The 67,644-nt window shown below is 38.9% G+C and overlaps 1 protein-coding gene and 1 pseudogene across 1 annotated transcript; one reads left to right on the plus strand and one right to left on the minus strand.

Annotated features, from left to right (window-relative positions):
- The first annotated feature begins 13,257 nt into the window (after window positions 1-13,257).
- On the plus strand, window positions 13,258-35,460 carry LOC132508393 (ferritin light chain-like; annotated as a pseudogene).
- Window positions 35,461-48,328: 12,868 nt separating this feature from the next.
- On the minus strand, window positions 48,329-51,876 carry LOC132507800 (UDP-N-acetylglucosamine--peptide N-acetylglucosaminyltransferase 110 kDa subunit-like). Its single transcript, XM_060127434.1, has one exon. It carries the CDS (start codon window positions 51,867-51,869, stop codon window positions 48,729-48,731), a length of 3,141 nt encoding a protein of 1,046 aa, XP_059983417.1. The 5' UTR covers window positions 51,870-51,876; the 3' UTR covers window positions 48,329-48,728.
- Window positions 51,877-67,644: the final 15,768 nt, after the last annotated feature.

Genomic DNA, 67,644 nt, shown 5'->3' on the forward strand with positions numbered 1-67,644 from the left:
CTTAAATACTTAGTCCCATTATTGACTCTTTAAGATTGAATTTATTACCTCCTTACAAACAGAAAAATGCAGTGCTGTTTTTTTTTTTTTGGACATTTATCACCAGAAAATTATTCTAACACCTGAAATTCTGGACCTAAAATGCCTGGACTAGTGGTTCTCAAAGTCTGGTATCCAGACCAGCACATCAGCTGCACGTAGGAATTTTTAGAAATGAAAGTCTTGGGCCCTGCTCCAGACCTACAGACTCAGACACTCTGGGGGTGGGGCCCACTACTTGTTTCAGCAAGCTCTCTTGGTGATGCTGATGCATACTCAAGTTTGAGAGCCACTGCTTAGACCTAGAACTTAAGGTTTAGGCTTTGGACAGATCTGAGTCCTAAACTACTGAGACACTGGAGTGACCATGAGCAAGTTACTTCTGGGAACCTCTTAGCATCTGTGTGCCTTGCTTAGCTAATAGTGATTTTAATTAATTAGAATAATGCACACAGTGTACTCAAGAGAGTAACCAAAGCATACTTTATGTTCCATAAATTCTAGCTGTTTACGATTATCATCAATCAGAGCTTACTGACACATCCTGAAGACATTCTTCTAATAAGTGTAATAATATGGTTTGTAAAATTAACAGCTTAGAAGAGCATATTACAAAGTTCATCACACACGGTCTCAGCAGGAAATCAGGGGTACATCAATAAGGATAAATTGAGCCCAATGTAGAGAATCAAGAGATAGTGTAGTGCCCTGGGTTCAGTAAAAGTGTGGCTACTTTATAGGAGATGAAAGAGAAAGGAAGCCTTGCTGGAGAGAGAGTCCTCCCCAAAGATGCTGTGATGCCCCACAGAGAAGCACTATATGTTAGTTGGGGGATGCAGCCAACTCCCAGCAATTTGGCAAGAATTAATACCCTAACTTCACTCCCGTCCTTCGTTCCCTACAATCTTCTATTGGTACTTTTCATTGGTGAGCCAAACGGAATCCAGAGCAAGGACACTTACTAAGATAGGCCATGCAAGCCATCCATATAGAGTTGGGTGGAGAAAGGATGTGGAAGGGCAAATAGGACATATTTCCCGTAGGTGGTGAGCGAGCTGTAAAATCACTCGCCCTTCTAACATCATTGCCATTGCAGGAGCACGGAGGAGCAAGTGGTTAGTTCTGACTTGGCAGATCCAGGAGACTGCAGGACAGAACTGGTATATGAGTTGGGCTTTAAAGGTAGATTTGAATTTTAATGGAGAGTATGGAGTAAGAAATGGTGAAGAACCAAGGGAAAGGGAGATTCATTGCAAATGGAGAAAAGAAAAGTGGCATAAAGATAAGAAAAGTCAAGACTTACGGAAGAGATAGCAAATACTCTGCGTGTGACTGGAGCAGAGAATGGGTAGACGAAGGCTGGAAGTTAAGATGAAGTCATCCTTGAATAACATTAAAGTTTCCTCCTTTAACCTCAATTTCTACCTTCTACTCCCTTCACTAACATTGGAAAATTAAAAGTGAATTTGACTGGGTTGGTGACAATGGCAGTATGAAGCAAAGAGAGGAGAATAAGAGTAAAAAAATTAGTAGTACCTTGGTGAAGCTGGGTAAACGATGGGTGGTGGTGTCACGTCAAAGCATGGGCAAGTGATTGTGACAAATATAGGCTTATTTCTTGACTATATGACTTCAGTTAAGGTACTTAAGCCCTCTAGGCTGCAGTCTCCCAACCTGTAAAATGGGGATAAAACCTCGCTTCCTCCAAGGTTTCTGTGAGGATCTAATGAGAAATGGAAGTAAGAGTTGAGTCCAGTAATCAGTTTTTAATACATATAAACTAATGTGAGGATAAGTGTAAGAATACTTGCTATCATTTATTGAATACTTATTATGTGTCCAATATTGTGCTAGTCTATTTACATATCTTTTCTCACTTAGCTTTCTTTTCTCTTATCTGCCTTTCTATAGGCAAGAGATAACTGATGGCTCAGTTATGAGGAAACGCAGTTGTGAGGAAAATGTCAGAGGGAAAATGTACCAGAAAGTTAATTCCTAATGGATCTGTCAGCCTTAAACAGAGCATGTCTGTGCTAAACTGTGTAAAATATCTGTGCTAAAACTACTCAATTGGACAAGTTTTGATAAAGTATTAACTTAATGAATAGGCATAAACAGCTTGGAGCTTTTTGGAGGGTATGTGGTAATATTAGTATTGGTGTGATGACTTTTGAAAGTTCTATGGCGTATAGAAGTCAAAAAGAAGACCCGGAAAGGGGGAAAACTCTCTCTGAAAGTTATTGGGGAAGTCTGGCTAGTAAGACTCCAAAAGGGAGAATCAGTAAGAGGCCAGGTTATTCATAGGCCTTCTAAGAATGTGTCCATGAGAAATATTTACAATGATTGGATGCCGGAATAAAGGAGAACACTGGCTCCACAAATGGTAACTTATTTTACACAAACAGGCTAATGATAAAAATAATGAAAATCTGATGGATTTTTGAGAGTTTCATTGACCAAACTGAGACAAAAGTGCATAACAGCTAGATGCTCATAGTTTTAATCAGTTCCCTTTGGAGTCAAGCAAAGATAGCACCTGAAATGGTAAGGGACGTTTATGCAAGGTCACAAAGATTTTTGGTGGTGCATTTGGGATATAAACCCATTTCCGTAAGAATTCTTTCAGAAGTCAAATGTTTTCTTGTCAAAAATAGCATGAACTTACTTCCAAGAAAAGTTCCTAAGAAAAAATAATTTGAGTAATGAAGAACACTGATGTAAGAGTTAATTTAAGAACCCAGAAATAGAGGTAAAGAGTAAAGCAATTATGGGTTAAGAGTCTGCATAGGCAGAAGGAGCGGAGCGGCTGCTGCTCAATGGCGGAAAAGCCGCCGGTGTTCTGACCAATTCGTCCCCCTAGCAGTTGCGGGGGAGTTTCCTGCCGGCGCGGCTGGAGTCTCTTGTTTCTCAGGGTTCGGTGGCTGGAAGATGCTCCAGAGAGACGAGGCTGCGGCGGAGGAGGTGGCGGCGGCCGAATCGGCAACGGCGCTAGGGTGGAGAGAAGGCGGCGGCGGCGGCGGCGTGCGGGGCCCAACGGTGTAAACAGCCCCGGAGGCGGCGGAGGCGGTGGCCAAGACCCCGAGGGGGAAGCGGCGGCTGAGCCAGGGTCGCGCCTCCGTTGGAAGCCTGGGCTGAGTGCAGCAGAGGGGTTCTGCGGCGGGCGCGAGCGGACGTCCTAGACCTCGCCTCCCTCCCTCGCCCCAGGTAAGGCCGCTGGGCGCCCCGCCGCAGGGGGAACGGCTCGCGAAGCCCCGGACCGTTTTCGGGGTGCCACCGAGCTGCGGCCGGGACCTCTCCCCGCTTAATCCTCGCCTCTTTCCCTCGGCCGCGGAGCCCAGAGGAGCCCAGAGGAGCGGGACGCCGGGCCTGGCTCCTGGCTACGCCCCTAACCCAGCCGCCGCCTCCGCGCTCGGCCGAGGCTGGGAGAGGCTCGGGGCAGGAAATTTTAGTTTGCTCCAAAGCCTGGAAGTAAACTGCTTGTCCCTGTTCTCTGCGAGCATCTCTTTCACCTGAAAGCACTGGGGCTACTCCAGGCCGTAACTCGTCCCTTCCTGGTGCATGCCTGTTTGAAAACACTACCTTTCCCATTTGTTTCCCCATTAGCTTCTGCCTTCCTCTGCGCTCCATTTCACTTCCTCGTTAAATCTTCTTTCTCGCTCTTCTGTCTACGCCTCTCACCACCTCCTTCCTCCCTAGCGACTTTATTTAAATCGTTTCTCTTTTTCTTCTCAGGAGACTCCGGTCTTCTCTTCCCTGTCTTCCCCAGCAGTCCTTTTCGGATGTCATTCTTTTTACTAGTGAAGTTCTTAAATGAAACTGCTATCGTCAGTATCCCAAATCTACCAGAGGCCCATTAAGAATAGACTCACCAGCTTTAAGTGGCAGATCAGTTTCTGATTTCACCGAGCCTAGCATCCTTTGTAAAAAATTGTATTATTAAATGTAGAGTGTGGAAATAGCCCTGAAGTTATTTTTTAAAATGAAGGGCTCAATGAGTGTTGGAAATAGTTATTTCATTTTTCAAGTTGCATGACCTCTAATGTCAGATTGAGCAGATCTAGAACATTTTTGCCCATCCTGTTTGGCAGAATGCTTCTTAAGCGTTTTGATAGCGGCTCACATTCATCACTATTCAAGTTGGCTTAAAAACACTTTGAAAACTTTAGAAAAAAGACATTATGAGAACAACTAGGAAGCTGTTTTGATGAAGTCACTGTTAAATACCTTTTAAAATAGGCTTCACATGTTTAATGTATCAAAATAAAGTTGGCGGGAGTCTTGTAAAAAGGATTATTTAGGAATTTGAGTAGTCTTAAGAGTTATGTAGCTGTTTTGGGAAAAACATTCTTTTTCTGTTAACAAACGTTTACAACTCCTGTGATGTGAGAATTACCGAGGTTTACTGTGGGATTAACACAGGAACTCATTTTATTTGAGCTACTACATGGATGTAGAAGTGGTAAATTGTTCAGGTTAGCGTAAATCAGTATGTAGAAGAAAAAAAAAAAAGTCTGCATAAATTCCCCTGGAAGGGGGATATGGTCAGAGATGGCAATTTGAAAACAGTGAGTCACCAAAAGTAAAAGTAAATTACAAGCTGTTTTGGGGGTCTTCAAGAGAGATTTTATAGATTGAACAACAACAGCAGCAAGGATAAAATATAACGCTGTCATGTAGACTGCAGCCTGAAAAGAAAGCATTGCAGAAAAGCCACATCATCCTGAATTTATATTTCCGTGCATTTGAACAGATTGGAGAGCAGTAAAGTTGCTTTAAGAGCGAGTGATTTAAGTCAGCCAGCTTGTGAATAATACGAGATATTTTTGCATTTACATTAACTTATGTCCATAAATAACGAACTTTAACAATGAACAAAATCCATAATCCTGATAATGCTAAGAAAACTGGAAAGATACCTTTACCTTGAAAAGACAAGATAAAGAAGACAGCATAGAAATTTAGGGAGATTGCAGTTTTGGAAAACTTACATTAACATTTATTAGCTGCTACAGCTTTGAAATGTGATGATTTAAAGAAAGAAGTAGACTGTTGATTTCTAAAAGGTAATGTGTTGGCTGAAAGAGAAGAGAATCTTGTTGAGACCTAAAGTGTTCTTTTAAGGATACATTTCAATGTCATTTCAAAAAATAAACACATTTCCCATAACAAAACAGTGAGGTTAATGGAATAATGCAGGTGAAAGCTTTTTGGCCCGAAGGAGTTCGGTCCTTTGGAACAAAGTTTTATTGTTGAACACACCATGACCCGGGCCTGTGAGTGCCAGCACAGTGGCTGTTTTTACAAGATCGGGTACAATATGCACAGTAGTTCTGGCCTTAGCACTAGGCAAGGATCATTCTTTTTGTATCTTCCTGATTGCTTCCTCTACAGAAATGGGATAATCCCTCCTCTTCTAAACTGGAAAGTAGTTTCTTCCCTCAATAAAACTAGTTTCTTCTCCAGGTTGAGCTTTTCCAACTCTTAGAGGTCTAAAATGAATGATATGAAACATACTGTATTTGCATCTATTTTTATTTAAGAGTTATCTAAGGAGATTTATCTAATTAAATAGGAATTTCCTAAGAGATGCCAAAATAAACAATCAACAAGTTTTCTTTAAAGATCATATATATTATATAACAAGATCCACCTAAGAGTTAAAATATAAGTAGGTATACAATTTAACTATTTGAAGATAATTTTTCTTCTTACCACTGAAGCAATAAGCAGGTAGTAGTACAATTTGGGGAAAACAATATTTCTGGCTTTTGTTTGTTTTATTTTAATTTGTGATATTCATGAGATCTTTTGTGAAGCCTTTGGGTATATAGTAAAATTCATGGGTTTTTAACTTTGTATTGACTCGTATTTTTGTAGATTTAAAATTTTTCTTCTGGCTTTAATTTATACTATCTCCTTTTACTTTTTCATTTAGAAATAATGTATTTTTCTCAGGATTGCAATCTCAGTGCAGTCCTCTACTTTTCTATTTGTTGGACGTTCTCTTAGACGTCTACATTTTTGTCTAGTTAGTACATTTCTAGTTTTTTATACAATTGATAAGAACTCTTTAATCTTATGAATTCTTTATATTTACTCTTTGGAGACAAGACTTATAGGGATTTCCTTGGGCTTAAACTAGAAAGAAAAACGAATTTGCATATGAAATGTTGAAGGCTTTGTTACAAAGTGGGTTAACATTATATGTATGTTTGAAATAAACTACTTCAACCAGAGCACCTAGCTGTTAACCTCCAGATTAATATCTATCATAAAATATGTGCATGCTTCCAACACATGGCATTGCCTCCTATTACTGCATGTCCAGGAGAAATGGTTTTGTCTTGTAGCAAAAGCCATTAGCTCTTTGCACATTTTTTTTTTTTTTTAATGACAGCTATCCAAAAATCAAGCTGAACCCTTGTATATGAGGACAATTTTTAGACAGGTCTAATATCCAGTTGTACCTTTCAGTCACTTAGAGAGAAGGCTAGGACCCCTGAAGCCCAAAGTCACAGGTTTTTAAGGATTATGGTGGTATATACCTCCAGTTTATAGGAAAAAAATGCGTTGTAGAAAATCCAAGTTAAATTAGGACTAAAATCCAAGTTAAATCTAGAACTAAAGTTTTACTGCCCCCAATACGTGTAAACTCTAGGTTACTGCTCTGTTGTCCATTTCATCAGTTGCAGAATATTCAAGTTAGTCTTTCAGTGCTAACAAGAACATAAAAATGCATTATGTCTAAAAGCAGAACATGATTGCCAAGCCAGATCTGCTCATTACCTGAGAGTTTGGGGGGCCACCCAAGCGGCATCTACTTGTTTGCTACTGACCTTCAGTTAGACTTGCTCAAGAATTGTTACAATGTAATAACATACACCCTTATGTACTCTTGAGTTTATTGAAAAGACACAGCAAATGTGCACACACACACACATACACACCAGCACACCAGCCCGCACCTACTCTAGAGCCTAGAATTTTAAGAGTCAGAACTTTTTATTTGCTTCTGGATTAAGATGGACCCTGTATTTCCTCAGCATGCTAATTAGAAACTCTATAAACAATTCAAAACCAGCTTCTTAAAATTCTGTTTTACAAAAATTGATGTTAAATATTGTCCTCAGAGAGTTCTACTCTGACTTTTCAAATTGTTTTTTCTCCCTTCATGGGATAAACAGTTAGGGTTTCTTTTTGTTTTTTTATCTCGCATGTAAAAAATTCTATCTTAAAAGCTGATTTATTATTTCTTCCTTAGCATGGATGACATGGGAACAAAGATGATATTTCATCAGTCTTGTTTTTATTTAAGTTGAAAGGTTATATATTTCTACTATCTACTGCAATAATGCTAAATATTTTTATAGTGCTTGTAAATCTTATGACATTGTTTTTTTAGTTTGTATTTAAGGCATTTACTCAAAAGGGACCATATGCCTCAGTTCATGTCACTCTATCATCAGTGTGTATGGTCACTCTGTTTTCTAATACTTTTAAGATTGGTTTTGGCCCCGACGTTCCTCTGCCAGATTTATTTCCTTTATTTTCCCCTATATAGCACCATTTGGGCCATTTAATAAATAATTTCCCAACTCACCTTTCATAGTTATTTTAAACATATGTATATATTTGAAATACCGAATTGTTTTGTATTTTCTAATTTTTGCAAAAGTAGTATCGACTAAAAATCACATCCTATTCTTTTATTTTTTCTACACAAAATTATTGTTTTAAAATTTGTCTGTGTTGCTCCATAGAAATTATTGCTTCTGGCCACTGTCTAATATTCCACCATATGTTAATACCATATTTTGCTTATCCATTACCCTGGTGATACATACTTAGGCTATTTTCAACACTTTATGTCCACCATAGGCATTAATACACTCTTTCCACATGTCCCCTTGAGTAACAGTGCAGAGTAACAGTGCAGCTGTGGAATGGCTGAGGTAGAAGTCATATATATGCCTTATTTCACAGATTCCTCCCTGGAATAGCTGTACCATTTTCCCCTCACCAGCAATACTTGGAATTTCTCTCTTGCCATATCCTTTGTCACCACACGCTGTTAATCTGCATTTTTAAAAATTAATTAATTAATTTTTGGCTGCATTGGGTCTTCGTTGCTACACTCAGGCTCTCTCTAGTTGCAGCGAGCGGGGTCTACTCTTTGTTGCGGTGCGCAGGCTTCTCATTGCAGTGGCTTCTCTTGTTGCGGAGCACAGGCTCTAGGCGTGCAGGCTCAGTAGTTGTGGCTCCCAGGCTCTAGAGCGCAGGCTCAGTAGTTGTGGCGTGCAGGCGGAGTTGCTCCACAGCATAATTTGCATTTTAACTTCTGGAAATTTGGCATGTGTGGATTCATATGAAGTAAGGTGTTTTAATTCTGCATTGCTCTGATTCTAGAAAAGTTAGGTCTTCATATACTTTCTTGCTATTCATGTTTTCCATTCTATGAATTGCCTATCATGACTTCGCTCATTTTTCTATTGAGTATTCTGTGTCTTTAGAGATGTAGAAGTTTTTGTATTCAGATGTTGAGTCCTTTGTTGGGTTTTAGATAATGTATATGTCTTCTACCCATCAACTGTTTTTCAGTCTGACTTTGGTATCCTTTATTGTACATAAAATTCTAATTTTTTATTAAAGTATAATTGATTTACAATATTATGTTAATTTCAGGTGTACAACATGGTGATTCAATATTTTTATAGATTATGCTCCATTGAAAGTTACTATAAAATATTGGCTATATTCCCCATGCCCTACAATATATCCTTGTATCTCATTTATTTTATACATAGTTGTCTGCACTTCCTAATTCCCAGTCTGTATCTTGCCCCTCTCGCTTCCCTCTCCCCACTGGTAACCACTAAATTGTTTTCTATATCTGTGAATCTCTTTCTGTTTTGTTGTATTCATTTGTCTTATTTTTTAGATTCTACTTATAAGTGATATCATTACAGTATTTGTCTTTGTCTGACTTATTTCACTAAGCATAATACCCTCCAGGTCCATCTATATTGTTGTAAATGGCACAATTTAATCATTTTTTATGGCTGAGCAGTGTTCCATTGTGTACATATGGCACGTATTCTTTGTTCATCTGTTGATGGACACTTACGTTGCTTCCATATCTTGGCTATTGTAAACAATGCTGTTATAAACACTGGATGTGGGTGCATGCATCTTTTCAAATCAGTGTTTCTGTTTTCTTCAGATATATACCTAGGAGTGGAATTACTGGATTATATGGTTGTTCTGTTTTGTTTTTGTTTTTATTAACATCTTTATTGGAGTATAGTTGCTTTACAATGATGTGTTAGTATCTGCTTTATAACAAAGTGAGTCAGCTATACATATACATATGTCCCCATATCTTCTTCCTCTTGTGTCTCCCTTCCACCCTCCCTATCCCACCCCTCTAGTGGCTACATCAGATAACATTCCCACCAACAGTGTACCAGTGTTCCCTTTTCTCCACATCCTCGCCAAGGCTTGTTAGTTTTGTTCTTTTTTATGATAGCCATTCTGACATGTGTGAGGTGATCTCTCATTGTGGTTTTGATTTGCATTTCCCTGATGGCTAGTGATGTTGAGCATCTTTTCATGTGCCTGTTGGCCATCTGTATGTTTTCTTTGGAAAAATGTCTATTCAGCTCTTCTGCCTATTCTTTTAAATCAGATTTTTTATATTAATAAATTTATAATTTTAATATAGTTAAATTCATCACTTTTGCTTCATACAATGTATGCTTCTTTATTTTTCAAAGATCTATTTCATCTCTTACCCTGAAATCACAAATATATTACCTTGCAATTTCTTTTATTCTCTCTAGATTTTATTTTTCACATTTAAATATTAAAACTATTGTATTTTAGTTTTGTACATTAGGTGGAATTATATAACATAATGGTTAATAGAATGATTTCTGTGGGGTTTAAGTTCCAGCTCCACCATGTACTTCTTAGGCTAGTCATTTTATCTCTCATACTTCAGTTTTTCCACCTGTAAAATGAGGATAATAGTTTATGCCTTGTGGATTTTTTTGTGAAGATTAGGTGAGCTATATAGGACTGGGTACAACATAAGTGATATCACTAGGTTAAGATCCAGTCTCATCTCTCTTTTTAAAATGAGACTGTTTCCCCAAAAGCTGTAATTCAACTTCCTCCATTGGACTATGATTCCATCTCTTTCATGTGCCAACTTTCTATCTGTATATAGCTCTATTTCTAGGCCACCTGTTTGATTTGTTTTCTTATTTGCTGTTTCTTCCAAGGGCATCACACAGTTCTTATCTATCATGACTTCCCAATATATCTTAATGTGTAGGGCACATTCTCCATTTTGAGCTTATTTTTCAAAACTACCTTAGCTGTATGGAGAACTTTATTCTTCCAGATACATTTTATTTTACTTTATTTTATTTTAATTTTTTTATAGGAGATAGAGCAATCTGCTCTTTTTTTTTCTTTTTTTCTTTTTTTTTGGCTGCATTGGATCTTCATTGCTGCGTGTGAGCTTTGTCTAGTTGCAGCGAGCCGTAGGGCAGGAGGCTACTCTTTGTTGTGGTGCACAGGCTTGTCATTGCAGTGTCTTCCCTTGTTGCAGAGCACAGGCTCCAGGCTCGTGGGCTTCAGTAGTTGTGGCTCGTGGGCTCTAGAGTGCAGGCTCAGCAGTTGTGGTGCACCAGCTTAGTTGCTCCATGGCATGTGGGATCTTCCTGGACCAGGGATTGAACCCATGTTCCCTCCATTGGCAGGCGGATTCTCAACCACTGTGCCACCAGGGAAGTCCCCCAGATACATTTTAGAATCACTTTTTTATGCTGTCCCTCAAAAAAAAAAAAAAGAGCTTGGCCTTTTATTACAGTTGCATTTAATTTTATAGATTAATATAAGGACATTTATATTATTATAGTAAGTCATCTCATCCATACCTGTGATATAAATTTCTTTTACTCATGTGTCCTCTAATAAAGTTTTCATTATGAAGATTTTCTGCATAATTTATTAGGTGAAACCCCATACTCTATAGGTTTTGTTACTATGGTAAATTCATCTTGTATTGTATCTAGATACTGATGCTATGGAGGAACACAATTGATCTTGGTGTATTAATTTTTTTCCAGCCCCTATGTTGAGCTCTTTTCTTAGATTTAATAGTTTATTGATTTTCCTGTGTTTCCAATAAAATACATAATCCAAACAATCTATAAATATGACATTTTTATCTATATTCTTCTAAACCTTCTCTCTTTCTATTTCTCTCAATACACAGCTCCAAAAAGGTTGGTTCCAATAGACCAGTAATGTTAGAAATCTTCATCTCAATTCTCTCCTTAAAGGAAATGCTAATTTTTTAAAAAAATTAGTAGTATAATAATTTTTGTTAGTGTATACATGTGCCATGTATTTTTGGTATATAGCCTTTATCAAGGAAAGATAGTTATTATTTGGATCTAGTTTTATAAAATTTACCCAATAGATTTTGAACCTCATGGGATGCTTTTTATCTCTTCTATCTAAAAAGAATGATGATATGATTTTCTCCTTTTATTTAACTAATACAGTGAATCACATGAATTGATTGGCTGATACTGAACCAACCTTGCATTCTCAAGGATAAACCCACTTGACCAAATTGTATTATAGTATAGATTAGCTTTTGCTGTATTACAAACCACCTCAAAACTGAGTGGCTTAGGGAGATCAGCTTGGTGCTTTGGGACCACCTAGAGGAGTGGGATAGGGAGGGTGGGAGGGAGGGAGACACAAGAGGGAAGAGATATGGGAACATATGTATAACTGATTCACTTTGTTATAAAGCAGAAACTAACAAACCATTGTAAAGAAATTATACTCCAATAAAGATATAAAAAACAAAAAAACAACAAAAAACTTAGTGGCTTAAAATAGCAATTACTTGGCCATTTGGGACTGGATTCATCTGGGTAGTGTTTTACTTTTGGTTTTATCTGGGCTCCTTCATGCAGTTTTAGTCAACTGATGGATCAGCTGAGTGAGAGCTGGTCTGAGACAGCCTCACTCACAGGTTCGGTGGTTGGCTTGGACAGTGGGAGCACCTGGTCCACTTGTCTTCAGAACCTAGTGGGCTAGTCCTCGGCAACTGAGCCATCAAGCTCTTTTGCTATTGTCTCATCATGTGGGTTGAGTATGCCAAAGCCCAGTCCTGCTGAAGTGGTGACTTAGGAATGAGGGTGTCAGAAGGGGATTGTACCATAATTTTTGAAACATCCTATCACAATGTTTTTAATATACCTTAAAACTCTGTGGAATAATAGTGTATTTAGGTTTTTGACTTATATTTTTAATAAGGAAAATTTGATTGTAATGTTTTTTTATATTGCCCCTGTTTGGTATAATATTCTTCTTGCACCTCTAGCCCCATTATTCTAGCTTGGGGTACTTAAAATGTATTGAAGGGGATAGAAATGAGTATTGCATCTTAAATAAAAGTCTTGGACAAGTGGTTCCCACTTATCACTGAGGTTGTTCAAAAGGCTGCACTCTCACGGTGGATTATTGAACCCTTATGTACACCAAGCATTACATCTCACTTATACAATATTTATATCACAGCGCCTATGTATAGCACAATACCCATTGCTAATTCAGATTGTGTTTTAAGATATGAGACAAAATGTAAGACTTTTATTATAGTCATAAACATCTAGCAAACCAACCAGAAAATAAAAGCTAATTTTCAGTTGGTTGGCCGAGAACAAAAAAGCGAAGAATACCTAGTGCAAAACCATATCTCTAACTACTGTTGGATTTAGAGCACACACATGCTAAAAAATATCTTCTTATCAAAGATTTGAGGTTGGACCTGAAAAAATTATATCAGAAGTGAAAATAATCATGTGGTCTGACCAGCGTGGATCACACAAAGTAAGTGTATACTATATATAAAGTAGATAGACTACGAGGTCCTACTGTATAGCACAGGCAACTATATTCAATACCTTGTAATAACCTATAATGGAAAAGGATCTGAAGAAGAAATACATATATCTGAATCTCTTGGCTGTACACCTGAAACACAACATTGTCAATCAACTATACTTCAAGTAAAACAAAACAAAACAAAAAACTAAGTGTAAAGGGAAGTATAGTTTTATAAATTCACCTCTGATATCCAATGGACCAACTGAAAGACAACAGAAACTACAACTATCTAGGAGACAGGACATGGCCAGCAAACCAGGCCGTTACCCTCGGTAACGGTCATACCTGCCAAAAAACATACAGACTAGCCTGCATTCATGAATACATAGGAATTCTTCATTTATCTGGCATTGTTAGGCAATGAGGTATTGTATGTTAGGAGAAGTTTTTTTAAAATGACAAATTGAAGAGGAGTTATTTTAACCTTCACTCGGTAATTTTTTTCTAAAATTAAGAAATGTATCTACTGGTGTATCTAATGTTTCCTTGATAACTCGGGGTCATCAGTTCAATCAACGTTTGCATGAATAATGCAAATGGAAACAAGACAGGCATGCTTACTGAAACTGAAAATGACATAGCAATGGCTGGAATAACTGATGAGAGAGCAAGAAAAAAGCAAAACTTAAAACAAACCATGATTGGAAACAATCAGTCAAGTTCTGACTTTCTGTACTTAGTTTCAAAAAGAGATACCACAAATCCCAGCAAGAGACTCCAGCATCATTAGCTGTCTGCTGTCTTTCTCCTTTGTTTCCACCTTCCTTTCCTTTTCCTTCTACCCTAGATTGTTCCAGGAAGTGTTTATAGCTCCTTCCAAGACAAATTCTAATACTTGCTTTCTCTCACACAAACTTCACAATATGTCCATGTGATAAATAGTGTGGAGGTAAAAGACAATTCATCACAGGCACATCTCCTATGAAAATAAAATTAGAAACTAGCTTCTAAACATGCAGAGAGAAGGGCGTGGTGTCAGGCACTAATTTCCTTGCGAATTCCTCTCCATTTCTAATAGACGTACTTCTTTACCAAGATCCGTTTTTATTGGTGTCCTATTCCAAACTGCTCCACTCCGCCCATCCTCATCCTGTAAAATACATTCACACTCTTTTGTGACCCTACTTATTTGCCCATTAAATAATCAATCATAGAACTGTCGGAATTAAATACAGAGTGAAATTAAAATACTGGAGTCACTTGGAGGGTTTAAGCAGCTCCACCAGAAAATACTGGGCATGGATTTAAAAGAGGCTGCGTGGGACTTGCTCTTGTCCAAGTTCTTTCTCAAGAAGTATCTGAAATAAGCCTCAATTCAGTTAATCAGACTGGCCTGCTTTCTCAGGTGGACTGGAATTCTGCTCTTTCCCCTCAACTCCCTGATGTCAGTAGTACTTTCCGGAGAGGACGTGGACTTCTCTGCCTACTGCAGAAGCGCAGTTCCCCCCGGGTCCGCTCCCTGTCTGAATCCCACACTTGAGGCCAGATGCCAGCCTTCCCAGAACATTCGTGGCCTCCTTTCAGTTTTTGACCTGCTCAGATTGAGTCCCTCTAGACTCTTTCTGGAAACCTGATCTTCAACCCCTTTCCCTGACCTCAATGGTTACCTGCCTACTTTAGGCCTCAGGTGCTTTAGCTATAAAATGATATAGTTGCCCTTAATTCTACAGTCTTCTTTCTAAAGCGCTACAATGTGCTGGCTCCTTGAAAATGTTTCTCTTTGCTGGTTTTAATTTTGTAGAGAATTAAAACCCCAGCCACTCTAAAAGACAGTAAGTTACATTGGATAAGGAAAGTGTGCTTTTGTAGTTAGATTAACAGGGATGGAAGACGACTTAGTATGTTTTAAGATACTCATGATCCGTTCTCGTGAGAGTCGGGGAAGAAGGGGAAGAGAGTTAATAAAATACCAAAGGATTGTGACAAATTAAGTTCACCAAGATGTAGGTGATTAGTTACTACTTGAATAAGCCACACAAATCCAATTCAAGTTGTCCTTTATTTTTCTAAGAAGGATCCCAGTAAACTGAGTCCCATGTTCAGTGACTCCACGTTCAATGGCTTAGTCTTTAAAAACTGTTATGTTGCTGGAAGCAGAAATATTGCCCATCAGTCCTAATTGATGTTTAGCTATCACGCACATTTGAAATAAATTTATTACTTTGCCTGATCTCAGTGTAATACATTCCAAAGGGGCAAAGAGCACACGAAAAGTTATGGAGTCTCCATCTTCTACACTAAAGTGTGCAATAAATTACATATTATTTGGCCGAGAAATTCACAAGCCATAGAAACCACACCATTAGCAATGTATACAGTGGTAAACAGCAGGTAATGAGAATGATATAAAACCAAACAGACTGTGTAGGTTGGCACTGCTGCCAATAAAGCAATTATTAAATGCATTCATATGCATCTACGCTAGGTAAGCTCTTTAGGGCAATTGCTATGAGTTCTACATACCTGTCAGGATATTATATATAGCCCAGTTTCTATGCCCTTTATTCAAAGACGCTGAGAAAGGGTTACTCTGGGTAAATTCAGACCTTTTCTCAATATAGAATTTGGTCAACATGCATTCTGAACAGCAAAATTTCACAGTATTTTCCTACACTAATTGTCACCTCAGCAAATGCAGGATTAAGTATAATGGATTATAAGAAGTTAGAAAGGAAAGATGGAAGAAAAGAAGGAAGGTAGAAGAAAGGTGGATATGGAGTACTTCAACATTTATGTAGAGGGGACCTAAAACTAACCTGAGGTTTCCCTGAATTATTAGCATATGCTATAGAAACTTAAATGAAAAAATAAAAAAACCCAGCAAGGGAAACTCAAAGATTCTTTGTTTTTTCACTTTACTGCATATACACGTCCATCTTAAACAATCTATATGCTTATATCCAACAAGAGAGCATTGTTTTGCAAGGCTATTTGGGTTCTATCAGCATGTAAAGGTCAGACAACTCAACTTTAGCAGAGTCAGCTTTCAAGTGAATAATTGTTTCTTTCAGGTTGCGAGCATTTGAATTCTCCAGAAATGTTTCCCAAAACATGAAAATTAAAAGAGTCCTAGGACAGCGTCCTTTAGTAGTTTTATAGTATCAAGGTTTTTGGAGGAGGAGTATCCTTGTCCATTATCAACACAATAATTCCAAGCAGATCAATTTATGCTGAGAATATTATATAACAGAACCCACTTCACCTCCATTATACTGACAATGATCTTCCTTACTTCAACCTTGTGCTTCTTAGTCAAGTTGAAAATACTGAGCCAAGAACAGACAGTGACAATGCCAGAGACTCAGATGTACCTATAGGTGCCTTCAGACAACATCAGCCACCCAGGCTAAAGTCCTGGTTTAAAACATCCCAACATGAATGCATCTCAAAAACCATATGCTGAGCAAGTGAAGCCAGATCAAAAGGGCACCTACTGTATTATTCAACTTACATGAGATTCTAAACTGGGCAAAAGTCATCTCTAAAGATAAAAAACAGATCCGTGGTTGCCTTGGGGTGGGAGATGGGGATACTTTTGCAAAAACCTGGGAGGAAACTTTCTAGGGTTTTAGAATTGTTATCTATCTTTATGGGGGTGGTAGTTATACAAATGTATACATTAATTAAAAGTCACTGAGCCGTTGACTAAAAATGTCTGCATTTTATTGTATGTAAATGATACCTTAATAAGGTTGATTACAAAATGAACCAAAACAAAGCAGAAGAAAAACCTCTCAAGACCTTAAAGAAAATACACTGTTTTCTTCCAGGGTACCAGATTGGAAATGAGGCATTGGTCTGTTCTACCCTCAGATTATCCCTAATAGATTATCTAGTCTATTTTAAAGCACTAGAGTCCCCTATCAGGAAAACTCACCCCATGTTTAATTTCTTTGATTTCTTCTGTGCCTCTTCTCCCAACACAGTGAAGCCATTCACGGAAGAAAAACCAGCTTTTTCCAACTTTGCATCACCATATATTCTTTGCAAAGCTATTATTTATAGAATAAAATTTGGCGACACTTTGTAAAAATCTAGCTTTTTGAGCCTTACAAATCTTAACAGTTAACCTATTGCCTCCACTGGAATTTGGAAAAAAAATTATTTTGAAAATGAATAGCTGAGAATTGACATTTTTGCTTTTTGTGATTTTCTCTTCCCCTAAGAGAGAAGTGAGTAGGAATGAGAAACACATACATAAAGAAAAAAAATTATCTTGCTGCCTTTGCATGGTTATAATTTATAGGAGGCCCTTTTCAACAATAATCTATTATCAGAATCAATAAAATACAATCTCCATGAAGGCCAGGCCAGGATATTTGTCTCTTTTTCAGCAGATTGCAATACAAACCACATTCATGGATATGCTTCTTGATGATCTTTGTAATACTGTAACAGTTGACCATTTCCTCATGCCTCTTCACCTTAACTTAAACCTGGTTTTTCACTGATGACCTCACATTTCCTTCTCTATCACTTGGTTGTGGGCCTCTTTTCCAACTCCAACTCCAACTCGCATTTCACTCTGGAACCAAAGGAAGACTCACACCTTCCTGTTTTTTAGTGATACCTCAAGGTCATTTCCATATTGTGATCACCCTGAAGAATAGCCAGACAATTGTTATTTCAGAGCCATCTGACAGTTTGTAGCTCTAAAAATTAACTAAGGACCGCGTTTGTAAAAAATATCCTAGTTTAAGATTTTGGTAATACAGCAACAGTAATCGCGAAGTCACTTATGACAATCAGTGTGGGAAGCACCCTCCTTCACGAAGATCCTTTGCCATACAATACTCTTTCCCTGTCAGGTAATAAGGAAGCACGGCCAAAGAAAGTAACCTTTTTTGGAAAGAAATACTGGGCTTCAAGAAGGCTTGCAGTTCATATCTTTTTCTTGAATTAGATTCCCCATTAATTACTTTATCCACAAAGAGGTAATTATCAGAATTATGTAAGCAATTAAGGAGATGCTACTCCACATTCTTTCAGCTTGTTGACCTTTCTCACTTTATTTCATGTGGCCATCTGAAACATCAGTGATTTACATGTCTTTCTTTTTTTTTTAACAGATTTCTCTGTGTGTGTGTGTGTGTGTGTCCCCATGATGAAGACATCATTAAAGTAAAATATCATGAATAGACTCTTAAGAAGCAGAGTCTACTGAAAGTCCTGGAAAATATGAAAGCACTAATATTCATGGACAGCTCTACACTCTGAAAGTTACTCCAAATGTTGTTGATCTCTCTTTTGTCTAGGAGTTTTTCAAATTTTCTACCATGATCATTTGTTAGTTTTATAATTAAATAATAAAGGCATTACATCATACAATCTTTTGTTATCCATTGCAGTTTTAAAACTATTCCTTTCCTTGTCCTCAGCAGATATGTCATAGATTATTAGTACACAAGCAAAGACTTTCAACGTAACAGTACTTTATAGTGAGAAGAACTATACTGAGCTATCTCTATCCTAAGACAATGCACTAGGAAAGCACTAGGAATTCTTAAGCACTAGGAATACAGAGACGATCAAGGGGCAAGTTCCTTGCCTTCGAGTATATATGATCATTATACCAAATGCTTAAATAGCACTTAGTATATAACTCACCACAGCAGTCTTATTATCCTCCTTTTTAATAGGTGAGCAGAGGAAGCCACAGGGAAGTCATAGGGTAAAGCCAGAATTTGAACCTAGGTAGACTAGTACACTCTCCACGGCTTTAACTACTACATTAAAAATATATATATATATATGTTATATATATATATATATAAAAACTCCAAGTATTCCAAAGTTACAAAACACTTATCTACCAAAACTCAAAAAGGAGCACACAAACTTGCATAGAAAATAAACATGTGGGCTTCCCTTGTGGCGCAGTGGTTGAGAGTCTGCCTGCCGATGCAGGGGACACGGGTTCGTGCCCCAGTCCGGGAAGATCCCACATGCCGCGGAGTGGCTAGGCCCGTGAGCCATGGCCACTGAGCCTGCGCGTCCGGAGCCTGTGCTCCTCAACGGGAGAGGCCGCAACAGTGAGAGGCCCGCATACCGCAAAGAAGAAAATAAACATGTAAAAGTTCATAAATAAACCACAATATAACCTGCTCCACATAATATACTGACTGCAGTGTCCTGGGCCTCTCCCATCCTTAGGTAGCTGGAAATTACAACAAAATAATACTTTTCACCTTTGGAAGCCACACCGTCTCTCATACCAACCAACCAGTTACTTCCTTAGAGGGAATAGGAAATTAACCTGAATATCATAAAAATATATATATATATAGCATTACTGATGTAGAATCTTTGTTTAAAGACAATAATTTCAATAGCAGAGGGAACGTTACCATTGCAGGCTTCCGATAACATCTATATTTCTCAGATTTCATGCTAAATCATATAATGCCATATTGTGTCTGAAGCTATTTTTTCAATAGTCCATTTTCTTAAATGGACTAGCAATGCCATAAATACTGAGGAACATTTTGGCTCCCAAATCCTAAAGCCATTCTGATTATGCCTGGCTGATCATGGGGACGTCATCGGAACTACCAGAGGACTGGCTGAAATACCAGTGTTCTGGCCAGCTTACAAATCCGAAATTATAGAGAATCCAATTTTATTTTTTTGTTAAGTAATTCCTATGAGGCTTTTGGGATGTCAATGTAAAGTCCTTTCATGTGTAATCTTTATCCATTAGATAGGGAACAATGCCAATCCCCGTCATAAATACTTTCACAACCTGACACTGAAAATCCATTGCAGGGCATAGGACCTGCAAATAGGATATGAATCACAAACACCCACTCATTCAGACAATCCACAAATATTCATTTTTAAGTCTACTATATGCCAATAATGTACTGGCCTCTCAGATGCTAAACCATGCTAAATGCTGAAACAGATATACTCAGTTCGGGCCCTCCTGGAACTTATTACCTACAGAAGTGCCTTCATTGTAAATGGTCAGGTCTCAGCCAATGCTATTATCATCAGCAGGTGACCAAAGGATAGAGCTTGCTTTCTAAACAAGCTCCACACTCTTTGCTTTCAACATTTTTGTTTTCCTTCAAGGCACATAATCCACTGGTCAGTTTCTCCCAGTTAGTGAGGTTTGGGGAAAAGGTACCCAGTGAACAATTCCTTGTGGCCTCACTCTTTCCTCACACTCTCCTCTGTGCTTTTGAGCTAAAGAGACCTGGATTAAAGTCACTTGTTCTAACCTTAATATTTTAAAATACGGCTGCTCCTGCTTTGAGGATTTCCACTGGACCAACACAGCAGCAAAGCAGTACTGAATCAGAAGCAGGTAAATTTCAAAATGACAGCTCTAAACATATCCACTCTCCTTTTGTTCTCCTCCTATCCCTTTGCTCTGAACACCTCTGCCCTGAGGCTTTGCCTTTACCCTTCTCTGATTACTGCTCCAAAAGGGTTTCCAAGAGAGGGGAGTATTTATGGTTTCATTTGCTCCCAAGTCCTTGGTGGAAAAGGATGCTTGCTTCCTGGTTCTTAATAATCCCACACTCACATCATCAACACAGAAATCATCATTAAAAAAAAAATTTCCTCAGCTTCATATTTCTTCTGGGCCAACACTGAAAGAATATATTCAAAGAAACAATATCCTCTCTCCTTTGCTCTTCTGAGTTTCACGTTATTACCTCCAGTCTCATTTTCAACCCTTATTACGGGATGCATCACAAAAACAGAAGAAAGTTCTTTGTGCTTTCCTGTACCAGCTAATTATTCTAATTTGTTCTGTCTCTACCGAACAGAATGCGAAATCAACACAAAGGCTGATTATGCGACCTCTTCCAAGGGAATGGTCTGAGAGTTGTCTATTTACTAATGAAGCTCGGTGTGTATTAAGGGTTGACTGAAGCAATCATCAGGAATTTTCATCCCTTAAATTAGTCTTTTCTACCAGATGCACATCTTTCATTTCGGATAATATAACTTTTAAGTTCAGGATACAACTGGACAAAAGAAAAGAAAAAAAGGTAACCAACATAACATTTGCAGTAATAACACAGTAACAGCTATCGTCCTTCCCTGAGGAATTCAGCCTACTTTATGGACACAATTTAGTACAAACTCATAAGAAAGCTAACAAAGCCCCAAACCACTTCACAAGAGCGTAGAGAGGTAAAGGTCAGAAATTATTACTGCCAGACCCAGCAGACAATGGCACCTACCGGAAAGAGCACAGGACAGGAAAACCTGGAAGCCTGTGTTCCAGTTTCGGTTATTCCTGTAAGCACTAGTACGATCTGAGTGAACTCAGCCTGCCCTGCTTTTTCCGTTTATAAAAACCTACATCATCCTCTCAGTAGAATGAAATGCCACATCTGAAAAGTTGCAGATCTCTTTAGGAAAGAAACAAAACTCATGCTTTCCAACCAAAATGGAATAATTCTGTCAATGGAGACTTAATAAAAATCTGCCATAAAGCAATTCTTTACTTGAAATCTATCTTTTGTGGTATATTTATTGGGGTAAGGAGTGTCAGCAAATCATAATTAGAGTTACCGATTATTCCAGAAATCAAGGTCATTGAGTTCAGATTCCAACTTTGACCCTGACCCAGGCTTACAGAGATGTAAGATGTCCCAATACCTCATATCCACCATACATGGGAGAAACAAGGTATGCAGACAGATCCTCTTATAAATATCCCATATGTAGTGGTTTTAATACAGGGTCTCAGATTCATTGCCATTCTTCGCATCCAGATGTGGGCATTTTCCCTTGAATTTAGGCAGGCTTTCCATGGCTTCAAACAATAGAGCAGGGGTCAGTAAATTATGGCTGGTGGGCCAAGTCTAGGCCTCTACCAGCTTTTATAAATGAAGCTTTATTGGAACACAGCCATGTTCCTTAGTATATGTATTGTTTGTGTCTGTTTTCACATCACAGCAGCAGAGCTAAGTAGTTGCAAAAGAGACTGTATGGCTTGTAAAGCCTAAAATATTGGCTGTCTGACACTTTATGGAAAAAGGTCTCCAACGAAAGTGATGCTATGTAACATCTAAGACTAGGTCATAAAAGGTCATGCAGCTTTTGCATGATTCTCGTGGAATGCTTCAACCCTGGACACTCATTCTCTTGGAATACTCTATCTTGAATCCTAACTACCACGTTATGAGAAGTCCAAGCCACCTGGGCAGCCATCTATAGGCACTCCAGTCAACAGTCCTTGTTGGGCCCAGTCTTCAAGGGCCAGACATGTGAATTAAAATTATCTAGATGATTCCAGCTCCAGCCATCCGAATCCTCATGAGCTGAGGTTTCAGATATCAGTCATGGAGTAGAGACAAGCCATCTCCTCTGTGTACTGTTTGAATTGCTGACCCACAAAATCTGGGCACATATTAAAATTTTTGTTTATTTCACCACTAAGCTTGGACTTCTTTATTATGTAGCAATAGATAACTATAGCACTGTGTCTGTACACAGGATATCTACATTTCACAGAGCACAGATTTTTAGATGTGAATGTTGACTGCTCAATTTCTAAGAAGAACGTATACACACACATAGGTACAAAATGTTTATGCATATGTAAATATTAGACCTATATAAACTAATCTATACTATCCATAAAATGAGGGGGCCTTGATAATGGCTAACATTATTTTTCGGTATTTATTGTGTTCCAAGAACTGATAAATTCTTGCATTGTATGAATTTTCTCTTTCACCCTCATAGCAACTCCCTGAGAGAAGTAATGGTATCTCTATTTTATAGATGAGAAAACTGAGGCAAAAACAGATAACATGCTCAAGAGTACTCAACAAGTAAATTTTAGAGTCAAGATTTGAACCCAGGTTCTCAAGTTTTTGATCCCTTACTCATGCTCACCAAGCTATATACTGAGGAAGGGGATGAAAGCTGACGCCATTACCTCATGCTCAAGAAGTTAGACAGAAACTTAGCAGGTATGGTTGAAAGAAGACAGGACTTGGAGTCGTAAGTCCAGAGCCTGAGTTATGAGATGAATTCTCCTCTCATCTAGATATAGGTTTTGTTTTTAGAAAATGAAGAAGATCACTGCATATTTTGATTGTTAATTTCTGTACTTAATGATTACCAAAGAATGGACTTTTACCAGGGAGCTATTTTGCAATGACATAAATTATTGATTCAAACTCAAACCTTTATTATAAATTGATTCAAAATCAAATCTTTATTAAGTCTCCCTTGCATCAGAAGTTTTTCCCACTCTTCATTTCTTTGAAACCCTTTCCTGTCTACTCTTGGCCAAAGCTTGAAGCCTAATTTAACACTTGGAAATAAAATAATGAAATAGTCATAACACAGCAATTCCAATGCCTACTGAAATGGAAGCTCTAAATAATTTTTCAGATAATTTAGGAAATTAAAAATATTTACATCATAGATGCAAAGACAGAAGTTACTTGTGTAATAAATGGTGAAACAAAAAGTTTCTGGTCAAGTAGATTTGTTTATATATGATCACTAATCTGAGTTCTACCCCTGTGCTAAAACCCAGTGACAGGTTGCATACAGCTTCTAAAGGGATAGTTCAGTGCATTGGGTCAAATTCATGCCATAAAATGTGGTATTAGTAGTAGTACTAGAAGACAGAGTGACTGTCTTCTTTGGGACATAGATGAAGGCCCCAAGATAGACAATATCAAGGACAAATTATGTAGAATAAGATATTATCTCAGTCCTTGGAACATGTCATCCAGGATAGAACAAGAAGTAGATTTATTATCAAGTACATGAAGCCAGAGACAGTAAGCAATGAGTGGTAGTTGGTTAAAATAGACAGGTTTTAGAAGTAGAGGCACGGATGTAGAAAACAAACTTAGGGCTACCAGGGGATTGTGGCAGGGAGGCTAAATTGGGAGATTGGGACTGAAATATACACACTACTATACATAAAATAGATAACTAATAAGAACCTGCTCTTCTTATTAGCCCAGGGAACTCCGTTCCGTACTCTGTAATGGGCTATTTGGAAAAGACTCCAAAAAAAAAATAAAAGTGGGGCTTCCCTGGTGGCACAGTGGTTGAGAGTCTGCCTGCTGATGCAGGGGACACGGGTTCGTGCCCTGGTCCGCGAAGATCCCACATGCCGTGGAGCGGCTGGGCCCGTGAGCCATGGCCGCTGAGCCTGCGCGTCTGGAGCCTGTGCTCCACAACGGGAAAGGCCACAACAGTGAGAGGCCCGCGTACTGAAAAAAGAAAAAAAAAAAAGTGGATATATGTACATGTATAACTGATTCACTTTGCTGTACACCTGAAACTAACACAACACTGTAAATCAACTATACTCCAATAAAAATTTTTTTAAAAAATAGGTTTTAAGAACCATAGTCAGGGAGCAGTGTGGATTGGAAAGACCTGGCAAGAAAAATTTCTGCATCCTCAGACAATGCTCCCCAAGCTGGCTATTGCAAGGGTGAGCATTTAAGAGATCTTTGACCTAAGGAGGACATGAGATTAACAATCTATCCCAATGTGCATGAATTATTCTCCTCGGTGCTATCAGAAATCAGATGGCATCCAAGAGCAGGGGTCAGCAGATCTTTTTTGTAAAGGGTCAGATAGTAAATATTTTGGATTTTCTGTACCATACGTCTCCATTGCAACTGCCCATCTGCTGCTGTAGCACAGAAACAGCCATGCACAATACGTTAATGAATGGATGCGGCTGTGTTCAAGCCAAACGTTATGTACAAAACCAGGAGTCAAGCGAGATCTGATCAGTGGGCCAGAGTGTGCGGACGCCAGTTCTGGGTCAGTGTTCACAGCTGAATGAGTCATGAGGCCTTAAGTTCCAGTTCTCATTGTACTACTTTCTACCTGGGTGAACTTGGGTTCATCCTTTTATTTATATGGGCCACTGTATTAGTCAAGGTTCTCCAGAAAAACAGAACCAACAGCATGTGTATACAATGTACCCATATATACTGACAGATATAGATCTAGATATCCATATCTATATAAAGATAGAGAAAGAGAGAGAGATTTTAAACAACTGGTTCACACAATAATAGAGGCTTGGTAAATTCAAAATCTGCAGGTTAGGCTGTCTAGAGACTCTTGGAAGAGCTGCAGTTCAATTTCTGTAAGTCTTCTGGCAGAATTCCTTTTTGCGACAGGGAGGTCAGTCTTTATTAAGAGCTTCACCTGATTGGATGAGGCCCATGCATATTATGGAGGATAATCTGCTTTACTCAAAGTCCACCACAAATTTAATTATGAATTTTATCCAAAAACACCATCACAGGGACTACCCTGGTGGCACAGTGGTTAAGAATCCGCCTGCCAATGCAGGGGACACGGGTTTGAGCCCTGGTCTGGGAAGATCTCACATGCCGTGGAGCAACTAAGCCCATGCACCACAGCTACTGAGCCCGTGCACCTAGCGCCCATGCTCTGCAACAAGAGAAGCCACCGCAATGAGAAGCCCGCACACCCCAACAAAGAGTAGCCCTCGCTTGCTGCAAATAGAGAAAGCCCACGTGCAGCAACGAAGACCCAATGCAGCCAAAAATTATAAATAAAACATAAAAATTTTAAAAAACACAAAAACACCATCACAGAAATATCCAGAATAATATTTGACCAAATAACTGGGCATGGTGGCCCAGACAAATTGACATGTAAAATTCACCACCTAAGCCATAGTTTTGTCACCTTTTACTGAGAAATATGACTTATCTGAGCTATTTTGATACCTAGAAGGTACCTTCTAGAGGTAACACCCTCAGTATTTTACATGGTAGGCAGTAGAGGGAATGAGCCCATTTGCCCAGTCATAAGACACCTAAAGGATAAAATTCTGTCTTCTCTCTCCAACCCACAAGGATGAATGCCAAAAATACATCACTTATATCTGCTTTAGCTAACATAGGATAGGTCTGGAACAGACCTATGCTCCCAGTAAGTCTCATGAAATGCTGTTTCATTAAGGAGAGACTTTACTTGCTAAGATTAGAAGCAAAAGAGGGTGGTGGATGAAAAACTGCCCAAGGATATAAGCTCATGCAAGGAAGCAGGAGAGAGAATGGGTATCCGAAGATGTGCTCTCTGAGCCAACACTAATTCCACAGCATCAGGTGCCCAACCGCTGGGGGTTTTTTCCCCTTCTTCTTTTCCCCCAAAGAGGGACAAGCATACTGACAAAGGAAGAGCATCAGTCACCACAGATAAATTGCTTTTCAGAGGTGATCTCGCAAATGATTTGGCTCAGTGTAGACTATGATTTGGCTCCCCAAACCATAAGCTAGAGCATTTCATTCCAGGTCCCTCCTCAAATATCCATGATAGGTAAAACTCTGGCATCAAGTAGGTCTTGAAGTCTCCCCAGGTGATTATAATATGCAACCAGTGCTGAGAATCTGGAGATGTAGAGCAAACTTAAATTGAACTTTAGTTAAACAGTAAAACAAGCTCTGACTCTACTGGCTGGAGCTAGACAAGGGATATGGATTTAGTGGGATGAGAAGATAAAGGACACCAGGGAGTAAATCAAATGCTTTACACCTGTGCTTAGCTAATTGTTACTCAGATAATTCAGACAATCTTACAGCACCTGAACCCTGAAATTCCTTAGTTCTGTTTAAAAAAAGGGAACTCTTCAAGTAACTGAACTCTGAGAATCATGCCAATCATAAAGAAAAAGAAGAAATCTTATTTTTTGAATTAGTTGATTTCATATATACTGTTTCACTTTCATGATATTAACTAGTTATCTTTCTTTCCATTTTATGTTTGAGGAAAGTAAGGCTTTAAAGTCTCAGTAATTTTCTCAAGGTCACTTGTTAAGGGTGTGGTAGGCAGCATAATGGCTCCTAAAAATGCCCTCACCCTAATCCCTAGAACCCAATAATATGTTACCTTACATGGTAAAGAGGACTTTGCAGATATGACTGAAGTTATAGGCCTTGAGATAGAAAGATTATCCTGGATTACCTCATGGAACAAATCTAATTGCATGAGTCCTTAAAAGCAGAAAACCATTCCCAACTGTAGAAAGAGAAAGAGAGAGATGTCCTAATAGAAGCAGAATCAGAGAGATGCAACATTTGGGGTTTTGTAGGTGGAGAAAGGGGACTCTGAGTCAAGGACTACAAGTGACCGCTGGAAGCGGATAAAGTCCAGGGAACAGAAACACCCCTAAGAGCCTCCAGAAAAGAATGTAGCTCTGCCAACACTTTTTTTTCTTTTTTAACCATCTTTATTGGAGTATAGTTGCTTTACAATGGCGTGTTAGTTTCTGCTTCATAACAAAGTGAATCAGCTATACATATACATATATCCCCATATCTCCTCCCTCTTGCATCTCCCTCCCACCCTGCCTTCCCTATCCCACACATCTAGGTGGACACAAAGCACAGAGCTGATCTCCCTGTGCTTTGTGGCTGCTTCCCACTAGCTAGCTCTTTTACATTTGGTAGTGTATATATGTCCATGCCACTCTCTCACTTCATCCCAGATTACCCTTCCCCGTCCCTGTGTCCTCAAGTCCACTCTCTATGGCTGCATCTTTATTCCTGCCCTGCCCCTAGGTTCTTCATAACCATTTTTTCTTTTTTTTTTAGATTCCATATATATGTGTTAGCATATGGTATTTGTTTTTCTCTTTCTGACTTACTTCACTCTGTATGACAGTCTCTAGGTCAATCCACCTCACTACAAATAACTCAATTTCATTTCTTTTTATGGCTGAGTAATATTCCATTGTGTATATGTGCCACATCTTTATCCATTCATCTGTCGATCCTGCCAACACTTTTACTTTACTCAATTGAGACCAATGTCAGACTTGTAAGGTAATAAATTTACATTGCTTTGAGTCACTAAATTTGGGATAATTTGTATGAAAGCAATAAAAAAAAATACAGAGGTCCTACAAGAGCCAGGCTATATATTTATTTATACTTAAGTATTTCTGAAATGAATTTAACCTTGTGATTGACAGCAGCAGCAGTAGCAGCTTCCAAGGGATCCCACCACACACCTGAGGCAAAAGGAGCCTAATACAAAGCAGTGACAGCAGCAGGTCACTGCCCCACACTTGGGGTAGAGGGGGACTTGATCTACTGTAGCAGCAGCATAGCCTGAATGGGAACCCATCCTCCTGTGGCACTAGTCCCATCAACATTCGTCTAATCTGCTAGCATCTGCTGTGCCAATAGGCCCAACATATACAAACCCCCCAACTCAGCAGCATTAAGTGAGCCAGGCTCAGTGTTTCCTGAAACTCATATCCAGTTGCACTGGAAATCCAAGATATCACCTACTGTTATGAAAACATAAACAATAACAGAAGACTGGGAACTTCAGAAAGAAAAGGGGAACAATGGAATGGGTGAAAACAAATGGGGTAAATATAAGAGACTATCATTAGCCTCATGAGTTTCTTAAATTCTATATGATGGTCAAAGCAAAAATGATGACACCATCTGATGGGGTTCTCAATGTAGAGAAAGTAAATACTACAGAAAATCATACTTTAAAACTGGGGAATATTAAGAGACCTAAATGGAAGTAAAATTTTGAAACTTCACTTGAAGTAATGAAACACTGATTCCAGTAGGCTATGATAAGTTACATATGTATACTGTAATGCCAAAAGCAACCACTAAGAAAACTATACAAACAGTATACACAAATGATTATAAATGAATTAAATTAAAATGGACTTATTAAAAAATGTTTAAGTAACCCACAAGAAGGAAAAATAAGGGAAACACAGGATTGAGAAGCTAAGGTAAAAGACAAAACAAAAAATAACATGGTAGACCAAATCTTTGACATGGCAATAATTACATTAACGGTAAATGATCTAAATAACCAAGTCAAAGACAGAGATTGGAAGAGTAGATTAAAAAATCACAAGCATGATCCAACTATATACTGTCTATAAGAAGCTTACTTTAAACATCATGATATAGGTAGTTCAAAGTAAAAGGATGAAAATGATATATCATGTGAACATTAATCAGAAAAAGCAGGAATGGCTATATTAATATCAGATAAAGTAGACTTCAGAGCAAAGGAAATTATTAGGGGCAAAGAGGGTCATTACATAAAGATAACAGGAATAATCCACCTAGATGACGTCGTGATACTAAATGTGTGTGCACCAAACAACAGAACTTCAAAATGCATGAAGCAAACACTGAAAAAGGTAAAAGGAGAAAGTTTTAAATCCACAATTATTATTTGAGACTTCAACACAGCAATTTATACAACTACCAGAGAGAAAAATCAGCAAGGATATGGAAGAACTGAAAACATCATCAATCAACAGGATATAACTGACATTTAAAGAACACACTCAGTAAGAGCAGAATACATATTCAAGTGTCCATGGAACATTCACTCATATACCATATACTGGGAGATAAAAAAACATTAGCAGATTTAAAAGAATTAAAATCATAGAGAGTATGTTCTCTAGCCATAATGGAATCAGACTAGAAATCAATAAGAGAAAGACAACAGGAAAATCTTCAATCACATGAAAACTAAACATCACACTTCCAAATAACTCATGGGTAAAAAAGACAGCATCAAGGGAAAAAATTTTAAATGTATAGAATAAAAGAAAATGGAGATATAACAGATCAAAGTTTGCGGAATGAAGTGAAAGCAATGCTGAAAGGGAAGTTTATAGCACTAAATTGGGAAAGAAAATATTTCAAAGCAATAATCTAATTTTCTATATTAAAATAGTAAAAAAGGAAGAGGAAAAAACACTAAACAAGCAGAAAGAAGGAAATAATAAAGATGAAACAGAAATCCATGAAACTGAAAACAGGAAAATAGCGGGGGAAATCAATGAAACAAAAGGCTGGTTCTTTGAAATAAACAATCTAACCAATAAAGATCTAGAAAGACTGATAAAGATAAACAGAGAGATGGCACAAATCACAGATATCAGAAATGCAACCAGGGATACCATGACATATCCTGCAGGTTAATGAGGGACAAGTTACTATGAACAAGTCTACACTAGAAATTCAAAAATGTAGATGAAATGGGCCAATGTTTCTACACCCAAAACTACCAAAACTCAGCCAAGATGAAATAGATAATCTCAACTTTCCTGTAACCATTAGAAATACTGGTTTTTCATTTAAAAACTCCCAAAAGAAATGTTCAGGCTTAGATGTTTCACTTTTACCCAAGACTTAAAGAATTAACACCAATTTTACATGATTTGATAAGAAATAGAAGTAGAGGGAACAGTTTCTAATTAATTTTATGAAGCCAGTATTACCTTGATACCAAAACCAGACAGGGATAGTATAGAAAGAAGAAACCTACAGACCAATATTTTTTATGAAATTGGCTGAAAAACCCTCAGCCAAATATTAGCAAATTAAATCCAGAAATATATGAAAAGAATAATATACCATGACCAAGTGGGATTTATTCCAGTTATGCAAAGTTGGTTAAATATTTGAAAATCAAACAGTGTAATCCACCATATCCAGTAGATTAAGGGGGAAAAGTCATGTGATCCTATCCATTAATGCAGAGAAAGCATCTGACAAAATCCAATCCCATTCATGATTTTAAAAAAAGAAGAAAAAAAACTCCAAGCAAACTAGGAATAGAAAAGGAGCATACTGAAACTCATAAAGATGATCTACAAACAACCTATACCGACATTATATTTAACTGTGAAAGACTGGATGCTTTCTCTGTAAGCTCAGAAACAAGGCACCGATATCTGCTCTCACCACTTTTATTAAATATATCACTGGAGGTTCTAGTAAGAAAATAAAGCAAAAATAAATAAATACATAAATTTAAAAGTTAAATTTTTAAAAAGTTTGTTTAAAAGATAAAAGGACTATTCCTACTACGTTGCATAGGAAGGAACATATCCTACTGAATGCTGAATAGTAATATATCCTATTATACTGAATAAGGAAAAGTAAAACTGTCTGTATCTGAAGATGAGATGATAATCTAAATGGAGAAAATACCAAGGAATCCACAAAAAGCTTGAGAAATAATATTAGTTTGTAAATGATTTAGAGTACAAGATCACCACAATTTTATCAAATTATATATTAATAACAAATGTGTAGAAGCTTAAATAAACATATGTGATGCCATTTACAACTGACCTAAATAAATACTTAAATATAAGCCCAATAAGACATTTATAGGACCTCTAGACTGAAAATTACAAAATGCTGATGAAGAAAAAATTTTAAGTCCCAAACAAATAGGGAGACACACCTTGTTCATGGATTAGAAAACACAACATGATAAAGATGTCAATTCTCCCCAAATTAAGAGGCTTAACACAATTACTCTTAAAATGCCCTCAAGGTTTTTGTGGATATAGACAAGCTTATTCTAAGATTTATATGGTAAGAAGAGGCTGAAGAATAGCTAAAACAACTTGTAAAGGAAGGTGAAAATGGGAGGAATTAATCTACCCAATTTCAAGATTTTGCAGTAATGATGGAGGGTAGATACATAGATCAATGGAATGGAATAGAGAACCCAGAAACAGACTGACATAAATACATATAACTTGTTTTTGACAGCAGTGCAAAAGCTATCAAGGAAGAACAGACTTTTCAAAAAATGGTACTGAAACAGTTGGACATCCCTCGACAAAAACAAACAAAAAATGAACCTTAACCTCCACACCTTACACAAAAATTAAATCAAAGTGGATCATAATCTTAAATGTAAAAGCAGAGCATTTTTAGAAAAAAAAATAGGAGAAAATGTTTGGCATCTAGAACTAGGGGAATAATTCTTAGACTTGACACCAAAAGTATGATCAATAAAGGCAAAAACTGATAAATTGGATCTCATCAAAATGAGTTAAAAATGCTTCATAGAAGATCCTTTTAAGTGGATGAAAACTCAAATTACACAGTAGGAAAACATATTTGAAAATCCCATATGAGACAAATGACTTGTATCTATAATATACAAAGAACTCTCCAAACAACTTAAAAAAATCCAACTAGAAAATAGGCAGAAGACAGGAACACACATTTCATGGAAGAGAATATACACACGGCAAAGGAGCACAAGAAAAGATGCTCAGCATCATTAGCCATTAGGGAAATGCAAATTAAGACCATAATGAGATGTCAGAGAGTAACTAAAATTAAAGTATAGTGACAACATCAAATGCTGGCGAGTACACAGAAAAATTATATCACATCACTGGTGGGAAAATAAAATGGTTTAGCCACTCTGATCAACAGCTTGACAGTCTCTTTTAATCCTAAAAGTAGATTCACCCTACAACGCAGTAATTGTACTCTTGAGCATTTATCCAAAAGAAACAAAAACTTAATTAAGTTCCCACAGAAACTTACACATAAATGTTCATAGCAGTTTTATTTATAATAGCCAAAAACTGGCAACTACCCAAATGTCTTTCAGTGGATGAATGTTGAAACAAATTGTGATAAAATCTTATGATAGAATACTACCGAGCAACAAAAAGGAACAAATTATTAATATATGCAAAAATTGAAATGAACTTCAAGGGAATGATGCCGAGGGAAAAATTTTGAAAAGCCGATCTCCGAAGATTAAGTAATTCATGATTATGTTTACATATTATTCTTAAAATAACAAAACCGTGGAGATGGAGAACAGATTAGAAGTTGCCAAGGGTTAGAGATGGGGGTAGAAGGTACAGCGGGGGAACTCTGTGAGGTTTTTGTGGTTCCAGTACAAATAATACAGCAATCTTGGTTTTAATCCCTAAAGATTTCTAAAAGCAATTCCTAATAAGAGGTGTCCAGATATTTAGCAATGGCAGATTAGAGGTATAGCTCCCCAACATAACAACTTCAAAAGAGAACATACTAATTCAATGCATATGTTAATTTCAAAAAAAAGGCCAGTCACAATACTTAGATGGTATATATCTTAACTATATTATTCTAAGTATCCAGCTATACCAGATGGACTAGCAAGATTTTCTGTACATTCAACCTTATTTAAGACAGTAAATCTTATAATAAGACAGTTAAAAAAAGAAAAAGAAAAAAAAAACAAACCTCAAGTACAGTTGGATATTCTCATAGGAAGATGAGGTGAAAATATGCAGCAGCGGTTCAAAAGCTTAAGCAGTGGCACCTAAATTTGGTTGTGCATTAGAATCATCTGAAGCACTTTTTAAAAACCCTCACACTGACGGTTGGTCATCGTAGACCAATAAAATCATTTTAAATCTCCTCAGACGATGCCAATGTCTAGCCAGAACTGAGAGCCAGCGGACTAAGCAGAAGGGGATGTTTCTACAAAGATCTCTTAACAATAAGTCCTTTCACCCAATCAGATTTACCTCCCCGCAAAGGGCTAAAGAACGCTAGTGTTGTCCATACTTGCTTAGCTTTAATTAGCACTTGTGACTCGCCCAAAACCTAGATCATGTTTCCCCTAAATTTCATGTTATTCCCTACGTTTTTCAAACCCAGGGCTAAGGGGTTTGCCAGGATGAGATTTTAAGTGCTCACACAGGGGAAGTCCCTGGCAAACCAGGACAGCGGTCCCTCTACATTGAAATGTAAAGCATCCTAAATAACCCTGCCACTGCTCCCAGATCCTAGTCTGTGCCAACCAGTGGAGAAAAGGCATTCTCCATTACTACCACGGCAAATGCTGCTGTACTTGCCTTGGCTGGTCCCTATCTTTTCCAGGCACCACTCCCCTTCACCTGCTGGTGGACGCTTTGGCCAGCTGACAATGCAGATATTTTCAAACTTTAAGGTGAATAAAAATCATCTGGAGGGCCTGTTATAACAGAGATCACTGAGCCCCACCAGAGCTGCTGATTCCATAGGGCTGGGACAGGGCCCTAAAACTTGAATATCTGACACATTATCAGGGGACGCTGGTAAAACTGGTCAGGTTGTTACCGAATGCAGGTTCGTGTGTCTGAAGCACAGTGAGGCCAAACAAACCTAAAGGTTGGAGTCTGGAGCAGAGAAAGGTTTATTGCAGGATCGAGCAAGGAGAGGGGTGGCCCGAGTTCCAAAACACCCTGAAATCTCCAAAGGATTTCAGCAAAGCATGTTTAAAGGCCAGGTGAGGGAGGGGCGTCCCAGGGAATGTGATCAGCTCGTGCACAATCCTCTGATTGGTTGATGTGGAGGCCACAGGGCAGGTAACATTATCCATCCTTAGGTGCCAGAAGGTCTGGGGGCTACGTGCTCATGATCATCAAGGAGTTAATTTCTTCCATTGGGTGGTGGTTTTTAGCATCTGAAAACTCAAGGAATATGCCTGAGATACTATTATCTGAGTACTTCAGAGAGGAACTACAGCAGAGGATATGGGGGATGGGTCTGTCCTAGGAAGGCCCCATAGGGTACTGCTTGGTTACAAGGTGACCATACTTTGAGAACCACTGCTCTAGTGGCTTGGAATGTTCAGAAAGTAATGGAAGAATCCCTTCCCAGGTCTAGATTCTAGTATCGCCAGCTATTTTGGTGGGGGGAAGGGTAAGTTTTGTCCTTGCTTGGACTTCTGGTTCATTTATATCAAAGCCTATTTGAGGCAGTGCGCTCGGCAGTCCTGCAGTTCTGTCTTCTGCTTCAACAGTGTCTGGAATGAACAGACCCAGGGACGCTCCTTGCTCCAGCCCCCGACCACCCTCCAACCTTTCTTCCTGTCGCAGTCTTTGGAATCAGCCACTCAGCTATCCTCAGCCTCCAGGACAGGCCAACACCGTTTTTTGAGCTTAGCTCCTTATCACTGATCAACCACGAGTTCCCAGGTTCGTCAGAATTATTCCATCGAGGTGGAGGCCGCCGTCCACTGCCTGTTCAACATGCATCTGGGGACACTTACCTCTCTCTGAGCTTCTATTTTGACAGCAACAATGGGACTCTGGACAGTGTGGGCCACATTTTTCGCCAACTGGCTGAGGAGACGTGTGAGGGCGCCCAGCGTCTCTTGAAAATGCAAAACCAGTGCTGTGGCCGCGCCCTCTTCCAGGATGCGCGGAAGCCTTCTCAAGATGAGTGGGGTAAAACCCAGGACGCTGTGGAAGCCGCCATTCTTAGGGAGAAGAGCCTGCACCAGGCACTATCAGATCTGCGCGCCCTGGCTTCCGCCCGCGCAGACTCCCACCTCTGTGACTTCCTGGAGAGCCGCTTCCTGGAGGAGCAGGTGAAACTCATCAAGAAGATGGGCGACCACCTGACCAACCTCCGCAGGCTGGCTGGTCCGCAGGCTGTGCTGGGCGAGTATCTCTTTGAAAGGCTCACCCTCGAGCACAAACAGGAGTCTCTGAAGTCCAGCGGCCTCTGAGGAGCCCCTCTGGCATCAGAGCTTCTGCCTGAAGCCCTGCTCTGCAGCTACTAGGCAGCTTTGTAACCGCCCTGGAGCCCTCTCCCAAGCCTTGGACCAAATGGAAACAATAACGCTTTTTGCAGAAGGAAAAAAAAAAAGCCTATTTGAAACACAAACAGAATAAAGAGGAAAAAAAGAAATATATATATATATATATGTATATATATATATTCATGTTTTTTTCTTTTTTTAAAAATTTATTTTACTGAAGTATAGTTGATATACAATGTTGTGTTAGTTTATGCTGTACAACAAAGTGATTCAGTTATACATATATATAATTTTTCATATTTTCCATTATGGTTAATTACAGGACATTGACTATAGTTCCCTGTACTATACAGTAGGACCTTGTTGTTTATCCATCATATATATAATAGTTACCTCTGCTAATCCCAAACTCCCAATCCATCACTCCCCCCCCTCCCCCTTCCCCTCGGGAACCACAAGTTTGTGTGCTATGTCTGTGAGTCTGTTTCTGTTTCATGGATAAGTTCATTTGTATCATATTCTAGATTCCACATATAAGTGATATCATATGGTATTTGTCTTTCTCCTTCTCACTTACTTCATTTAGTATAATAGTCTCTAGGTCCAGCCATGTTGCTGCAAATGGCATTATTTCATTCTTTTTTATAGCTGAGTAGTATTCCATTTTATATATATCACACCTTCTTTATCCATTCATCTGTGAGTGGACATTTAGGTTGTTTTCATGTCTTGGCTATTATAAATAGTGCTGCTGTGAACATAGGGGTGCATGTATGTTTTCGAATTATAGTTTTGTCCAGATATTTGCCCAGGAGTAAGATTGCTGGATCACATGGTAGCTCTATTTTTAGCTTTTTGAGGAACTGCCATAGTGTTTTCCATAGTGGTTGCACCAATTTACATCCCCACCAACAGTGTAGAAGTAAGTCAGAAAGAGAGAGACAAATACCGTATGCTAACACATATATATGGAATTTAAGAAAAAAAAATGTCATGAAGAACCTAGGGGTAAAACAGGAATAAAGACACAGACTTACTAGAGAACGGACTTGAGGATATGGGGAGGGGGAAGGGTAAACTGTGACAAGGCGTGAGAGAGGCATGGACATATATTCATGTTCTTTTAACATATGAATTGCCCCACTTTATCTGTGTGAAATAAGTTTGTTCCCGTTATTGGGCTGCTTCTCAAGCTTTGCTGCTCATTTGAATGACCTAAAGAGCTTTTAAGAAAAACATTGGTGTCTGGGTCCCAGCCCCAGAGATTTTGATTCAGTAGGTCTAGGGAGGAGCCTGGGCACAGGGAGGTCTCAGAGTTCCCCAGGTGATTCTCAATGTGCAGCAACTTTGGGAACCACCTCTTGGCTTCAATCCAGCTAGTGATCAGATATTAAATCTAAGACACATGGGCTAGTGCGTGAGCTCTAGGAAGATTCGTGCCAGGGAAAATGATCGATAGTTGTGTTACTTCTCTGAAATGGACTGAAATTTCCAATTAGCATGAACAGGGGAGGGTGAATGGGTGAATGCAATAAGGTGTATCATTTACGTATTGCCCTATGTGTATGGCTAGAAGCTTTTGCAACTGAGGTCTGCCCTACTTTTCATGCTAATGGTAATGCTTGTCCTCCTAATGCAGCTGTAAACTTTATAAGCCCATAGGTAGACAGCATCACAAAATATTTACCCCTCCCCACTGGCCCACTCTCAAGCTTCTCTCCCCTTCCCCAATACACAAATGTACATCAATGCTCTTGAGACCACTATCAACATATTGACCTTCAATTCTTCTACTTTGCAGCTTCCCTCTTATCAGGAGATGTCAGCATTTAGTGCAAGGACAAATGCTTGCCTCTTGGTGAGTAATGTAGGCAATGCCTCCAAGAGACAAATAGCCCTTAGGGAGGGGGAAAAAGTCTTTCAAAAAGGTTGATGCCCAGAGGAGGCATTTTCAGTCATCTCAGCTTAGAGGTCAAATATCCAAAATTAAAAAGGTTAAAAAAAAGAAAAAGAAGAAAGCAAGGAAGAAAAGAAGGAAACAATTTTCTTATCTCATAGTAATAAGGCAGTTTTCCTTAAAAAAAAAAGACTTAAGCCTTAAATTCTCTTTCCTAATCAAAATGTGCTTTTCCGTCTTTAGACTATTCCTCTTATATCCTGTATTATTCATGACGTTTAATTCTTGAAATAGCACATGGCTGAAAACAGAAGCTAACCTCTTGTCCACTATGAATTAAATCTTCTTTTCCTAGGACCTGTCTACAGTGTACAATTTGGGGTTTGCCAACATAATTATTTTTTCTGAAATAAGTTACAGCATTTTGCCTTTTCAATATATAGTTATACAATATATTGTTAACACAACATAGTTAATATAGTCAATATAGTCAATACAACTATAACACACGTGATATGATGCCACTTTGGTGATTTTCTTCATCCATGTAATTCTGAAATTTGACAGTATAGTTTTCATATTCTAATGAGCTGAGTATTACCTTTGCAAGGATAGAAAAATAAAATAAATTCATAATATTCTTGTGTGGTTTGCCCCTGGGGTGGATTACCATAATGGGGGGATATTTGAGCCTTTCCCCAAGTCATTAAAAAACCTCCAGCGAGCAGCCCCTTGTCCTCTCCAGGGAGTGGGGGGAAAGGATCTTTAATCATAATAATCCTGGGGGGAGAAATCTCAGAAATAAGACATCTGCTTCTCTGCCTTGTTGTTTTGCAGAATAGCAATGACTGCTTTAGCAGCTTCTATTGCCATGTGTGTACAATAAGTAAATGAACATAAAATTGAATGAACGCATAAAAGAAGGATAAACCCACCCAGCTTAACAAATCCACTCTCTCACCTGCTGTCCCCTGAAACATGAAGAAAGAATCACGGGATCTTAGGATTAATAAAATAACAGTCTCTGTTAACAATATTGATGGAAGGTATAGGAAAATTTGTCTGATGTGGGACCAACAGCTTAACTGCTTAATCCTTTTTTTTTTTTAAGGGCAACTCATTCATTTATTGTTTAAAGATTGCAAGACAACTTCTGAATTTCTGTAGCACAGTTTAAATGTTTTACTTTCTTGATAAATCAGAGTATAATAGAAAAAACAATTAGTTTTCAGTAATATCTATATCTCTATTCAGAATTAAGTCTTCCACAGACATGTAACCTGGAAACAAAATCCTGTTACAATAAGCAAAGCTTCAACAGAGCTGCTACTTTTCGGGCCAGGGAAAGGTTCATCCCTATAGGAGGAGGATGTGCTATGTAAAATGGCTGCAAGGTCACAGCCTTGAGGGCGCTGGAAGTCTATTATCCTATCCCACATTAAGTAGTTTGGTGAACTTCAAACGTCCGTTCATCTGCAACCAAGCTGGCAAACTTTAACTGATATCTCAAGCAGGTAAAAAATAAATTAAAAGAAATCCTTACACTGATGTTCCTTGATTCACACTGTTAAATGGTTCATTAACATGTAATTCTGGCTAAGAATTACATTTGAGACTCCTTGCTCAGATTTTGGTTAACAGTACAAATCTTTGAGAAATTCCAGTTCTTATTAATCAATAATTTGTCAGCTAGGCTACATTCAGGCATCAGCTGCAACTACAGAATAGGTGCACTGCCTCAGCGCTTTGGAAAGACATAATCTAGAACACTACTAGCAGACAAAATATCTGTTACTAGACAGCACAGGTGAGTACAGCAAGACAAAAACATATATTCATGTGTGCCGCGGACCAGCCGGACAAAGAGGATTTCACTGCCCAGGGTCAGAAGGGAAGGGGTAAGGAACTGAAGTAGCACCGACGGATGGGGTCAGAAGGACCAAGACAATTGATGGTTGCAAGGCAAATTTTATTGCGCTACAGTTGCAGATTATATAGACTAGAAAAAGGAAGGCTGCCAGATGGTGGTTTACATTATCTACAGACTGTCTCAGCTCAAGGTTAACTTCCCTGGGAGGAAACCCATAAACCCAGAAGCATCAAAAATAACCTGCATGTGCAGGGGAAAGACAGCTTTGCTTGTCTCATTTTACATTCTTTCTGATCGCTGGGCCCTGGTGATTTATCTCCCATGGAATGGAACAAGGAGGGGAACAAGTAGGGACAGTCCCTTCGAGCAGCGGCCGCATGCCTGGCATGTCCTTACCTGCTCTCAAGGCTGACTGCTTCCCACAGGTCCCCCTTTTTTATTTTTTAACTTTTGCTGCAAAATAATTCCATGAAGTTTAGTGCCGAGAGTAGTGTACTGTTGCATGAGGATACGAAACAGACATGAGAAGATTATTATCAATAATAGGCAAATTATGGCCAGGGTAATAAATCCTGACAACCTTCCAGTAATCCAAGACTGAGGGTTTAACCACTTTAAATGATCCAGTAAAGTTTGAATTACGTCTTCTGGCGAAACATCATCAAGATGTGTATTTTGTATATCCTGAATTTCAGCATTTAATTTCTTAAGATCAAGACTAATATTATTATCTGACCAAACACTCAGCAGATGCATTTTTACTTTTTCCCATTCCCAAATACAGTCACTGTACTTTTAAGGAGTAACACACATCCATGTATACTTTGCATGACAAGCTAAACGCATCCTCAATTTTAATGCTGCCATCTGATCTCTAACCCCCAAAATTGCGTTTTTAAATTCATCTAACTTGTTATTAATCCGTAAATATATGTGACTTTGTAAAGATAAAGCAAGACTGCTATGTTGAGATAACTGATTAGCAAAGTGAGCATGATTAATACTCTGTGAAAGAGCAAGACCGGCAGTAGCCACGGTAGCAGACAGAGCAGCCGACGCAAGTAAACTTACTATTAGCCACCCAAGAAAGCGTCTCCTCTGCAAGGCTTTAGAGACTTCCACCCATGCCTGTACTCCAGTATCTTCATACCAAGGTTCTCTCAGATGTACAGGCACCATAACATACATGGGTTGCTTTAGTATAAGCACAGATTGCGTTCCTGCAGAAGGGAACATACAACTGCTAAAAATACAATTAACACAGCTAATATTATATCCTCCTTTGGAAGAATTACCAATGTTAATAGAACCACACAAACGTGTATATGGAGGAGAAACACAAGTTATAACAGGTGTATTGGAATAAGTTAGAACTAGTTTCCATATATCCCAGTTCTTTTGAAATGTGATAAACCTATCTATGATGGGAAAAGAAGAGATAAGAATTGACACCGTGGTATAATCTATAGTACACCATATTTGGTTTTATTCCAAGATGCATTGCAACGTTCAAAATTGGATCCAGGAAAGTTAACGGTCATAAGGGGAGGCAATTGATTTTTTGATTTTCTGTTAAGCATAGTAACCTTATGTCCAGCTATAAGTATCCCTTGTCCTCCAAGTAAACGCTTCATACAGAAATAATTTCCTGAATCTTCACCTGTAACCTTGGCTATAGTAATAGCGGAATCCCTAAGTGGTGAGGTGTATGAGATTTGACCTCTAATATTAATAGGTTGCCCATTTTATACCAAATGATGGTATCCTTAAGATACTCTCGTCAGCTGGTAGCCGGGCATGTAAGAGTAATGTTGGTTCCTGTAAAACGAAGGATGCCTGGAGAGCCTGACAAACTAATTGATTGATCCGTTCCCTCATAAACATCTGTATGCTCATAACTAATAGCCTTTACACGTCCAGTTTCCAGATTCAATGGGCTAAGACAGACAGGATGGGTACTAAGCCAGTTAGTATAATTTACAGACATATTGATTTGTTTTATATTCCCAATAAGAGGCCCATAAACACTTATCATTGTAAAATACAGGAAACTCTGCTTCAGACCAAGATACGGGTTGTAATAGTGGAGGATCAGGTACATAGGCCCAGTAAGTTGCTGCATTAACAGAGGGAACACATGAAATGGTTGCCAACATAGCCAAAAATAAAGTTACAGGTGTAACAGGATTATTCTGTTGTTTCACTGACTCTTGAGCTCATGAAACCAGTTGTTTAATTTGTCCCCAAGTTGGAACATCACTCCTTTGAGTCGTCCTGGCAAGTGGTCTCCTCTTCTTCTTTTTCTGAATCAACACTGTCAAATTTTTGGGAGAGATGCAGAGCTTCTTCATCTTCTGAACTAGGTGAGCTGTGGCGAGCCATCTATTTGCTTGACTAAGCGTTCAGGAAGCCAGCAAGGTCCAGGCGCTGATCTGGGAAAGATACACACGTGACCACGTCCCCAAATCAACACAGGATCAGGACCACGCCAAGTGCTGGTTAACGGATCTTTCCAGAGGACCTCCGGAGATTGAGAGGCCAATCTTGGCTCAGCCACCAACCTTCCCCCTGCAGAGCAGCCAAATTTGTCAACAGTGAGAACATTTAAAATAAACAGAGCATCATTTATAAGGTTATGTGGCGTTGTTCTATACAATTCCCCCCTTTTTATTTTTTCAATAGTTAGCTTTAAAGATCTATTTGCACGTTCTATAATACCTTGTCCTTGAGGGTTATATGGAATGCCTGTAATATGGGTAATTTTGTAATGAATTACAAAATGTTGCGAAAGCAGCGGGCCCATTATCTGTTTTAATAATTTTGGGAAGGTTCATGAAAGCAAAACAGTGTAATAAATGAGTGATAACATGTTTAGTAGCTTCTCCGGTCTGTGCTGTAGCACAGAGGAAACCAGAATAAGTATCGATAGTGACATGAACAAACTGTAATTTCCCAAAAGACGGGATATGAGTAACATCCATTTGCCATAAATGTCTAGGTAATAATCCACGAGGATTAACAACATAATGTGGAACAGGAAGGTGAGGTAAGCATTGTGGGCACTGCTTAACAATTTGTGGGGCGGCTTCACCAGTAAGGGAAAATTGTGTGTGTAATGTAGCCGCTGACTGACGGTGTAAAGCGTGCAACTGCTGTGCTGCTTGTGAAGCAGTTTGATCATAACTTACCATAATATGAGGGTGTCCAGGACATGGACCATGAGTATCAAGAGTATGGAGATAATGAATGCAGTATATTAGCCATTCTTGACAGCATGACGAACGGAAAGGAGGAGTACGGTAAATTGGGACATGTCCTGCTTTAGGGAAAAGAGATTGAGGAGGAGGAGTAACTTCAACTCTATTCTTGGGAGGAAAATGTACAGGATAAAGATCACGTTTAGATCGAGTTAAAACATCTGCAGTCGCATTAAGTTTAGTCAATGGACCAGGCAAGTTAGAATGAGCACGGATATACAGACCTGCAACAGGACCATCATGGGAACGAATAAGCTGTTGAAGCAAACGAAAAGAGGATGATAATTCAGGGTCATTAGTATGTCCTATGCTCGCAGTCTCCAGAAGAAATCACAAGCTAATAAGATATTTACTATCAGAAAACAAATTAAAAGATATAGAAGGCAAATGTTTAAAAGACATAATGACAGCATACAGTTCAACACGTTGAGCTGAAGTCAAGGAAGTTTCTTTAACGAGGTTTGTTCCGTCGTCAATGATTACAGTAGCCACTCCTGAAGAAGAACCGTCCGTAAAAACCAAAGGTACATGAGGGACAGGCTGTTGCCTAATTATAGAAGGAAAGATATGAGTTAAGTTTGCTGAATTGGATCAATTTATCAGCAGGGTAATGGCATTCCAAGGTACCTGAAAATCCTGCAAGAGCAAGACCCCATTCATTACTATGTTGAAAAAGCCAATTCTGTTGACTAACTGAATCAGGGATAATAATTTGAGAAGGTTCTATACTTATAGGTTGTAAGCATCTAGTTCTACCTTGCATTATTAAATTACTAATAAGTTCATAATAAGGGTTAATAACTTTAGAGGGTGTAGTTTTCATATGAATCTATTCAATAATTCCAACAGTTTGCCATAAGACGGCAGTAGGCACATGAGGAGTTGGACAAATTATTAAGAAAATTGGAAGGTGAGTATGAATTCTAGTTAATTGTGTAGAACTGATAGATCTATTGACTATTTGTAAAGCTTGAAATCCTTCTGGAGTCATAGAGCGTGAAGAAGAAGGATCTGAGTCACCTTTAAGAATATCAAACAAAGGCTGTAATTGAGCAGTAGTAAGTTTTAAGGCAGGCCTTAGCCAATTAATATCTCCAAGTAATTTTTGAAAAGCATTTAATGTTTTTAAATTATCAACTCGAATTTGCAGTTTTTGAGGCCTAATAGTAGTGTTATCAATATATTTTCCCAAATATAAAAATGGAGATTGTCTTTGAAGTTTTCTTGAGGCAATGACCAAGCCAAATGATTGTAAGGACTGTTGTAAAAATTGAAACGCACTCTCTAATAAAGAAATATTATCAGTGGCTAAAAGTATATCATCCATATAATGTATGCGATATAATGATGGAAACCTTTTTCTCACAGGAGTCAAGGCCTGAGCCACATATTTTTGGCATAATGTAGGACTATTTGCCATGCCCTGAGGCAATACTTTCCATTGAAATCTCCTCATGGGTTCCTTAAAAATTAAGGCAGGCAAGCTAAAAGCAAAATGTTTTCTATCTTCAGGAAACAAAGGAATAGTGAAAAAACAATCTTTTAAATCTACAACTAAAAGATGATAATTGTGTGGTATGGCTGTTGGAGAGGGTAGGCCTGGTTGAAGAGCTCCCATTATTAGCATAGTTTTATTAACAGCTCTTAGATCCTGTAATAACCTATATTTTCCAGATTTTTTCTTGATAATAAAAATAGGAGTATTCCAAGGACTACTGGAAATTTCTAAATGCCCTAATTGTTCCAGTACTAATTGCTCTGGAGCTTCTCATTTCTCCTTTGTGAGGGGCCATCGGTCCACCCATACAGGGTCATCAGTCAGCCAAGTAATTGGATCAGCAGTGAGTGGAGAATCCAAGGCCCCTAAGAAAAACCCAAACCTTGTCTATCATTTTTTATTTTCACATCAATAGGACAGACAGTTCCTTGTTGATTTGTTCCCAGCCCTTTTGTGGGAAGAAATCCTTGATCCAACATCATATTAGAGACTTGAGAGTTTGGACTATAAAGTAATACTCCCATTTCTTTTAATATATCTCGGCCCCAGAGGTTTAAAGGCAGCCCAGGCAAAACATAAGGCTGGAAATATCCTGAATGGCCCTCACTATCTTGCCATAAAAAAAACTGACTGCTTTGCATAGGAGAACAACTTTGTCCTATTCCGTGAAGTTCTGTAATAGTAGGACTAATGGGCCAACGTTTAGGCCAGTGTACCTGCGTCATAACAGAGACATCAGCTCCAGTGTCTAACAAACCTGAAAAAACCTTTCCATTAATGGTTCATTTCATTTCTGGACGTTCTTTCCCTATCTTCTGAATCCAGTAGGCAGCATTAGACGATCCAAAAGCCTTTGTTTCTCTCTTTCGATGTTGGAAAATTTGTCCATGAGGTACAAAGGGCAAAAGTAGCAATTGTGCAATTTTATCACCAGGAGAGATAGTTATTATATTTTTAATAGTTTGTGCCATGACTTTTATTTCTCCTTCGTAGTCAGAATCTATGACTCCTGGCATAACAGTTAAACCTTTCATGGTGACACTACTTCTTCCCAATAATAGTCCCATCAAACCCTTGTGGGTAAAGGTCCACAGATGCCCGTAGAGAGGGCCTGAGGACCCATTTCAGGAGTTAATACATATCGGGCGGAGGTACTGAGCTCCAGTCCTGCGCTTCCTGGTGTTGCTCTGGAGAGCGAGGATATTGTATGTTTTTGTTTTTGGTTAATGTCTGATTGATAATTTGAGGAGGATACACAGACATTGCGCTTATTATTTGTTGGGGCCGGGGAAGGCCCTGGGAAGAGTTTCCCGACAGTGGTGGCCCATCCTTGTGGGCCACTGAGCAACAATCTTGTGCCCAATGTTTTCCCCTATTGCATTTAGGGCATAAGCCAGGGATTTTCTGACCATCTGGAGGTTTTTGAGTAGGGAAGGAAGGACTAGGGTTAGAATTAAAAGACCTACATTCTCTAGCAAAAGGACCTGCCTTTCCGCATTTAAAACAAGTCTTTGTTTTCTTTTGATTGTTTTTAAACCCCACTTTAGTTAATGCTGCAGCCACAGCAGCACCCTGTATATAAGTAGGCCCAATGTCTGCACAAAGGCGAATATAATCCTCCAATGTTCCCCGTTTTCTCCAAGGTCGAATCGCAGCCTGACACGCATTATTAGCATTTTCAAAAGCAAGTTGCTTAACTACAATTGTACCAGTGAGTCCGTCCACAATGAGTCTCCCCACCGCCTGTGACAACCTATCTACAAAATCAGCATATGGTTCATCAGGTCCCTGTCTAAGTTTTGAAAGATCTTCAGTTTTGTGTGTAGAAGGACATTTCCTCCAGGCTTGTAATGCCAAATGATTTATTTGAGGATAAGCAACAAAGGGATAAGTTAATTGATCTTGTAAAGAAAGATATTGTCCTTCCCCAATCAGCATATGATAATCAACTGGAATATTATGGGCAGCATTCTTTTCTGCTTGTTCAGCAGCCCGTTCATAAAAATCAAACTTCCATATTAAATAATCTCCACCATTTAAACAAGCTCGTGCAATAGACTTCCAATCAGCGGGGGGAAGAGCTTCTCCTGTCAACCATAGCAGTAGTAAAAGGAGCAGTGGGCCCATATTGAGCACAGGCAGATTTTCAATCTTTCAAAACTTTCAAAGGGAGAGCCTGATGCTCCCTAGTAGCTTGTTGAGGATTATTAGGATCAGGTCTTTCTATGACGGGACAACAGAAAATAGGATCTTCTCCTCGTTTTATTGCTCCTTGTACAGCGCGCTGCAAGGGACTGAGCATTTTTACAGACGTAGATTTTTGAGGAAGACAGTCCTTATTAACCTGCAGCTTTTTCACTGACTTACCAGCCATTAGAAAATCATCCTCAGGATATTTCTCTCTTTTATGTTTACAAGCCTCATCTGTTAAGTCAAAATGTTCCTCTTCATCTAAACTATTTAAATTAATTAGCTCTTTCGGTTTAGGAAGTGGCGACACAGTAGTTGATAATACAGTCTCTCCTTCTGTCAGAGGCTTATGTTTTTCTGACTTTACATTCAAATCAACACTATCATGAGAAGAATCTAAACATATTTTTATCAGATTCCACAAACTATATGTAACAACAGGAGTATGAGTAGGCCCTCGAGACTCGTAATAATTTTTTACATCTTCTCCAACTTTCTGCCAGATTTCTATGTCAACAGAGCCGCCATCAGGAAACCAGGGAGATACACCATGGATATGCTGTAAAAATTCAGTCAACAATAAAGTTCAGAAACTTTATTACCCCGAGCCCTAAGCATCAAAAGTAAAACCTGAGCAAATAATTCATACATCTTTGAGCCCTTTTGCCTCATCTTATTTTACTTCTGACTATTGCCTTATGCCTCTATTCGTTTCACTTTTACTGGTGGCCACACATATTTTGCCTAAGTGTTCTCTTACCTGCACTTTCTTTTTCTTTTAATTGCCTTCACGCTTCAGGTCCCTGTTCGAGTGCCACTTGCCGCGGACCAGCCGGAGAAAGAGGATCTCACCGCCCAGGGTCAGAAGGGAAGGGGTAAGGAACTGAAGTAGCACCGACGGATGGGGTCAGAAGGACCAAGACAACTGATGGTTGCAAGGCAAATTTTATTATGCTACAGTTGCAGATTATATAGACTAGAAATCGGAAGGTTGCCAGATGGTGGTTTACATTATCTACAGACTGTCTCGGCTCAAGGTTAACTTCCCTGGGAGGAAACCCATAAACCCAGAAGCATCAAAAATAACCTGCATGTGCAGGGGGGAGACAGCTTTGCTTGTCTCATTTTACATTCTTTCTGATCTCTGGGCTCTGGTGATTTATCTCCCATGGAATGGAACAAGGAGGGGAACAAGTAGGGACAGTCCCTTCGAGCAGCGGCCGCATGCCTGGCATGTCCTTACCTGCCCTCAAGGCTGACTGCTTCCCACACGTATGTTGCCTTGTTTAAGCCTCAAGCCCTCGATCCTTTGTTGAAATACAATAATTTCATTCCTATGGTTTTCAATACCAAAAACTCAACCTCCAGGAGGGCTAAAGTCTAATTTGTACTCCAAACCAAGTAGCAGTGCAGTTCGCTACTACTGAGACTGAATCCACAAAGACTTCAAGACCACGTCCAGAAGACAAGTTATTATATATAATACCCTAGAAGGTCTGAAACATAATTATCATATACATAGCTGGTCCTTCAGAGCTTTTTACCTATAACATGTTTTTTGATGAAAGTTATTTAATGTACTGGAGATAACTGTGACTTACTTACTGATCAAATATTTGAATACTTATACTTACCTGGGATTTCATTTCTGCTGAAAGAAAAAGGTAGAACAGGACTCACTAAAAAAAACAAACAAACATTAGAAATGAAAGTAAAAATCTTAACACACACTATGACTTTTGGAAGCAGCATAGAGGGGCAGTCAACGGTAAAACACTGGTGAAATAGGTCAAAACTCTAGGCCAAAAATCCATTATTATTATCATCAGTGACAGTACCACAACTGTGCCCTTCAGAATTAATAATCACTCCTAAGAATCTTCATTTGGCACCAGATGATGCGGTTAAGAGAAACACTCTGGGAGGTTTTGAATCAGACTTGGTTTTTTGTTAGCCAAGTTACAGGAGAATTTTTAAAGTAGGGGGAAGGGAAGAAGGAAACGGACCAGGAAAAGAATTTAAGCCATCATCTATAAACCAACAAAGCACTGATAGTTCCGAACATTATGTCAGACACTAAAATGACTGATATAGGCTCAAGTGGTTTACAAAACCTATAAAAAGACTATACCAGCAAAGTCCCCATTTATCTGTCGAGTTCAGAAACTAAAACAAGGAATATTTTAGCTTAAAAGCTTATCTCAAGAGAATCGTACACACTTCACATGAATACAAATACCTGAAACCAAACATTTTTAAAAGCTCCAATACCCAAAATATAAAGAAAAATATTAATTCAGAAGACTCAATCAATCCATGATAATCACAAAACGGCTGGGCAATCTCTATCTCCCTTCCACACTAACCATCCATCCCATGGAAGACCAAGGGAGATCAGACCTTCCAGACTTACCTTCCAGACCTTCCAGACACCTGGCTGCTGCAAAATTCTATGGAGACTCCTTGTGGAACAGCAGTTTCCCATCTCTTGTGTCTCTCCCTATCGTGATCATGATCATGCAGGAAGCAAGTCTGGCTGTGCTATTTCTTATCATTGTCTGTCACCCATCTGCAGCATGGTATTGTACAGATAAGGAAAAAGTAGTTCCCTTTCCCCCAGAAGGTTGAGGCTCAGGTACAGGGTAATTCTCCTGTGCACACAGTCATTATTTAGGCCGACTCAGTGACTTCAACAGGCTTAATCATGTGATCAGGTTTGTTGCCAGCTGCGTAATGCTCCCACATCTGTAGATAGAGCCGCTCTAGGTCCACTGTGTATTGTTTGGTGTTGAACAGAGGGCTAGATGTTCTCTGCTTCCAGACTTTGCAACGAATTTTCTTCAGGTATTCTAGATCAGTTCCCAGTTTCACAGCTATGTCTTCATATTCTTGTCTATTTTGAGCAATAAGCTCAAGACAGCCTAAACAAGTGAGCTGGGAAGCTGCAACTCGGGAAGCAAGAGTCTCTCCTGGCATAGTCACCACGGGTGTCCCTGACCAAAGGACATCCATCCCTGTGGTGTGTCCATTACAGAGTGGAGTGTCCAAGCAGACATCAGCCAGCTGGCCTCTCCGAACATGTTCCTCTTTAGGAGCAACAGGTGAAAAAATGATACGGTTCTGGGGAAGGCCCATATTTTGTGCATACTGTTGAATATTAGGTTCTCCTACTGCTGGAAAACGCAACAGCCACAGCACACTATTGGGAACACGCTTCAGAATATTTGCCCACATCTGCAAAGTAGATGGGTCAATTTTATATAACTGATTGAAGTTACAGTACACAATGGCATCTTCCGGTAACCCGTACTGAGAACGTGTGGTTACAATAATGGTACGGGGAACCTCCTCTCCAGTGGCAGCCTTAATGTTGATCTGGGTAGTTGCCAGTCCATTGCTAAGACTGAATCCATTAATTGTTATCTGAATTTGTCCTCTGTTAATCATTTCAATAACTGCCTCTGCAATAGTATTCATAGGAATGACAGGCATATTAAGAGCCGTATTACTGCTGTCTGCGTTGTCTCCTCCATCAGGACATTTCATCTTGACAATCTGCACATCTGGGAGACTATCAAGAAATGCTTTGAGGTCGATGCCATTCAGCACAACCCGATTGTCATAAATGTGCCCATTGGACTTAAAATCGATGACTGCCTTCTTCTTCAGGTGAGGGAACATATTAGCATGATCACCAATAAAGAAAGTATGGGGCATATAAGCCAGTTTCTCAGAATACTGCTCAGCAACTTCAGCAGGTGAAGTTTCCTGATCAGTGATGATATAATCCATGAAAAGCACGCCACTGGTCCCAGGGTAGCCCAGCCACATTGCCTGAATAGGAGCTGGCCTGAGAGCAAAGAGTTCATTTCGAGCACCCCTGGTATAACCATTCATATTTACAAGGATGTGTATACCGTCTTGATGGATGCGATCAGCTGCTTTCCCATTGCATGGAATCTGAGAAAGATCAATGAAATGATGGGCTTCTGCCATCACCTTCGCTCGGAAGTTTGTGCCATCATCTGGGCTCAGGGCATAACAGAATACCTCAAATTTATCAGGATTGTGCATGCCTGGAATAGACTGCATAAGATGAGAAGTAGGATGATTCCCAAAGTCAGAACTCACGTATCCTACACGCAGTCGACCATCACTGAGCTTCAAGTCTTTTGGATGTTCGTACGGTGGTTTATGAAGGACACTGATCTCATCCAAGCAGAGGTTCCCATGGCTCTCAGCAATAGCCTTCCTGAAGCCATGAGAAAGAGGATAGAGCATACTATGATGAGGCTGCACAGAAGGCAACCTATTCTTCTCCAGCTGGTCAGCCACAATGCTGACCAACTTCTTCATTCGCTCATCATAGTCTGTCCAATCACAGACAATCTGCAGGCAATGAGCCAAATCACAATAAGCGTCAGGAAAATCAGGTTCAAGCTTCAGAGCAGTGCGATAAGAAGCAATTGCTTCTGGAATATTCCCTGAATACTTGTGAATGGAAGCCAGATTGCTGTGGGCATCCGCAAGTGCAGGGTTAATCTGAATGGCACGAGTATAACACTGCAAGGCTCCCTGAACATCCTGCATCTCCTTTAGAGTGTCTCCCATGTTACAGTAGGCATCAGCAAAGGTAGGACTGATTCGAACAGCCTCCTTATAATGCATCAGAGCTTCCTGCAGTTTTCCCTGCTGCTGCAATACACTTGCTAAATTTGAATGGGCAACAGCAAACTCTGGGAAGACTTCTAATGCTTTACAATACAAGCGAACTGCCTCTTCAAAGTTTCCCTGGTCTCCTTTGATATTGGCTAGGTTATTCAGAGAGTCTGCATGGGTGGGACACAGCCGCAGAGCTGTATTATAACACTCTTCTGCTTCGGCAACACTGCCCTTCTCTTCCAGAGCGTTGGCTAGGTTGCAGTAAGCATCAGGGAAATGTGGTTGCAATTCAATAGCTCGCCTGTAGGTGTCTACTGCCAGATCCATCAGGCCTTGCTCATAGTATACACAAGCCAGGTTGGCATGTACCACTGCATGATTTGGGCTCAAGCTTAGGGCACAAAGGTAAGCTGCCACAGCTCTGTCAAAAATCCGTGCCTCTTTCAAGACATTTCCTAAATTGATATAAGCATCCAGAAAATTGGGGTCAAGCGTGACAGCCTTTTCAAAGTGATGAATGGCAAGCCAAATCTCCCCTTGTGCATTGAAAACACAGCCAAGATTACTCCAAGCTACTGCAAAGTTCGGTTGCGTCTCCATTGCTTTCAAATAACATGCCTTGGCTCCTTCCAAGCGACCCAGGGCTTTGAGCAGGTTCCCCAGGTCACTGCGAACACAGTACAAATCAGGATTGCACTGAAGAGCAGAGACGTAAGCTTGTACTGCCCCTTCCATGTCGCCTGCTGCTACCAAAGCGGCTGCCAGGTTAATATAACCATCGATGAAATCTGGTTTGAGATGCAATGCCTGCCGGTAATGCTCAATTGCCTCCTGCAACTGCCCTCTTTCCTTGTACACATTCCCCAAATTCGAATAGGCTTCTGCCAGAAGAGGGTTCTGTTTAACTGCCAGAGTACTAAAGTGGGCAGATCTGTCCAGCCTTCGACACTGGAAGTGTAGAGATGAAAGTAATAAAAGTACTCCAGTATTGTCTGGCTCTTGTCTCCACAGCTGCATGCAGTGTCTCTCAGCTGCCTCAAAATCTCCTGCCTGATACTCTCGATGTACCAACTCAGCTAACCCTTGGAAGGAAAGCATACGTTTCGTTGGTTCTGTGCTGTCGGCCACGTTGCCCACAGAAGACGCCATCTGGAGCTTCTGGAGAGAGTGAGGAAAGGGGGTAATTGAGTCCCGCTGCTGCCACTACTGGCAAGAACGTTTCTAGAGGTAGCAAATATGAGGGCAGCAGCCATACCACTGCTTTGGCAGGCTTAAGCGGCGGCAACAGTTACACGCACTGAAACTTAGGAACTCTGGTTGGCCATCTACCTCTCACGCTCTTGAAATCTTAATTCTTAACCCTGCCCTCTTCCACCATTTTTCTCCTAATCAGGGAATAAAAATTACCTATACACTTGCCTTAGAAGAAATCAAAAGTCAGTAGTCCAAACACTTTTTAAAATTTTGTTTTCTGTCCAGTTGGAAAGGAAATACATGACTGACTTTACTTCATCATTCATATAGTCAATGTGGAAAACATTAGGGCCGTGAATTTCAATACAGTAAGATCAGAAAATCTTAAATTGGCCTTCCCAAACCACTAATAAGTAACCAATGTTGTACATAATGCTAAAATCTTAGAGACTGAGTTTGATATTTTAAAAGTTCTGAAAGGATTAGCTAATTTCTCCTCATCATACTTCTCATGCCTCAAACCTGAGTATTACTTTTTTAAAATTAAATTTATCTTTATTTATTTATTTTTATTTTGGCTGCGTTGGGTCTTCAATGCTGCGTGCAGACTTTCTCTAGTTGTGGCGAGCGGGGGCTACTCTTTGTTGCGGTGCCTGGGCTTCTTATCACAGCAGCTTCTATTGTTGTTCCACAACTCTATGGGTTCCTTTTTAGGTCCTATGAAGAACCCTAGAAATTAGTTCATGGAATTATAAGTTTTTGCAAAATTGTCAAAAGTGAGATATTTTAACTTCCATCAGGTAAGACCAGCATCTCTTTCTTTGCCAATTTTCCTTCTATCATATTCCGCTATGTTGGATCATATTGGAATGGCCACAGGCTTTCTTGAAATCTGGCTAAGGAGATTTTCTTTATTCTGTGGTACGCGGGCCTCTCACTGTTGTGGCCTCTCCCGTTGTGGAGCACAGTCTCTGGACGCACAGGCTCAGCGGCCATGGCTCATGGGCCTAGCCGCTCCGCGGCATGTGGGATCTTCCCGGACCGGGACACGATCCTGTGTCCCCTGCGTCGGCAGGTGGACTCTCAACCACTGCGCCACCAGGGAAGCCCTAAGGAGATGTTTTAAGTGAGGCTATTATGTGATTTTCAGACACCGCCATATGTAATTGACTATATACTATCGCATTACAGGAATAACTTCCAGTACTCATACTGACTACTCTACTGACTTGACCTAGCACAAGACACAGAAGCATAAGGACAAAAACCACCTTACAATATAGCCATGTCTTGCACTTCACAGCTCTCAAAGCATGTGCGTTTGAAGAAGAAAAAAAGAACTGAAAAGTACAAAACCAGAAGCTAATCTGTGGAAAATTATTTCAATCATCAGGCATGTGAAAGATAAGTCAAAGATTCAGTTCTCATCAATGCTTAGTCAAAACGGAAATTTTCTTCTGTCAAGAATATACTCCAGGGGCTTCCCTGATGGCGCAGTGGTTAAGAAGCCACCTGCCAATGCAGGGGACAAGGGTTCGAGCCCTGGTCCGGGAAGATCCCACATGTCACGGAGCAACTAAGCCGGTGTGCCACAACTACGGAACCTGCGCTCTAGAGCCCGTGAGCCACGACTATCGAGCCTGCGAGCCACAACTACTGAAGCCTCCGTGCCTAGCGCCCGTGCTCTGCAACAAGAGAAGCCACCGCAATGAGAAGCCTGTGCACCGCAACAAAGAGTAGCCCCCAGTCCCTGCAAGTAGAGAAAGCCTGCGCACAGCAACGAAGACCCAACACAGCCAAAAATAAATAAATAAATGAATGAATGAATGAATGAATGAATGAATATACTCCATCAACAATGTGTGCAATGGAATGGTATGAATGAGTATTTTATCAGAATCCCTGTAATGCACAAACCTATAGCAGTACTGAAATCAGTAATGCATTTATAATAGTAAATACTTATGAGGAAGTAATCCATAGAGGTTTTCTCAAAGTTAACAATGAAAATTAATGTGACATTATCAATAATAAATTGTGAAGCTGAAATAAACTTTTCTAAACTATTAATAACTAGAAGCAAATTCTAATCAACCATGCTACAAGAAATCTATGTCTAAAAACTACAAAGTTTATTTCTTAAAATTTTATTTCGAAAATACATAAACTGTCGTATGAGGAGGCAGTTAAAGAATATATAGCTGAAAGAGTGGGGGAAAAGTTTTATAGAGACACATCTGGCAGTAGTTCATTTTTAAATGTCATTTTTCTAGGTTTTGTGACACCTATAGTATTGATATTTGAAAGCATTTAAAAAATTGTAATTTGAAGATTTGCTACTTCCAGGTAGAATAAAATATTTTGAAGCAAAACAACGTTTGCACTGAGAAAAACAAAAAAAGCCAAATAAAATAGCCAGCATTCAATCAAAAAGTTCTAGACAAACCAAGAGATAGAATCATATGGCTAAAATTCTAAGAAAAGAACAGATAATACAAAAATATTTATATAAGATATTGTGTGTCTTTATCAGGAAAAGTCTTTATCAAGAAAAGACTTTAAAATCATCAGAATTAATATTATATTTTATTTATTTGTATATTATATTTATATATAGATATTTATATATTTATATAAAGAACTTAAAGATAAAGCCCTAGTTAAGGCAGTGACAATAGCAGTAGCAGTGGGAGTGAAAAGAAATGGTTATATTCAAGCATATTTTGTCAGGAAAAGTCCATGATCAAATGTCTGACTGCATACATGGGATGGATAGACGGAGTGGGAAAAATCAAAGTTAACTATAGAGGTTCTAGTGAAGATGGGGTTGCCGTCACCCAACCCAAGGGGCTGCGATCATCCCCAAGGTCTAGGAGACTCAAAGGGAAGGTCATGGTCAGAGGCAAAGTTAATTGGTGGGAAAATAAGACTCCCAGTCTCTCCATCTCCTTATACCAGTTTTTTTTGTAACATCTTTATCGGAGTATAATTGCTTTACAATGGTGTGTTAGTTTCTGCTTTATAACAAAGTAAATCAGTTATACATATGTCCCCATATCTCCTCCCTCTTGCATCTCCCTCCCTCCCACCCCTCTAGGTGGTCACAAAGCACCGAGCGCATCTCCCTGTGCTATGCGGAAGCTTCCCACTAGCTATCTATTCCTTATACCAGTTTTGTTTTTCTGCTCATATACGTAGCAGCATTTCATTCAAGGGGAAGTCATTGATCTGACTGGTCAAATTAAACAACATAGTTCAAGGCACATTTACAGTGGTTAGTCCCTCCACAATTTAGAAAGTCACATTCATAATTTCCCTCTTCCTACACCACGGAACACATTGGCCATTCCTCCAAAGTTTCCACTCCACAGAGTGGACAAGAGATGACGTTAGCCCAGAACTGAGAGCTTGGCATGAGATGGTGTCAGCCCCACGTACAGCTCTGGGCATAAGTTATAACCCAACCCAGCTCTACAGAGAGCTCTGCATGGAATCCTGGGAGTAAACTCAGCCATAATAATGGGATTCTGTTTTTCATTTGCTTTTCTTCCTTGCTTAACTTTCCCTGGCCACTCTGACAAACAAACTTTCAGGCATTCCTGGGCCACTCACTAACTTTATTCCATTTTATGTCATCCAGATTCTCAAGAAAATTACTAACTATAAGGAGGGAAATTTGGAACATGGTGAGTTTTAGGTGCCTGAAATATACAGGTCATTGAATCCAGTGAAGTAGCAAATTATCTGGATCTCAAATATGCCAGTAGAATAGCAGACTAAGCTCAATTTAATGTACTCTTACTGGAGACACACGTAAATTCTGGGTCAATTTTGAAAAAGTTAAAAGGACATAGCTGAGATTAAAAGAAAGAAAGGAACACCTGCATGTTTCAGAAAGTAACAGAGAAATTAAATCCAGAGAAAGAAGAGCGGACTGATGTCTGTGGGTTCCGTTCCTTAGTATAGGCCTTATGTACATAGGGGCTGGAGCTAGAAATCTAACATTACCTTGAGGCCAGGAATTTATAGACTCAGGATGGAACAATATTGAGAAGTTGGTACAGATATCCTACAGAAATTTCATGAGGAACTGCTTAGTCCATTAAGAGGGCCAAGGGCGGTGGTGAGGAAGATTGATATCTCTTGAAAACCTTCAGGTACAGAAAACATCAACACCTCTGAAAAGTAGGCCTCTCCTTCCCAGCGTTGTAATGGCCAGGTTGTCACTAACCTGTAAGGCCCTGTATGAATCAGAAACTGCAAGGAGAGTAATTCAAAGAAAAACAGATGCAGGATGGGTGTGGCAATAAATCCTAGGACCCTATCAGAAACAAAATTAAAACCACTCTAAAGGGAAATTTTAACAAACCAGAGCAGATAGTATCCTAACCAGAATAGAATAATAATTCTGAGGAAGTTACTTTAGTTATTTAAGTAATATTCAACATCCAGAGCAAAATTCACTTAAGCACTGTACTGGTGGAAACTAGGCAGCACTATGGAGACAATAAAAAGGTGTTTACCATCAAAAAACATCAAGGTAAGAAAGATAATGTCTAATATTTAATTATCCTAATTTTTAATTATTTTAATTTTTAAATATCCTGTGGTTTATTGAAATCTTTTGGAAACCCAAAATAGAGAAAACCTAGCAGGCAATGAAGACTTAAATATTTAGAGATTTATCAACTCATCTATAAAAGCTTTATTAATCTCTTCTTTTAATACCACTCCTGAGAGGTATAAATGTGTCCAGTGATAGGGTTGAAGAAGCCTGAGAGAATTTCAATTGTTTACTATTCTTGGTCAGCTATTAAGACCTTTCAGGAGCATCTTGATTTTCATGGCATCATCCAACAAAAAGCAGGATATTTTACAGAAAGTCCTGGTCCACTTTTTGGCTTGCTTTTGTGTTTATGTTTTTGGTTTTCTCACATTGGGCGGTACATTAGGCTACCTACTGCACACTCCCTCATTCATGCATGCATTCATTCAAACAATATTTACTGAGTTGAGATATTTAATTAACACCCAATAAATGATGTTTAGATGAATGAATGCGCTTTTTATCAAAGTAAGTGTAAGAACTGAGAAAAATTACAGAATGTATGATCCCAGCCCCACAAAAGCGTATAATTGTGTTGAGGATATAACATATGCTGGTGAAATAACTAATATATCATATTGGACAGTTTCTAAGTTCAAAAATGAGTTTTTGTAAATAATCAGAGCCTAAGGAGGACAAAGAAGGGACAGTTCATTATGGGTTGAATCTATCAATAAATGTACATTTCAGATGAGATTTGAGATTGACCTTAAAGAAAGAAGAGGACTTAGATATATGAACAGAGAACAAAAAAGGCATGGTGATAGCATGTGCATAGATAGTGTGGCCAATATTTATGTTCTTCATTAAAGACAGTCAGAGATAACCCAAATGTAACTGTTTCCATGGGTCCATTCTCAGTATCCAAACAAAACGGCAAATCCTATCTTAGTAAAACTAATGAAAAACACAGTCTTTAACAAAGACATTGTGAAGGAAAGGGGGAGAGAAAGGCTTGCGTCCCACACCACACAACAAAACTTATTTAATTATTTGTTTCATTTTCTCCCTCTGAAAATTTCCTCTCCCTCTCTCTGTACGTCTCTCTTCTCCCACCACATCTGGCCACACTCTACCAGCCACCTTTCCAGATCTTTCCAGAACTCTCCATCCTAGTTTCATTATGCCACAAGTTAAACATCTCACAGGTCTCCAGGATGCATCCTCATCACTTATTCCACAAAGACAAACAAAGGACACTTCTCAGGATCAAGTTTCCTGGAAGGAAGAGGTCACGAGGAGTGATTGTAAATAATATAAGGTGGAGAGCAGTGACTTAAAATACCGTTTTTCCTCTTAGAATGTGAATACAGGGAACTTTGGGAAACTAGAAAATCTAGAAAGGATTCATTGATAATTATTTATTTTCAATGAATAAAATAAAATGTAATAATACGGCTAAACTCTGACAGATTAACTTTTTCAAAAGTTGCTTTCACACACCTTCACTATTGGGATGTTTGATAAACACATCTTTCTTCTTTCTTTGCAGATACTGGCACCAAACTTTCAAACAATAAGAACCTTCCCATAAGTCCCTTGCCAGGCAAGATTAAGGTATAACAATCCAAACAGATTTTTGAAGAAGATAACTGGTTGAAAGCACAGGAAAAGAGCTAGGTTTCTCTTTTTCAACAGTCACATAATGAGTCATGTGGGAATTGGTTTACAAAGTCTCTCTCCATGAGGGGCTAAGGTTAAGATTAGAACTTCTGAGGCCAGAAGAGCAAAATAACTACAACAACACACATATTTTCAAGAGCCGCCCTTTGGATGTGAGGGATTGATTTTTCCCACGCTTTTTTCAGCAACCCAACTGGTGTCTTTAGTAAATGACATAAGAGAATACAGTGTGGCCAAGAAGGCTTAGATTTCCTTAGCCCCAAGTCAGATATTCTCAAGTGACTGTCCACTCAAATTAAAAAGAGAGATTTACAAGAGGAAACTGGATACAACTGAGTGTACTTTTATTTCAACCCTTTACCTGAATGTTTTGTTTTGATTTCAGTTCTCCACTGAAGTTGCCTACATTAATATATTTTTAAGAACATTTCCTTAAGTTGAAGTATTCATTCAGTATATTCATTTACTATAATTGAGAAAAGCCAAATGACTTAGGCAAATTCATTTCTATATTGCCACAGCAGTGTATTGTGGACTAAATGACACCTGGCAGTTCTTTACTCAGATACTAACTCAATTAGAAGGCAGAACAAGGATACCTACCCATTCAGGGAAGGAAAGGTCACTTAGCCTCTGTAGCTGTCTTAGGTCTCCTATCATCACAGTAACAAACTGAAGACTAAAAACCATACGGTCATCTCAATAGATGCAGAAAAAGCTTTTGAAAAAATTCAATATCCATTCATGGTAAAAGCTCTCCAGAAAGTGGGCATACAGGGAACATACCTCAACATAATAAAGGCCATATATGACAAGCCCATAGCTAACATACTCAATGGTGAAAAGCTGAAAGCATTTCCCCTAAGATCAGGAACAAGACAAGGATGCCCACTCTCACCACTTTTATTGAACAGAGTTTTGGAAGTCCTAGCCACAGCAATCAGACAAGAAAAAATAAATAAATAAAAGGACTCCAAAATGGAAAGGAAAAAGTAAAACTGTCACTGTTTGCAGATGGCATGATACATAGAAAATCTGAAAGACGCCATCAAAAAACTATTCGAGCTCAAACATGAACTTGGTAAATTTGCAGGATACAATAGATTTCTATATATAAATTTTGTATTTCTATACACTCACAGTGAACTATCAGAAAGAGAAATTAAGGAAACAATCCCATTTACAATCGCATAAAAAAGAATAAAATACATAAGAATAAACCTGCCTAAGGAGGTAAAAGACCTGTACCCAGGAAACTATATGACTCTCATAAAAGAAATGAAAGATGACACAAACGGCTGGAAAGATATACCATGGTCACGGATTGGAAGAATTAATATTGTTAAAATGACCATCATACCCAAGGACATCTACGCATTCAATGCAGTCTGTATCAACATATCAAGGGCATTTTCCACAGACCTAGAACAAATAATTTTAAAGTTTGTATGGAAACACAAAAGATCCTGAATAGCTAAAACAGTCTTGAGAAGGAAGAACACAACTGGAGGAATCATGCTCCCTGGCTTCAGACTGTGCTACAAACCTACAGTAATCAAAACAGTATGGTACCGGCACAAAAACATCCATCACTGGAACAGAATAGAGAGCCCAGAAAGAAACCCATGCACTTATGGCCAATGAATCTATGACAAAGGAGGCAAGAATATGCAATGGAGAAAAGTCTGGGCTTCCTTAGGGATGGTTTCATCAATTAATTTGTTTTCTTAAATGGACCATACTTTTCCATGTCTTTGTATACCTTGTGAGTTTTTTGGTTGAACATCTGGCTTTCAAATATTATAATGTGGTGTCTATGGAAATCAGATTCTCCCACTTTCCCAGGGTTTTCTGGGCTTTGGATTGTTGAAGGCTGTAGTAGTCTGTTTGTTTAGGGACCTTTCCAAACTAGTTTTGCAATGACTGTACCCCTTATCGTATGTAGGCACTGAAGTCTCTGTTCCTTTAGTTCATGTTTAGCTAATGTTTTGACAGAGATGTCCTTGAATTCCTGCACCTAAGACAAACAAAAACAAATATACACAAGCACATCCACATGCACACTCAAAACCACACACCTCTCCCCATTGTGCAGATTGCTGGATCACTCCTTCAACATTTAGCTGACCTGCACTGAGTTCAGGGCTCAGCCCATGGTAAAAGCTTAGAGACTCCTCTGGTGTTTTCAGAGCATGCATCTGATCTTGAGTATGCATGTGGCTTTCTTAATTTCTCTGGACACATGTGTACTTTTTGTATGTTCTAAGTTCCCAAAGAATCTCCCCCAACTTTTGCTCCTGCATCTTATGTGGTCTATTGTATTTCAATGCACAGTCTTCTGCCCCAGCCATCTGTGCTTTGTCAGTTCACCTTGCACTTTTTTTGAGCAATGACCGCTGCTTTTCCAGACTGTGTTCCAGGTTAGCTAAGACAGAGATAAGCATCTTGTGTCAGTCCTTCAGGTAGCTCCCAGACAGGTTAGAACAGATACACATAATAATCCGAGAGTATGGGCTCTTCTGCTCCCTCCTGAAGCAGGATTGAGGGCCCCGTACTACGAATGGTCTGCTGCTACTTTAAGACTATCACTGCATTAAGACCCCACCACTTTAAGACCATCACTACACTAAGAGTAGATGGGGCAAGGGCAAGTAAAAATGCCACAAAGCTTTCCTGCCATTTTCAAATTGCCTCTTCCCTGGTTCAGTATGTGTTTGCTTGCTGTAAATCTTTGCCTGATTTCAGGACTAAGAGAAACTCAAGGAACGCCACAAGAAACAGTATAATCAAACTCTCAGATGCCAAAAGACAGAGAAAGAATCTTTACTCTCAAAGGAGAAAGAAAAAACAAATCTGTTACAAAGCAGGGATCCTCAAAAAGATTCATAGCTAATTTCCTATCTGAAACCATGGAGGCAAGAGGCCAGACATATTTAAAGTGCTGAAAGAAAAAAACTGTCCACCAAGAATTCTATATTTGGCCAAACTGGTTTCAAAACTTAGGGAGAAATTAACACATTCCCAGATGAACAAAGGCTGAGGGCGTTTGTTTTACAACTTCCTAACACTGCCCTATGACAAATGCTAAATTGAACCTTCAGGTTGAAATGAAAGGACACTAGACAGCAACTCGAAGCTGTATAAAGAAATAGAAATCTCCAGTAGAGATAAATATATGGGCAGATACTAAAGCCAGTATTGTGCTACTGGCTTGTAACTCTACTTTTTATTTCTTACATGATTGAAAAAACAAATGCATAAAATAATCATAAATCCATGTTATTGGGCTCACAAAGTATAAAGGTGTAATTTGTGACAACAATGATGTAAGGAGGAGGAATGGAACTGTAGAGGAACAGAGTTTCTGTGTGCTATTGAAGTTGGTTTCAATTCAAATGATACTGGTTGAACTTTAGAAGGGTAAATGTAATCTTCTTGATAACCACAAAGAAAATATCAATAGACTATATGCAAAAAGAAATGAAAAAGGAATCAAGAGTTCACTACAACAAAATCAGCTAAGCACAGAAGAAGTCAGTAATGGAGTAAATGAGGGGCAAAAAATGCATAAGACATACAGAAAACAACCAGGAAACAGACAGAATTAAGTTCTTCCTCATCAGTAATTTTTGAAAAAGTAAGTGGATTAAGCTCTCCAATAAAAAGATAAAAATTGGCGGGCTTCCCTGGTGGCGCAGTGGTTGAGAGTCCGCCTGCCGATGCAGGGGACACGGGTTCGTGGAGGATCCCACATGCCGCGGAGCGGCTGGGCCCGTGAGCCACGGCCGCTGAGCCTGCGCTTCCGGAGCCTGTGCTCCGCAACGGGAGAGGCCACAACAGTGAGAGGCCCGCGTACCACAAAAAAAAAAAAAAAAGATAAATATTGGCAGAATGGACTTTAAAAACATCCATAATCCAAGTATATGCTGCCCGCAAAAAACTCACTTGATTTCAAGAGACACAAGTTAGTTGAAAGTTAAAGCACAGAATAAAATATCCCATGCAAATAGTAACAAAAAGAAAGAAAGAGAGAGAGAGAAAAAGAAAGGAAGGAAGGAAGGAAGATAGATCTGGGATGGCTACGTTAATATCACACAAAATAAACTTTAAATCAAAAACTATCACAAGAGGAAAAGGAGGCCACTATATGTTGATAACAAGTTCAATCTATCAAGAAGATATAACAACTATAAACATATATGTACCAAACATTCCCCAAATATGTGAAGCAGACATTGACAGAATTGAAGGAAGAAATAGATAGTTCTAAAATAATAGTTGGAGATCAATACCTTGCTTTCAATAATGGATAACACATCTAGACAGAAGATCAGTAGAGAGGCAGGGGGACTGAATAACACATTTAACCAACTAAACCTAACAGCCATATATAGATCACTCCACTCAACAACAGCAGAATACACATTTTTCTCAAGTACACATGAAACATTCTCCAGGAAAGACCATATGTTACGCCACAATACAAGTACCAATACATTTTTAAGAAACTGAAATCATACAAAGTATCTTCTTTAGCCACAGTGAAAGGAAGGTAGAAATCAATAACAGAACCATTGGTAGCCATTTCCCATCATGCCTGCCACACATGATATAAAGCAATGAAGGGAAAAACATAACTGACCATTTAGAAAAGTGGGAAAGAGGACATATCATTGACACAGAGTGTGTGCTGTTTCCCGTTGTCAGAGATAGAAATAAATTAGCATCATTTATTCATTAGTGTGTTAATTTCTTGGTCAATCATTGCTCAGCCAGTGTTTCTGCCTGATGGGAAGATTTCCTATACTCAGTGTTGAGTGGAGACAACCTTGAAAGGGACATTTAAAAGGATTATACTGTGATGGGCTTAGCAGTACCCTTCCTCCTATGCCAGTATTTAGGCTGGGGTATTTCCATGCAGTGTGTACAACCGTAGGCCCCAGGTCACCAGAATTTAGTTGGATTCGTTTTCTTAATACATTCCCTCAGTACTTTGTCTTTTATTTGACGGTTGCATTTACTTCATTCTTTATTATCACTGCGAAACAACTTTGTTTCCTGTTCAGATGCCAAAAAGTGGATATCAATACCTCCTGAGTTTTACACATCACAGATCTGTTTTACATATCGGAGACAGAGACAGCAACTATTTCCAATGACTTTGAGACATGCTTTGAACATGCGATTAACATGTTGAGTGTTGAAATGTGTGTCGAGCTCATTATACTTGCTCTAAAAGGTTTCAAACTGCAAAGATTTAAAAATCTTTGTCTTTGAATAGTTTTCCTGTGCTGTCCCTTTGTGTCAGACTGTTAATGTGCAGTCTGGCACCTTCAAATAATGTGGCTTTGTAACCAATTATTTACATGTTGTTTTATCCACAGAGAATCTTTTTTTTTTTAATAAATTTATTTATTTTTGGCTGTGTTGGGTCTTTGTTGCTCCACATGGGCTTTCTCTAGTTGGGGCGAGTGGGGGCTACTCTACATTGTGGTGTGCGGGCTCCTCATTGCTGTGGCTTCTCTCGTTGCAGAGCATGGGCTCTAGGAGCTGGGGTTTCAGTAGTTGTGGCACGCGGGCTTCAGTAGTTGTGGCTCATTGGCCCTAGAGCACAGGCTCAATAATTGTGGCGCACGGGCTTAGTTGCTCCGCGGCATGTGGGATCTTCCCAGACCAGGGCCCGAACCCATGTCCCCTGCACTGGCAGGAGGATTCCCAACCACTGTGCCACCAGGGAAGTCCCCACACAGAGAAGCTTAAGGTCAAAACATACAACTCGATTAACTACACGTCCTCCTGTTCACATTTCCCTCATCTTTTCTTCATCTTCTATGTTTCCTTGGCACTGTTTATATTAAGTGCTTTTGCCATTATATTTGATTGTCTGTATTCCGGTGAGTTACCACAATGCTTTATGAGACACAGTAGGATATAAATGCATTTAAGATATATATATATTATATATATATATATATATAATATATATATATAATTTGCTTTAGTGCAGTGTTTTTTGTTTTCTGTACTGAATTCATTAGCATGGGTCGGTATAAAATTTAGCATAGGTCAATATGTAATTTGTAAACTAATAAGGTCTTAAAAGTGAGGAATTAAGTCTTTTAAATTTAATTATTTATTGTAAAGAGCAGAATAGCATACATAAACAGGTGCCTAAGGAAAACTTGTATTCTAATATGGAACTCTCATGAACACCTTTTTTTTTTTTCTTCTAACGGTACGATAGTAGGCCATTTGATTATTTTTATGGCTTTAACTTTACAACAATGAAATATTCGTAAATTTTAAAAAGTATTTTTCTTTATTTGATGCGGGTGGGATACTGGAGAAATGAAAGGTCAAACACCTATTGAGGAATCCATACTTGTCTATATATTGTGTACTTTTATTTCAAGAACTGATTTAAAATTCCTAAAAGGATGCTATAATAAGTTATTATGCCATTTTACAGACTGAATTAAGTGAATTTCAGGGAGGTATGAAACCTGCCTAAGGCTATCCAGCTACCAAGCGGTAGAAGTGAGAATTAAATCCAGGTATACCTATCGCCAAAGTTTCTGCTCATCTCTTTACATCATCCACTTTTAATAGCCAATGCTTTCCTGCTTACAAATATGACTGAGGTTTCCAGACAGTCAACAGTCCTTTTTAATCAGATAGAAAAATTACTGTTGATTCTCTAAAGACATATTCCTTTTCCATTAAGTGACTTTAGTTGTTCAAATGATACTTCCAGACAGTAGTAATCATACAGTTGGAGACTAAGAACAGAACTCAGGGATGTGTCTAGCAGTCAGTAAAGACCAACTGGGCTCACTGATGATATTTACGGTCATTTCCTCTAGACTAACATAATCTTATTAATAAGACCCTAATAATTCACAGTACTGCCCTTGCCTGATTGTTTGTTCTTCTCCCTCTATCACTCTCTCTTTCCCCATATTATTATTATTTTTGGCAATTTTTGGTGAATTAAATTCAGGGATTAGTATTCAGGAGTACTCGTCACAAAAGCAGAGAATCTTAGCTCACACCAAAGGAAGAAAATAGAGAAAAAGTATAAATTATATGAATACACACACATACACACATGTCCCAGCTATATGCTGCACTTCTCCAAAATCTATTCGGTATCTGCACATTTACTGTATATTAGCAGTAAGAGCAGAAATGAGCGTAACGCTCTGTTTACAAGGCACAGAAAACAGACCCAAATATGGAAATTACTAGCAATGAGAATGGGGAAGAAAGACTACAACAAGGAATGTAGATGATATTTTTGTTTCCTAGCTATGATGCCAAATATTGAACTTTCAACTTGAGACAAGGAGGCCATAAAAAGTTGTATGAGTTTCCTAGAGCTGCCATGACAAAGTACCAGAGACTGAGGAGGTTAAACAACACAAATTTACTCACTCACAGGTCTAGAGGCTAGAAATCTGAGATAAGGTGTCAGCAGGATTGATTTCTTCTCAAGTATCCCTTCTTGGTTTGTAGATGCCATGTTTTCCTTTTGTCTTCACATGGTCTTCTCTCTGTGCATGTCTGTGTCCTAATATTTTCTTTTTATAAGGACACCAGTCATAGTGGATTAGAGCCCACCCATTTGACCTCATTTGACCTCAGTTACCTACTTAAGGGCCTCATCTCCAAATACAGTCATATTACGAGGTATTGGGGGTTAAGACTTCCACATATTAACTTGAGCAGGACGCAATTCAGCTGATAATAGAAGATAAGAGTAATTTAAGCAAGTAAGTAACTATTGTTTACAGTGAGTTGCTTAAGGATATGAATTTACTCAAGAAAAACAAGAAATTACATAACACTGTGCGTTATACAAAGATATTAAATTAATCATCGTAACATCCTGTGAGATGGGCATTAAATTAGACTAAGCAAGATGAAGCAACTTATCCAGAATTGTATAGTTGGTACTTTCCAGAATTTAAACCAGGTATTTTCCCAGTTCCATTCTACGTTATATATTCATTTCATTATTTGAAATGAATTTTGAGTCTTCATTTTGCTTAGTTTCTGAAGTTATATGGGGATAGAATGGAGTTGGATATTTTCAGTGACATTAACACATGGGGAAGGAAATTGAGTCCAGAAGCTTCAGCAATGTTTCCATGGAGAACACTAACAACAGAACCAGAAATACCGTTATCCTTTTGGTTCAGTGATCTTTCCTGAAGCACTACAAGAATCAATTTTAAGAAGCCCAGTGTTTTCCAAACTTTCACCAATGGGCTCTGTAGGGTCCTCTAACAGTATCTAAGAGACTAACTAGTTTCTCATCCCAAGCCACTTAAGACAAGGAGTTCTGATTGTTCTCTGTGAGGAAATCAAGTGACAATCATAGCTGGTGATTTAGGATAGTTTCTTCAGGGCCCAGGCAAAACCTAATACACAGTAATAATCATTGTTAACTGCATCTTTGACAAGGATTAATCAGGTATCAGAGAGGTCTATAAACTGGGAGAAATTATGATCAAAGAGAAACATAGACCACAGATATTTAATTAATGCTCAATTATTTATGAGTTTAACTTTGGTTAACCTAATTTTCCTTCTTCTAGACAATTTCCAATTCGTCTCCACAAAGAGACCAGAATAATCACCTTCCAATACACGATTTATTGTGTTGCTTTAATTTAAAGCATACAGTGACTTCTACATTCACTCCACCAAGTTTTGCCAGGAGAGAAAAGGAGACGTGATATTTTTTCTTGAATTAGATATGCCACCATACGTGAATTAGCTCATCCTACTGGAAGCACTTTGAGGGCAGATTCTACAGTCTTGTCTTACATCCTCTATGGAATCAAGCCAAGGGAATCACACACAGTTACAGCTGGAAAAACATCTGTTCTGGGTTAATACTTTTAGCCTTTACCACCAAGACTTTATCACCAAGACCTATCTTTACAGTCTCTAAACAGGAGACCTTCTTGCCTTCCCTTTTCATATTGACTAGGAAGGTAAAGGGAAGAACTGAGAAGTACCCAAAGTCAGCTAGCAGCCAGCACAGATAAATCATCTGCGGAGATATTGTTTCTTTCAAAAGATATAAACATAAGAGGAAGTCCTAGTGTATGAAACAACTGTGCATAATAAAATTCCATGAAAACCTAGAAATCCAGATGCAGATCAGTAACATATTGGTTAAATAAGCTGTTATGTTCATGCAATGGACGAGTGTACATACATTAAGAAGAACGAGATATTCTTTTCTATGAGATTCTCTTTTCACTGAACTCATCAGTGCTGCAAACACAATGTTACATAATACTTTTTCTTTAACATTATATCAGGCATCCTCATCTTGTCCTGCATTTATTGCCAGTGTTACTAAAGTCTATCACTTACCTCTTTCTCTTTTAGACATATAATTTCTTCTTATTTTGGAAGCATTCATCAATCCTATTTTACTCTTTCTTTTAAATTACAAATGAATATTGAATTTTATAAAATATCTTT

Source organism: Lagenorhynchus albirostris, chromosome 17, assembly GCF_949774975.1.
Source record: "Lagenorhynchus albirostris chromosome 17, mLagAlb1.1, whole genome shotgun sequence".
In the NCBI taxonomy this organism is placed as follows: Eukaryota; Metazoa; Chordata; class Mammalia; order Artiodactyla; family Delphinidae; genus Lagenorhynchus; species Lagenorhynchus albirostris.

Bases quoted from the DNA above. Each gene is read 5' to 3' on its own strand.
- LOC132507800 (XM_060127434.1), bottom strand. From the start codon at position 51,869: ATGGCGTCTTCTGTGGGCAACGTGGCCGACAGCACAGAACCAACGAAA.